This window comes from Haliotis rubra, unplaced genomic scaffold (genome assembly GCF_003918875.1).
Source record: "Haliotis rubra isolate DU_JTF1 unplaced genomic scaffold, ASM391887v1 Scf93, whole genome shotgun sequence".
Taxonomy (NCBI): Eukaryota; Metazoa; Mollusca; class Gastropoda; order Lepetellida; family Haliotidae; genus Haliotis; species Haliotis rubra.
Window position 1 is genome coordinate 1,361,259 of NW_025767668.1, and position 72,089 is coordinate 1,433,347.

Genomic DNA, 72,089 nt, shown 5'->3' on the forward strand with positions numbered 1-72,089 from the left:
AAATCCGCTTACAGGACACACAGGACCCACTTGTTCACACAGACCATAGGAGCTCCCCTTACAGGACACACAGGACCAGGAGGGCACTGCACTGTCCACACAGGCGATAGGAGCTCCCCTTCCAGTATACAGGATGCAGGGACCGCAATGGTCCACACAGGCCATAGGGAGCTTCAGGATGCAGGACTGCACTGGTCCACACAGGCCCTTACAGGATACAGGGCACAGGAACGCACTGGTCACACACACACCATAGGAGCTCCCCTTACAGGACACAGGACCGCACTGGTCCACACAGATATAGGGGCTTCCCCCAGGGCACAGGAACGCAGACCATAGGAGGTCCACACAGACCATAGGAGGTCCCCTTACAGTATACAAGTCCGCTCTGGTCCACACAGGCCATAGGAGCTCCCCCTTAAAGGATATAGGATGCAAAACCGCGCTGGTCCACACAGACCATAGGGGCTCCCACTTACAGGACACAGAACCGCACTGGTCCACACAGACCATAGGGGCTCCCCCTTAAAGGATACAGGATCGCACTGGCCCACACAGACCATAGGAGCTCCCCCTTACAGGATACAGGTCCGCACTGGTCCACACAGGCCATAGGAGCTCACCCTTAAAGGATACATGATGCAGGACCGCACTGATCCACACAGGCAATGAGAGCTCCACCTTACAGGATACAGGATGCAGGACTGGACTGGTCGACACAGGCCATAGCAGCTCCCCCTTACCGGACACAGGATCACACTGGCCCACACAGGCCATAGGAGCTCCCCCTTACAGGATACAGGTCCGCACTGGTCCACACAGGCAATGGGAGCTCCCCCTTACAGGATACAGGATGCAGGACCGGACTGGTCGACACAGGCGATAGGAGCTCCCCCTTAAAGGATACATGATGCAGGACCGTTCTGGTCAACACAGACCATAGGAGCTCCCCCTTCCAGGACACAAGACCGCACTGGTCCACACAGGCCTGAGTCGCTCCCCCTTACAGGACACAGGACCGCACTGATCTACACGGGCCATAGGAGTTCCCCCTTCCAGGACACATGAAAGCACTGGTCCACACAGGCCATAGAGACTCCCCTTTACTGGACACAGAACCGCACTGGTCCACACAGGCCATAGGAGCTCCCCCTTACAGGATAGAGGATGTACGATCGCACTGGTCCACACAGACTATAGGAGCTCCCCCTTACAGGACATAGGACCGCACTTGTCCACAAAGGCTATAGGAGTTCCCCCTTACAGGACACAGGACCGCACTGGTCCTCACAGACCATAGCAGCTCCCCCTTACAGTATACAAGTCAGCACTGGTCCACACAGGCCATAGGAGCTCCCCCTTAAAGGATACAGGATGCAGGACCGTTCTGGTCCGCACAGGCCATAGGAGCTCCCCCTTCCAGGACACAAGACCGCACTGGTCCACACAGGCCATAGGAGTTCCCCCTTACAGGACACATGAAAGCTTTGGTCCACACAGGCCATAGAGGCTCCCCCTTACTGGACACAGGACCGCACTGGTCCACACACGCCATAGGAGCTCCCCCTTACAGGATAGAGGATGCACTGATCTACACGGGCCATAGGAGTTCCCCCTTACAGGACACATGAAAGCTTTGGTCCACACAGGCCATAGAGGCTCCCCCTTACTGGACACAGGACCGCACTGGTCCACACACGCCATAGGAGCTCCCCCTTACAGGATAGAGGATGCACGACCGCACTGGTCCACACAGACTATAGGAGCTCCCCCTTGCAAGACAGAGGAACGCACGGGTCCACAAGCACCATAGGAGCTCCCACGTACAGGACACAGCACCGCACTGGTCCACACAGGCCATAGGAGCTCCCCTTACTGGACACATGAAAGCTTTGGTCCACACAGGCCATAGAGGCTCCCCCTTACTGGACACAGGACCGCACTGGTCCACACAGGCCATAGGAGCTCCCCCTTACAGGATAGAGGATGCACGACCGCACTGGTCAACACAGACTATAGGAGCTCCCCCTTGCAAAACAGAGGAACGCACGGGTCCACAAGCACCATAGCTGCTCCCACGTACAGGACACAGGACCGCACTGGTCAACACAGGCCATAGGAGCTCCCCCTTACAGGATACAGGTCCACACTGGTCCAAGTAGACCATAGGACCTCCCCCTTACAGGACACAGGACCGCACTGGTCCACACGCACCATAGGAGCTCCCCCTTACAGGATACAGGTCCACACTGGTCCAAGTAGACCATAGGACCTCCCCCTTACAGGACACAGGACCGCACTGGTCCACACGCACCATAGGAGCTCCCCCTTACAGGACACAGGACCACACTGGTCCACACAGACCACAGGAGCTCCCACTTAAAGGACACAGGATGCAGGACCGCACTGATCCACACAGGCAATAGGAGCTCCCCCTTACAAGATACAGGATGGAGGACCGCACTGGTCCACACAGGCTGTAGGGGCTCCCCCTTACAGGACACAGGATGCAGGACCGCACTGGTCCACACAGACCATAGCCTCTCCCCGTTACAGGACACAGAAACGCACTGGTCCACACAGGCCATAGGAGCTCCCCCTTACAGGACACAGGATGCAGGACCGCACTGGTCCACACAGGCCATAGGGGCTCCCCCTTACCGGACACAGGACCGCACTGGTCCACACAGGCAATAGGAGCTCCCCCTTACAGGATACAGGATGCAGGACCGCACTGGTCCACACAGGCCATAGGGTTCTCCCCCTCACAGGACACAGGAACGCACTGGTCCATACACACCATAGGAGCTCCCACTTACAGGACACAGGACCGCACTGGTCCACACAGACCATAGGAGGTCCCCCTTACAGTATACAAGTCCGCTCTGGTCCACACAGGCCATAGGAGCTCCCCCTTAAAGGATATAGGATGCAAAACCGCGCTGGTCCACACAGACCATAGGGGCTCCCACTTACAGGACACAGAACCGCACTGGTCCACACAGACCATAGGGGCTCCCCCTTAAAGGATACAGGATCGCACTGGCCCACACAGACCATAGGAGCTCCCCCTTACAGGATACAGGTCCGCACTGGTCCACACAGGCCATAGGAGCTCACCCTTAAAGGATACATGATGCAGGACCGCACTGATCCACACAGGCAATGAGAGCTCCACCTTACAGGATACAGGATGCAGGACTGGACTGGTCGACACAGGCCATAGCAGCTCCCCCTTACCGGACACAGGATCACACTGGCCCACACAGGCCATAAGAGCTCCCCCTTACAGGATACAGGTTCGCACTGGTCCACACAGGCCATAGGAGCTCACCCTTAAAGGATACAGGATGCAGGACCGCACTGGTCCACACAGGCAATGGGAGCTCCCCCTTACAGGATACAGGATGCAGGACCGGACTGGTCGACACAGGCGATAGGAGCTCCCCCTTAAAGGATACAGGATGCAGGACCGCTCTGGTCCACACAGGCCATAGTCGCTCCCCTTTACAGGACACAGGACCGCACTGATCTACACAGACCATAGGATCTCCCCGTTACAGGACAGAGGACCGCACTGGTCCACACAGACCATAGGAGCTCCCCCTTACAGGACACATGAAAGCACTGGTCCACACAGGCAATAGGGGCTCCCCCTTACAAGACAGAGGACAGCAATGGTCCACACGCACCATAGCAGCTCCCCTTTACAGGACACAGCACCGCACTGGTCCACACAGGCCATAGGGGCTTCCCCTTACTGGACACAGGACCGCACTGCTCCACACAGGCCATATGAGCTCCCCCTTACAGGATACAGGATGCAGGACCGCACTGGTTCAGACAGGCCATATGAGCTCCCCTTTACAAGACAGAGGACAGCAATGGTCAACACGCACCATAGGAGCTCCCCCTTACGGAACAAAGGACCGCACTGGTCCACACAGGCCATATGACTTCCCCCTTACAGGACACAGGACCGCACTGGTCCACACAGACCATAGCAGCTCCCCCTTACAGTATACAGGTCAGCGCTGGTCCACACAGGCCATAGGAGCTCCCCCTTAAAGGATACAGGATGCAGGACCGCTCTGGTCCAAACAGGCCATAGGAGCTCCCCCTTCCAGGACACAAGACCGCACTGGTCCACACAGGCCATAGTCGCTGCCCTTTACAGGACACAGGACCGCATTGATCTACACAGACCATAGGATCTCCCCGTTACAGGACACATGAAAGCACTGGTCCACACAGACAATAGGGGCTCCCCCTTACAGGACACAGGACTGCACTTGTCCACACAGGCCATAGGGGCTTCCCCTTACTGGACAGAGGACCGCACTGGTCCACACATGCCATATGAGCTACCCCTTACAGGATACAGGATGCAGGACCGCACTGGTCCAGACAGGCCATATGAGCTCCCCCTTACAAGACAGAGGACAGCAATGGTCCACACACACCATAGGAGCTCCCCTTTACAGGACACAGCACCGCACTGGTCCACACAGGCCATAGGGGCTTCCCCTTACTGGACACTGGACCGCACTGCTCCACACAGGCCATATGAGCTCCCCCTTACAGGATACAGGATGCAGGACCGCACTGGTCCACACAGGCAATAGGAGCTGCCCCTTACAGGATACAGGATGCAGGACTAGACTCGTCCACACAGGCCATAGGGGCTCCCCCTTACAGGGCACAGGAACGCACTGATCTACACACACCATAGGAGCTTCCCCTTACAGGAGACAGGACCGCACTGGTCAACACAGACCATAGGAGCTCCCCCTTACAGTATACAGGTCCGCACTGGTCCACACAGGCCATAGGAGCTCCCCGCTAAAGGATACAGGATGCAGGATCGCTCTGGTCCACACAGGCCATAGGGGCTTCCACTTACAGGACACAGAACCGCACTGGTCCACACAGACCATAGGAGCTCCCCCTTAAAGGATACAGGATGCAGGACCGTTCTGGTCCGCACAGGCCATAGAAGCTCCCCCTTCCAGGACACAAGACCGCACTGGTCCACACAGGCCTGAGTTGCTCCCCCTTACAGGACACAGGACCGCACTGATCTACACGGGCCATAGGAGTTCCCCCTTACAGGACACATGAAAGCTTTGGTCCACACAGGCCATAGAGGCTCCCCCTTACTGGACACAGGACCGCACTGGTCCACACACGCCATAGGAGCTCCCCCTTACAGGATAGAGGATGCACGACCGCACTGGTCCACACAGACTATAGGAGCTCCCCCTTGCAAGACAGAGGAACGCACGGGTCCACAAGCACCATAGGAGCTCCCACGTACAGGACACAGGACCGCACTGGTCCACACAGGCCATAGGAGCTCCCCCTTACTGGACACATGAAAGCTTTGGTCCACACAGGCCATAGAGGCTCCCCCTTACTGGACACAGGACCGCACTGGTCCACACAGGCCATAGGAGCTCCCCCTTACAGGATAGAGGATGCACGACCGCACTGGTCCACACAAACTATAGGAGCTCCCCCTTGCAAAACAGAGGAACGCACGGGTCCACAAGCACCATAGCTGCTCCCACGTACAGGACACAGAACCGCACTAGTCCACACAGGACATAGGAGCTCCCCCTTACAGGATACAGGTCCACACTGGTCCAAGTAGACCATAGGACCTCCCCCTTACAGGACACAGGACCGCACTGGTCCACACGCACCATAGGAGCTCCCCCTTACAGGACACAGGACCACACTGGTCCACACAGACCACAGGAGCTCCCACTTAAAGGATACAGGATGCAGGACCGCACTGATCCACACAGGCAATAGGAGCTCCCCCTTACAAGATACAGGATGGAGGACCGCACTGGTCCACACAGGCTGTAGGTGCTCCCCCTTACAGGACACAGGATGCTGGACCGCACTGGTCCACACAGACCATAGCCTCTCCCCGTTACAGGACACAGAAACGCACTGGTCCACACAGGCCATAGGAGCTCCCCCTTACAGGACACAGGATGCAGGACCGCACTGGTCCACACAGGCCATAGGGGCTCCCCCTTACCGGACACAGGACCGCACTGGTCCACACAGGCAATAGGAGCTCCCCCTTACAGGATACAGGATGCAGGACCGCACTGGTCCACACAGGCCATAGGGTTCTCCCCCTCACAGGACACAGGAACGCACTGGTCCATACACACCATAGGAGCTCCCACTTACAGGACACAGGACCGCACTGGTCCACACAGACCATAGGAGGTCCCCCTTACAGTATACAAGTCCGCTCTGGTCCACACAGGCCATAGGAGCTCCCCCTTAAAGGATATAGGATGCAAAACCGCGCTGGTCCACACAGACCATAGGGGCTCCCACTTACAGGACACAGAACCGCACTGGTCCACAGACCATAGGGGGGAACTTAAAGGATACAGGATCTGCACTGGCCCACACAGACCATAGGAGCTCCCCTTACAGGATACAGGTCCGCACTGGTCCACACAGGCCATAGGAGCTCACCCTTAAAGGATACATGATGCAGGACCGCACTGATCCACACAGGCAATGAGAGCTCCACCTTACAGGATACAGGATGCAGGACTGGACTGGTCGACACAGGCCATAGCAGCTCCCCTTACCGGACACAGGATCACACTGGCCCACACAGGCCATAGGAGCTCCCCCTTACAGGATACAGGTTCGCACTGGTCCACACAGGCCATAGGAGCTCACCCTTAAAGGATACAGGATGCAGGACCGCACTGGTCCACACAGGCAATGGGAGCTCCCCCTTACAGGATACAGGATGCAGGAACGGACTGGTCGACACAGGCGATAGGAGCTCCCCCTTAAAGGATACAGGATGCAGGACCGCTCTGGTCCACACAGGCCATAGTCGCTCCCCTACAGGACACATGAAAGCACTGGTCCACACAGGCAATAGGGGCTCCCCCTTACAAGACAGAGGACAGCAATGGTCCACACGCACCATAGCAGCTCCCCTTTACAGGACACAGCACCGCACTGGTCCACACAGGCCATAGCGGCTTCCCCTTACTGGACACACGACCGCACTGCTCCACACAGGCCATATGAGCTCCCCCTTACAGGATACAGGATGCAGGACCGCACTGGTCCAGACAGGCCATATGAGCTCCCCTTTACAAGACAGAGGACAGCAATGGTCAACACGCACCATAGGAGCTCCCCCTTACGGAACAAAGGACCGCACTGGTCCACACAGGCCATATGACTTCCCCCTTACAGGACACAGGACCGCACTGGTCCACACAGACCATAGCAGCTCCCCCTTACAGTATACAGGTCAGCGCTGGTCCACACAGGCCATAGGAGCTCCCCCTTAAAGGATACAGGATGCAGGACCGCTCTGGTCCAAACAGGCCATAGGAGCTCCCCCTTCAAGGACACAAGACCGCACTGGTCCACACAGGCCATAGTCGCTGCCCTTTACAGGACACAGGACCGCATTGATCTACACAGACCATAGGATCTCCCCGTTACAGGACACATGAAAGCACTGGTCCACACAGGCAATAGGGGCTCCCCCTTACAGGACACAGGACTGCACTTGTCCACACAGGCCATAGGGGCTTCCCTTACTGGACAGAGGACCGCACTGGTCCACACATGCCATATGAGCTACCCCTTACAGGATACAGGATGCAGGACCGCACTGGTCCAGACAGGCCATATGAGCTCCCCCTTACAAGACAGAGGACAGCAATGGTCCACACACACCATAGGAGCTCCCCTTTACAGGACACAGCACCGCACTGGTCCACACAGGCCATAGGGGCTTCCCCTTACTGGACACAGGACCGCACTGCTCCACACAGGCCATATGAGCTCCCCCTTACAGGATACAGGATGCAGGACCGCACTGGTCCACACAGGCAATAGGAGCTGCCCCTTACAGGATACAGGATGCAGGACCGGACTCGTCCACACAGGCCATAGGGGCTCCCCCTTACAGGGCACAGGAACGCACTGATCTACACACACCATAGGAGCTTCCCCTTACAGGAGACAGGACCGCACTGGTCAACACAGACCATAGGAGCTCCCCCTTACAGTATACAGGTCCGCACTGGTCCACACAGGCCATAGGAGCTCCCCGTTAAAGGATACAGGATGCAGGATCGCTCTGGTCCACACAGGCCATAGGGGCTTCCACTTACAGGACACAGAACCGCACTGGTCCACACAGACCATAGGAGCTCCCCCTTCCAGGACACAAGACCGCACTGGTCCACACAGGCCATAGTCGCTCCCCTTTACAGGACACAGGACCGCATTGATCTACACAGACCATAGGATCACCCCGTTACAGGATAGAGGACCGCACTGGTCCACACAGGCCATAGGAGCTCCCCCTTACAGGACACATGAAAGCACTGGTCCACACAGGCAATAGGGGCTCCCCCTTACAGGACACAGGACTGCACTTGTCCACACAGGCCATAGGGGCTTCCCCTTACTGGACAGAGGACCGCACTGGTCCACACATGCCATATGAGCTACCCCTTACAGGATACAGGATGCAGGACCGCACTGGTCCAGACAGGCCATATGAGCTCCCCCTTACAAGACAGAGGACAGCAATGGTCCACACGCACCATAGGAGCTCCCCTTTACAGGACACAGCACCGCACTGGTCCACACAGGCCATATGGGCTTCCCCTTACTGGACACACGACCGCACTGCTCCACACAGGCCATATGAGCTCCCCCTTACAGGATACAGGATGCAGGACCGCACTGGTCCACACAGGCAATGTGAGCTCCCCCTTACAAGACAGAGGACAGCAATGGTCCACACGCACCATAGGAGCTCCCCCTTCCGGAACAAAGGACCGCACTGGTCCAAACAGACCATAGGAGCTCCCCCTTAAAGGACACAGGACCGCACTGGTCCACTCAGGCCATATGAGCTCCCCCTTACAGAACACAGGATCGCACTGGTCAACACAGGCTTTAGGAAGCTCCCCCTTACAGGATACGATTCGCACTGGTCCACAGGCCATAGGAGCTCCCCCTTAAAGGATAAAGGATGCAGGACCGATCTGGTCCACACAGGCCATAGGAGCTCCCCCTTACAGGAAACAGGACCGCACTGGTCCACACAGGCCATAGGGGTCCCCCTTACCGGACACAGGACCGCACTGGTCCACACAGGCCATAGGAGCTCCCCCTTACAGGATACAGGATGCAGGACCGCACTGGTCCAGACAGGCCATATGAGCTCCCCTTTACAAGACAGAGCACAGCAATGGTCAACACGCACCATAGGAGCTCCCCTTACAGGAACAAAGGACCGCGCACTGGTCCACACAGGCCATAGGACTTCCCCTTACAGGACACAGGACCGCACTGGTCCACACAGACCATAGCAGCTCCCCCTTACAGTATACAGGTCAGCGCTGGACACAGGACCCACACAGGCCATAGGAGCTCCCCTTAAAGGATACAGGATGCAGGACCGCTCTGGTCCAAACAGGCCATAGGAGCTCCCCTTCAAGGACACAAGACCGCACTGGTCCACACAGGCCATAGTCGCTGCCCTTACAGGACACAGGACCGCATTGATCTACACAGACCATAGGATCTCCCCGTTACAGGACACATGAAACCGCACTGGTCCACACAGGCAATAGGGGCTCCCCTTACAGGACACAGGACTGCACTTGTCCACACAGGCCATAGGGGCTTCCCCTTACTGGACAGAGGACCGCACTGGTCCACACATGCCATATGAGCTACCCCTTACAGGATACAGGATGCAGGACCGCACTGGTCCAGACAGGCCATATGAGCTCCCCCTTACAAGACAGAGGACAGCAATGGTCCACACACACCATAGGAGCTCCCCTTTACAGGACACAGCACCGCACTGGTCCACACAGGCCATAGGGGCTTCCCCTTACTGGACACAGGACCGCACTGCTCCACACAGGCCATATGAGCTCCCCCTTACAGGATACAGGATGCAGGACCGCACTGGTCCACACAGGCAATAGGAGCTGCCCCTTACAGGATACAGGATGCAGGACCGGACTCGTCCACACAGGCCATAGGGGCTCCCCCTTACAGGGCACAGGAACGCACTGATCTACACACACCATAGGAGCTTCCCCTTACAGGAGACAGGACCGCACTGGTCAACACAGACCATAGGAGCTCCCCCTTACAGTATACAGGTCCGCACTGGTCCACACAGGCCATAGGAGCTCCCCGTTAAAGGATACAGGATGCAGGATCGCTCTGGTCCACACAGGCCATAGGGGCTTCCACTTACAGGACACAGAACCGCACTGGTCCACACAGACCATAGGAGCTCCCCCTTCCAGGACACAAGACCGCACTGGTCCACACAGGCCATAGTCGCTCCCCTTTACAGGACACAGGACCGCATTGATCTACACAGACCATAGGATCACCCCGTTACAGGATAGAGGACCGCACTGGTCCACACAGGCCATAGGAGCTCCCCCTTACAGGACACATGAAAGCACTGGTCCACACAGGCAATAGGGGCTCCCCCTTACAGGACACAGGACTGCACTTGTCCACACAGGCCATAGGGGCTTCCCCTTACTGGACAGAGGACCGCACTGGTCCACACATGCCATATGAGCTACCCCTTACAGGATACAGGATGCAGGACCGCACTGGTCCAGACAGGCCATATGAGCTCCCCCTTACAAGACAGAGGACAGCAATGGTCCACACGCACCATAGGAGCTCCCTTTACAGGACACAGCACCGCACTGGTCACACAGGCCATATGGGCTTCCCCTTACTGGACACACGACCGCACTGCTCCACACAGGCCATATGAGCTCCCCCTTACAGGATACAGGATGCAGGACCGCACTGGTCCACACAGGCAATGTGAGCTCCCCCTTACAAGACAGAGGACAGCAATGGTCCACACGCACCATAGGAGCTCCCCCTTCCGGAACAAAGGACCGCACTGGTCCAAACAGACCATAGGAGCTCCCCCTTAAAGGACACAGGACCGCACTGGTCCTGGTCCTCAGGCCATATGAGCTCCCCCCTTACAGAACACAGGATCGCACTGGTCAACACAGGCTTTAGGAAGCTCCCCCTTACAGGATACAGGTTCGCACTGGTCCACAGGCCATAGGAGCTCCCCCTTAAAGGATAAAGGATGCAGGACCGATCTGGTCCACACAGGCCATAGGAGCTCCCCCTTACAGGAAACAGGACCGCACTGGTCCACACAGGCCATAGGGGTCCCCCCCTTACCGGACACAGGACCGCACTGGTCCACACAGGCCATAGGAGCTCCCCCTTACAGGATACAGGATGTAGGACCGCACTGGTCCACACAGGCAATAGGAGCTGCCCCTTACAGGATACAGGATGCAGGACCGGACTCGTCCACACAGGCCATAGGGGCTCCCCCTTACAGGGCACAGGAACGCACTGGTCCACACACAACATAGGAGCTTCCCCTTACAGGACACAGGACCGCACTGGTCAACACAGACCATAGGAGCTCCCCCTTACAGTATACAGGTCCGCACTGGTCCACACAGGCCATAGGAGCTCCCCGTTAAAGGATACAGGATGCAGGATCGCTCTGGTCCACACAGGCCATAGGGGCTTCCACTTACAGGACACAGAACCGCACTGGTCCACACAGACCATAGGAGCTCCCCCTTCCAGGACACAGGACCGCACTGGTTCACACAGGCCATAGTCGCTCCCCTTTACAGGACACAGGACCGCATTGATCTACACAGACCATAGGATCACCCCGTTACAGGATAGAGGACCGCACTGGTCCACACAGGCCATAGGAGCTCCCCCTTACAGGACACATGAAAGCACTGGTCCACACAGACAATAGGGGCTCCCCCTTACAGGACACAGGACTGCACTTGTCCACACAGGCCATAGGTGCTTCCCCTTACTGGACAGAGGACCGCACTGGTCCACACATGCCATATGAGCTACCCCTTACAGGATACAGGATGCAGGACCGCACTGGTCCAGACAGGCCATATGAGCTCCCCCCCCTTACAAGACAGGACAGCAATGGTCCACACGCACCATAGAGCCCCCTTACAGGAGGACACAGCACCGCACTGGTCCACACAGGCCATATGGGCTTCCCACAGGCCATTACTGGACACACGACCGCACTGCTCCACACAGGCCATATGAGCTCCCCCTTACAGGATACAGGATGCAGGACCGCACTGGTCCACACAGGCAATGTGAGCTCCCCCTTACAAGACAGAGGACAGCAATGGTCCACACGCACCATAGGAGCTCCCCCTTCCGGAACAAAGCACCGCACTGGTCCAAACAGACCATAGGAGCTCCCCCTTAAAGGACACAGGACCGCACTGGTCCACTCAGGCCATATGAGCTCCCCCTTACAGAACACAGGATCGCACTGGTCAACACAGGCTTTAGGAAGCTCCCCCTTACAGGATACAGGTTCGCACTGGTCCACAGGCCATAGGAGCTCCCCCTTAAAGGATAAAGGATGCAGGACCGATCTGGTCCACACAGGCCATAGGAGCTCCCCCTTACAGGAAACAGGACCGCACTGGTCCACACAGGCCATAGGGGTCCCCCCCTTACCGGACACAGGACCGCACTGGTCCACACAGGCCATAGGAGCTCCCCCTTACAGGATACAGGATGTAGGACCGCACTGGTCCACACAGGCAATAGGAGCTGCCCCTTACAGGATACAGGATGCAGGACCGGACTCGTCCACACAGGCCATAGGGGCTCCCCCTTACAGGGCACAGGAACGCACTGGTCCACACACACCATAGGAGCTTCCCCTTACAGGACACAGGACCGCACTGGTCAACACAGACCATAGGAGCTCCCCCTTACAGTAGACAGGTCTGCACTGGTCGACACAGGCCATAGGAGCTCCCCCTTAAAGGATACAGGATGCAGGACCGCTCTGGTCCATACAGGCCATAGGGGCTCCCACTTACAGGACACAGAACCGCACTGGTCCACACAGACCATAGGAGCTCCCCCTTCCAGGACACAAGACCGCACTGGTCCACACAGGCCATAGTCGCTCCCCTTTACAGGACACAGGACCGCACTGATCTACATAGACCATAGGATCTCCCCGTTACAGGACAGAGGACCGCACTGGTCCACACAGGCCATAGGAGCTCCCCCTTAAAGGATACATGAAAGCACTGGTCCACACAGGCAATAGGAGCTCCCCCTTACAAGACAGAGGACAGCAATGGTCCACACGCACCATAGGAGCTCCCATTTACAGGACACAGCACCGCACTGGTCCACACAGGCCATAGGGGCTTCCCCTTACTGGACACACGACCGCACTGGTCCACACAGGCCATATGAGCTCCCCCTTACAGGATACAGGATGCAGGACCGCACTGGTCCACACAGGCAATAGGAGCTGCCCCTTACAGGATACAGGATGCAGGACCGGACTCGTCCACACAGGCCATAGGGGCTCCCCCTTACAGGGCACAGGAACGCACTGGTCCACACACACCATAGGAGCTTCCCCTTACAGGACACAGGACCGCACTGGTCAACACAGACCATAGGAGCTCCCCCTTACAGTATACAGGTCCGCACTGGTCCACACAGGCCATAGGAGCTCCCCGTTAAAGGATACAGGATGCAGGACCGCTCTGGTCCATACAGGCCATAGGGGCTCCCACTTACAGGACACAGAACCGCACTGGTCCACACAGACCATAGGAGCTCCCCCTTCCAGGACACAAGACCGCACTGGTCCACACAGGCCATAGTCGCTCCCCTTTACAGGACACAGGACCGCACTGATCTACACAGACCATAGGATCTCCCCGTTACAGGACAGAGGACCGCACTGGTCCACAAAGACCATAGGAGCTCCCCCTTACAGGACACATGAAAGCACTGGTCCACACAGGCAATAGGGGCTCCCCCTTACAAGACAGAGGACAGCAATGGTCCACACGCACCATAGCAGCTCCCCTTTACAGGACACAGCACCGCACTGGTCCACACAGGCCATAGGGGCTTCCCCTTACTGGACACACGACCGCACTGCTCCACACAGGCCATATGAGCTCCCCCTTACAGGATACAGGATGCAGGACCGCACTGGTCCAGACAGGCCATATGAGCTCCCCTTTACAGGACAGAGGACAGCAATGGTCCACACGCACCATAGGAGCTCCCCCTTACGGAACAAAGGACCGCACTGGTCCAAACAGACCATAGGAGCTCCCCCTTAAAGGACACAGGACCGCACTGGTCCACACAGGCCATAGGAGCTCCCCCTTACAGAACACAGGACCGCACTGGTCCACACAGGCTTTAGGAAGCTCCCCCTTACAGGATACAGGAACGCACTGGTCCACACAGACCATAGGATCTCCCCCTTACAGGGTACAGGAACGCACTTGTTCACACAGACCACACAGACAGACTCAAAGTGTAACAGGGTACAGGACACTATACAAATATCAACACATTTCTATACTGATCATCCAACATACAACGAGTATTACATACACAGAATGATTACACTTAACAGAATGATGATAGCATTACATTCACTTAAAATAGCGAACGTTGTTCAACACAAAGACAAGAGGTTATGGTAATACCATCTGAACACCTGCACACATCCTTGTTACAACAATGTATAACAGAGGTGAACCCATGGAACCCCGGAATCCCGGAACCCCTGAAGAACAACAACAACGAAATAGTTGACATAACACCGTGCGTGACTATCGGTCATAGATAATTATTTACAAACAACTATCTTTTTAGAAAAAATATATAGATAATATAAATATTTCGTTACAAATAATAACATAAATATTACCCAAACCAAAATATGTATTTTTCGAAGACACATAATGGCGAACCATTCATCAATTCATAAGCATATGTTTGTGTATGGAGACAACATTCCTTATACAGGTTTGTTTATTTGTTGTTTAACGCCGCACTCAGTTACATCATGGGTGAAGCATCGAATCTGGACTAGAAAATCCAGGGAATAACTTCATGAGCTTCAATCTTTACAACAGGAATTTGCATCAACCAAGTCAGCGAACCCATTCACCCGGTCCCGCTAGTAACCTCTGCTGACAAGGATTTTTTGCAGTCGATCGCATTGTGGGTAAAAAGTAGCAACATTCTACATCTCCTGGTGCCACTGGTGTTCAAAGGTACACTAACACCTTCACCGTGTGCATTTTCTAGCCGCATAATTTAGGATTTTCTAATTTAACCCATATGTCTCTTGCATACTTTGCTGATACATCTCTTCCAGCGAATTTCTTCCTCTTTGCAAAATCACAGACTCCCGGCCTTCCATAGGGATTGTATTCATTACTGGGTATGGCTTTATGATTTGCCCCAACAACCTTTGCAAGGATCCCTGTGATATGGGCATCCTCCATGTTCACATAGGGCATATATTCTGCAGCTTCCAGAATCTGCATGGCCGTATTGGTTGGCAGAATATAGATATTGCCTTTCACATGAGGTGGATAAACACGGAAGGGGTAGGCTTGTTGACTCACCCCGTATTTCCCCGATGTTTGATGGATTTCATTGGTAAAATATGGTCCGATGATCCTACTGTTCCAGTCCGTTGACTGTAAACGTTCTACCAACCATGGGATGTGGACAAACGAATCCTCGTCGTTTTTCATAATGAATTTGGTTCCGGGACAATGATTTTTTACCCACTTAAATCCAGAAAGAACTTTATAGGTAAGATTGAAATAACTTTCTTTAAAATTTGCCTGGACAATGTCATGATTCTCTGAAGCTTCCTTCAGTAAGTCTTTATTTTCTGAAACATTTCCAGTTTCACCGAAAATAAACACAAGTCTGACAACAAGTGATAAGGATGTCCCAGCCCATGTGTTATTGCGTGTGAAGCTGCCCCAAGTCTCGCGTATCGAGTTCCTAAAATCTCTGTGTGGGATCATTGACAGGACAAGGATAATTAAATCCGTCTGACCATCAGCACACACGTCACTAGCTATTGTAAACTTAAAATCCAATGGAGTAACTTTGTGTTCCCGACGTTTGAAAAATGCTGGGTTATCGTTAGGATGATTCCAAGTTTGAACTTTTAATTGTGGTTTCGGTTTAGGGGATATACTCTGCACATTGTCCGATTGTTTTCTGTCATGGTCGGTTGTAACACTACTACCTGACGGTGTCACAGTTTGAGTCCAGATTGTAGTGTGAGGTTTGTTGATATGTTCAGCGTTGTTGTCTGATAGGATTCTTGCTCCGTCGTTGTAGACTCCGACTTGTGGTATTACGTCTTGGTATTTGAAGGCCACCAGAAGAGCAACTGCTAATATGCCTATGAGCGCCAGAAGGCCACTTTTAACAATTTTCGTGGCTCCACGTGGAAACATAGCAGTCTGTTTTGGTGTTTCTGAAATCCGAATATAACAATTAACGAATATTTAACGAACGACACGACACGCATTAAGTATAAACCACACTCACTATTATTACATAAAATATCGTTAGGCATTTGGTTGGTTTGTTGTTTAACGCCGCATCCATCTATACTCCAGCTATATGGCGGCGATCTGTAAATAATCGAGTCTGACAGCATGCACATCGATCTACGAAATTGGGATACGATGACATGTGTCAAGGAAGTCAGCGAGCCTGACCACCCGATTCCGTTAGCCGCTGCTCACGACAGGTATGGGTTGTTGAAGACCAATTCTTACGCGGATCTTCATGGGTTTGGGATATGCAATGTTATACACACCTGGAATTACCGGTACTGATCAGATGTCAGGTGGTATAGCCGTTGCTATAAAACATGAATAGTAAACTATTTCTGAGAATAGATGTGTAAATGCAAGATTTCCCTATAAACATTTCAGTGTATTAACTGTTTGAAATGGAATTGTAATCAAAATTATTACAATTTGTTTTAATCATTTTATCAATGGTGATCCAATAATAAAAACACTTTGTTATTAATCTAAAGTTCAAATTCCACGCAATCTTTATCAATTCTAAGACTTGTGTTATGTACACTGGTATTTTCATTGAGGTGAGGTAAATCTATCAAGCATGCTTACAAAAGTCTTTCATTAAAAATGTATCTGTCGTATTTTTTTACGCATTTCCTCACACGATTAAATTCACTAGTGGTATATTTTGTTTTGAGAAGAGACGGGAGACCAGTCTAATGCAATTGACAAGAATTGATGAACAAATGCATTTATTTAGCTATTAAAATGCGATATTTGATAAAGGACGCATTTTATCCAAAAAGGAATTCTTGTAAGATAGGGGATGCACAAAGACCGACATCTGTCTCCAGTTTTTCTATAATCAGAAAGTGGCAAACAAACGCTATGTTTAATTGCATGGGTTTGACAGAAGTTCAGTCTGATGTTTTACAATTTAGTCTTAGTCACAGTCACGTTGGAACAGACTGTCGGGTTTGCCTGAATTAATTAGGATTCGGGTTAAGAAAACTTATCCAAACAATAACTTAAAGGCTCATATTGGTAGGCTTGCCCTTTCAAGATTGTTGACTGCGTACAAGGCCTCCTGCATAGTGCTAACTTAACCTGTAGTCGCTGAATATATGTAATTTCAACAGAGAAAACTTGAACTGAAAAGGAGGTTCGAAGGAAATCTAGACTTGCTTCATTTAGAGCTTAGCACATTGCAGAAAGGGCTGGACATAAGGGGGGGGGGGGATAATGCGGTTCAGGGACTGTGAGACAGACTAACATGGTGCATGACTTAAGCCCTAGCTTCATCAGCTGCTCGACACATCCTGTACTTGTTAATTATAAACTGAAAGATATTAAGGAAGAGTTTTTAATAGATGTCAACTGCTTTATGATGACGAGCACAACGTTTAGGAGTATATCCTTACTTCTTCATCAGTTGAATGAATGGTATGAGACAAAGAGCATATATATAAATCCTGCGTCCAATACTCATAAAAATTGACAATGGACGGAACACAATGTATTAGCGCACCCACAGGGATGCATAAATACTTTTTGTAAAACTTCCAATCAAGTAAAACATAAGTTATCAAAGAGTTCGCTACTCGCTGGGTTATGGTTTCATTTGCAATTCAATTACTGTAACAATTAATGTGATGTTCATGATACACAAGACCAATAACATTATTAATAATAATAATTAAACGCAAACTGAGGCCAGAACAAACAAATGGAAGCCAGAATAAAATAATTTGCAAGACTCTGATGAAGCTTTAAGTACAGACAGCAATGAAACAATGATCAAAGCAATAGTACCAGGCAAATACACATACACACGCATGCTCGTCGTCATATGAGCCAAATATTCTCAAGAACGACGTTAAACCCAATTTCACCTCACCTCTTGGTGAGACCAGAGACCATATAGATATGGTCTCTTGTGAGACGAAATAGCTGATGAGTGACAGGGCCTTGGTAGGGTATGGTGATTCTAATGGGTGATGGGGCAGGTTTGGATCTAGGATCGGAGTTGTTGGGGGAATTGCGGATGGTTTAACAGACTAGGTGGGCAGGATAGCTGATGGTTTGGAAGACTAGGTGGGCAGGATAGCGGATGGTTTGGAAGACTAGGTGGGCAGGATAGCGGATGGTTTGGAAGACTAGGTGGGCAGGATAGCGGGTGGTTTGGAAGACTAGGTGGGCAGGATAACTGTTGAGGGAAGTGAAACAGGTCCGTGCCCGTGTTTTCGTATCTCTTTGGTTTCATGATTCTGAAGCAATGACACACTTTATACAGGGTTAATTAAATTCGTGACATTCATATGACTTACGGTATCAATATACATTGCGAGTATTATTATTCCAAGATAATTTAGTATTTTTGCCTTTTTGCGATGTTTCTTTCATCTATAGATTTGAACGTGCGAGAAGAAGCAGTGAAAGTAAACGTGGACACCCTATGCAGACTAGCAGGCTTAACCGAGGAAGGCAGGTTCCGCCATCAGTAAGATAATCTCGTTATTTTGTTTTCAGTTACGTCGCGTTTTGGTAGTGTTTTTAACATGTGTCACAATGCACAGCGTAAATTGTCATACCATGCTACAACTAAAGTAAAACAGTTTTATCAACGTTTAATCAATACTGATAGATAAAGATATATCTCTTTTTAAAATTTTCCAAATAACTGCTTTGTTCATGTCCATTATGCTGTGGGGGAACCGAGTCTGATGAACCAACGAAATGGGACTTTACCTAACATTATGTACTTCAGTACTTACAAATGCTTTAAAATTAAGTCGCATAAAGCTATAATTAGAAAACAATAAAAGTGTGTTTACGGCCTGACAAAAAATATGCGTTGATAATAGTATTGTTAATAGTATTGATAATAACTTGACTAGAAAATCCAGGGAATATTGATAAAATGTTTTTGGAAGAGACCACTACATATCACCGCAGCCTCTCCATGTGCTGGATTGACTACAAAAAAGCATACGACCCTGTCCCCAATGAATGGATTCTGAAGTCTCTTCATTGTATTGAACTCCCGAAGCGACTACTTGATTTACTCAAGTGTTTAATGAGTTGCTGGTCGACTCAACTTGAAATGTACTCGCAAGGGCAGGTGCGGACTTCGGAATCTATTCCAATCAGAAGGGGAATATTCCAGGGGGATTCCTTTAGTCCTTTGCTTTTTTGTCTGTCTTTAAATCCTTTGAGCTTTCTGCTCAATAAAAAGGAGGTGGATGAATCACCAGTGTAGAAATAGTAATCTTTATATTGAAAGTTGGTTTGATGGAGGTATTGACTCAATATGAGACATTTGGGGAGAAAATGTGTTTTGGGTTGTTGTTGTTGTTTTTTTCTTTCAATGAATTAAAAAACCTTTATCGCATTAAAGGAACTGTTTTAGAGTACAATACACTTATTTTGACTTTTGCAAAAACCTGAAAAACCACTCTTTCTTCTCATGCAATTAACACTCAAAACCTCAAACTAAACTCAAGTCTTCAAAACTTATTTTCTAAAAAGGAAGGTGGTAGGAATTACTATGACAAAATGATTGCTTGTTACACTCTCCACAAGGTGTGTCATAAATGGCAGAAAGAACTTGACAGAAATATTTCATGGAATACTGTTTTTACAAAATACAGAAATTGTACCAAGGATGTAAAACTGTTAGATTTTCAGTACAGATTCATGAATGTAGCAATTTAGCAAGGAGAAGAGCTATTGCAAATGAAACTTATAAATAAAATTATTTGCTGTATTTGTCAGTCTGAACCAGAAAATCTCCACCACGTGTTTAAAGAATGTAAATTTGAGCATGAATTCTGGAGACAAGTTGAACATTGTTTTAAGCAGTATATCACTTTTGATATTGTGATCACAGATTTTGATATTCTCTTTTGCAATAGCTCTTATGGTCTATTGACTTCACATATAATCTTATGAGCCAATAATATATATCCATATTACAAGCATCAAACAAAATATGTTATCAATAAAAGGTTTTAGAAACAAGGATGTTTTCAAGGTTCAAGAAATCATTGCAAAGAAGAATAACACTGTGCCTTCATTCCATGGAAAATGGAAATATTTGATCACTGTATTGCAGTCTTAATGTAGTTGTCTCATGTCTTAAATCTTGTCTTTTATCAATACTCATCGTATACAACTTATAACAGTTTTGATGGTCATACTTGCTTATTTTACACACCCTTCAGTACAGTATCCAACGATGATTTCTAACTTTGATTTCAAACAATGTATTGCTGCTTTATATAAATTATATAAAATTGTTATTCATACATATTATGTTTATTTGTACACACCCTATCTGATTGTACACCTACTGAATTGAAATGACTAAAAGGATTTAATAAAAAAAATGAGGGTTACCATCCCGGACCTCCTCAGCACAGATCCCCAACACCGCTTACTCATCTCCTTTTACATGGATGACATTGGGCTCCTTGCGAAAGGAGATACCAATTTGAAAGAGCGGGTTCTCCATTTCTAATGATATTGGCATGACATTCAGACTCGACAAATGATGGATCGGTCAAGTTACAAGGGGGAGGAGTTATTGAGCATCTGGTGGAAGATCAGGCCTACAACTATCATGGAATGCAAGTCCGAGACAAGCTCCAGAATGCCATGATTCAAGACAAACTTCGGGCCGAGTATAAAACTCGCTTAAACAAAATTTGGAGCTCAGAGCTAAATACTTGAAACAAGGTCAAAGCTACCAATACTTTTGCTGTGCCAGTCCTGTCCTATTCCTTTGGATCAGTTGTAGGAGTAAACAAGACATCCAGAGTCTTGACCGCCTGACCAGAAGGATCATGTCTGATAACAGAGCCCACCACCCTCGGTCCTCTCTTAATCGATTATATATACTATTCACACATTGCTAAGGATCAAATCATGGATCCAACAACAAAAAACATGATGTGGGGTCAAATTTTGTTAAATATCTAAGCTTATTGTAAGCATGGATCCTAGGTTTCAGTTAGTCATTTCATCTTGTGGAACCCATACCTGATATTGATAGGTGTTGTGTACTTGTCAATGACTCGTTCCATGATTTGCAGAATGGTTGATTGGTGCCTTGAAAACCATCTTTATGGTTACTCGTGTATCAAGTGAATAAGGTTAGATTAAAATGACTGTTTAGCTAAAGAGGGGTTACCATATTATCATTTATCCAGTTTCAAATGGATACAATTTCAAAATATAAATCTACGTTTAAGTAAACTTGAGAATTATTGTGATCCTTAGCAAAGTCGAGGCTCTTCATGATAGATCCTCTGGTGAAGACTCATGATGAAAGCAAGGAATTCCACAGCTATTTTAAGCACGCCAAGGTTGTTGGACAGAATCTGAGATTTGAAGTTTATATTGTTGATGGCAATGTACTGCTGGACGATACAGCGATGGGAGTAAACCACGTGAAGTCCTTCACCAAGTCTGCCCAGAGTTGGTCATCTGTGGAGAGGCTTTCTGAGAAAGCATTGCATCATGTGTACATGCAGTGTGTGGAACGGAATAGCAATCCAACCGACTCCTTCGCCTGGATGAAGTCGGCTGGTCTGAAATGTGAAACTGAGGGCTTCCTTTTTTGCTGCTCAGGACCAGTCACTTCCCACTCGCAATCGCCTAAATGTGATTCTTAAAGAAAATATCAATATGAAATGTCGACTTGCAATGAATTCATGGAGACTGTCCAACACCTTGTCAGTGGATGCCCTTCCTTGGCACAAACAGCATATCTTAAAGGACATGATGGCATGGCTCGTTGCTTCTACTATCGTCTTCGACATGCCTGTGGCTTTGACTCCGAGGTCCATCCATGGTACGACCCTGAACATGTCCAGGGCGTCATGGAAATGGCAGCCTTAAAACTGTTTGGAATATGCCCATATACAGCCTCAGAAGATTTCCACCCAACAAACCTGATCTTTTTGATAAAGCTAATGAATTTATTTATATCACTGAATTTTCTGTCCCTTTTTGACAGTAGTGGGATTGACAAGATTCAGGAAAAGCATGATAAATATGCGGACCTCGCCTTTGAAATGTCTCGTTTGCATCCCAAGTACACTGTCGTCAGACTGCCCCTTGTTCCCGGTGCACTTGGTTTGGTACCTCCAGTTCTCTTGTCGTAGATCAGGAGAGAGCCCGGGTTCTCCACAGGGAAGCACAGCCCTTCTGACACTCTGGGTGTTTGGGAGCCTTCATATTCTCCGGAAGGTTCTAAATGGGATCGACGAGGCAGCGTTTCCTGGGAGAAGTCCCATTCGCTGTCTGGGCTGCGTGTAGAGGGGGCAAGGGCCTTGAGCTGATGATGAGCCTTACCAGCCTTACTGTGCCAGGATCACCCGAACCCTCTCTGCTGCATTTTCATCTTTAATCTGTAATTGATAATACTAATGATATTAGTATCGATTATAGTATTGATAATAGTATCGATTATAGTATTGATAATAGTATTGCTGCAAACTCAACTGATGTAAACAATGAAGATGTACTTTTCAAAACTGATTTATTGATGAAACACCTGTTAATGATGCGTAACATGCTTGTTCAAATATGCAATAAAGTGATAACCTACAACGCTTAAAATATAAATGACGTTTACTTCCTTAAGATAAGCCATGTATACAATTAAAAATACAAAAACATATTTGCAGAGGCAGCCGTGATTTTTAAGAAGGAGAAGTGAGTTTAGAAGGACTGCAAGAAGAAGCCAAAAAGACAGCAGAGGTAAACAAACGTAAGTTGCAATATATACATACAGAAGAATTATTTGTATTGACAACATTTGCATTGTAGCATAATAGAATGCAGTGTTTGTGTTTGTTTGAATCCCTGTAACAAAACTGACATGATAAGTTTTTTAATTGAACTACTGATTCTGATTGTACCTCAATAAAGACCCATCAAGGTGAACAAAATAGGTCAATATTAGTGGTTATTTAAAACAGACACGGAACTATTGTCGATTTAAGTTTAACACGGTTGCGTTTTGTCCTCCTGAGAGGGTACGTAAGTCCCGAAGCATTCAAATCCAGAAAAAAAAAAAAATTACCAGATTATTAAATGAAGTATTTTTGTCATTTTAATTTTGACTTGGGTCGATGAAGGCAGCACTGTAAGTCCCCGGCCCATGGTCCCTAGTATGGTGATCAACCTTCAGTTGCTGTGATCTATAGCCCGTTTATAAGTTAAGTTTAACACGGTTGCGTTTTGTCCTCCTGAGAGGGTACGTAAGTCCCGAAGCATTCAAATCCAGAAAAAAAAAAAAATTACCAGATTATTAAATGAAGTATTTTTGTCATTTTAATTTTGACTTGGGTCGATGAAGGCAGCACTGTAAGTCCCCGGCCCATGGTCCCTAGTATGGTGATCAACCTTCAGTTGCTGTGATCTATAGCCCGTTTATAATTTTTACTGTTGTCTATTGTGATTTTTTTTTATGATAGCGTACTAGTTTTCAATTAAGGGCTGTGATACTCTAGTATTTTACTGTCCTTCGATGACAGGTTTTTACGTTCTCAATTTACTGAGTTTAATATTGATTTAAATGCAATTACTTTTGTCACGATATGGCTGAAATATTGCCGACATGACGCTAAATATTAACTTGCTCACTCGTTTGTTACGTCACATAACTGTTTTAAATGTTTGGATATGTTTGTGCCTCTACATTACTTTTCATTTGATACCCAGGTTTGGCTACCCCTACCGCCAACACCTTTGGCAAATTAGAATAAGATAGATTTAGTGAAGTATATTTGTCGGTAGTGGTTTACCTGAAATGACAAATACTGACATTACAGATTCTTTGTCCCGCAAAAAAAATACATTCGTAGCCAGCATAAAATGGTAACCTCTCGTAGCTGTATTATATAATATCTTGGTTTCCTTTCAGAAACCGCAGGTGAATCGCTTTCCGTGTGTTGAAAGAATAGATGACAACTGACGTGGTGTTTAAATTACAGAACCCGTGAAGGTCCGGGTTAGAATATTGGCCTTATGTAACCCATGCTTCTCGTAAGGGGCGACTAACGGGATCGGATGGTCAGGCTCGCTGACTTGGCTGGCACATGTCATCGTATCCCAATTGCGTAGATCGATGCTCATGCTGTTGATCACTAGATTGTCTGGTCCACACTCGATTATTTACAGACCGCCGCCATATAGCTGGAATATTGCTGAGTGTGGCGTAAAACTCACTCACTCTAAATTACAGAAACTAATCAACAGAATACATTTGTATATATCTACCGGGGAGGACTTTTCCGAAGGGGAAGATGAATGCGAGATCTACCTTAGAGACCGTAAACTTGGCGATCTGAGCTTGTGGATCTGCGCCCCCGTATAGTTGGAACATTGCTGAGTGCGGCGTAAAACTAAACTCACTCAATTGTGAATCGGCACGTTAAACGCCGCGATGGACAATCAAGGCGAACTTCAAAAAGGGATGGAGGTCCTGCATTCTTTGAGCGAACCTATGACATGCCAAGTGAACGTATGCCGCCATTAGATGCTCCCACCTATACCATACGGACAGCCCGAAAACCGCACTTCATGTCTCATAAGTATCATATGTATCACAAATAAATCATTTGAGATGACATTGTTTGTTATCTTTATTGTTTTGGTATTGAAACAAATGTGGACAAGCTTACAAGCGAGTAACATTTTAATGTACCCCGCTGTAAATGGCAACTCATTTGGTACTTCGCGGTAGTAATTCTTTATCTCGAATAACACTGAATCAGATACGATGTACGGAAATTACCGATGTTTTGCGAATGCAAATCGATGGAAGGGAGATGACTCTAAATCTGTTTTTGTTGTCTGCAAAATCTGCTTCAAACAATTCAAAATTAACATTAAGGTGTTCGGTAAGATAAATAGTTGTTCACTGGTCCCTCGGGCCCATGGGTTGATGTACCCTCGAGGTGTCCTCCCAGTACGCAGACAGGCAGTTCGCAGACACCTTAAAACAATAACATTTACGGTTCAATGAACAGATTAGCTACTACCCGTTACCTACACATTATAATGGAATAGTCCAAATAAGAACGCAAGAAGATATCTGAAGCTGTATTATTTACTTTGAAAGATGGCCGAAAATACATTTGAATGCTCCTGCAAGAAACAAAACAAAATAAAACCAACTTGATTTTCATAAACATTCCGCTTTAACCTTCTCGAAAACATTGTCAAAATGACATCTAAAATGATTGGAGCATTTCAGAAATTAAAGTTCCGACTGAACAGATCAACACCAGTTTTTCTTCAGGACTTACTCCCACCTGTAATAGGCAACCAGATAAGTTATGAATTAAGAAACTCCAATAATTTTAGCCAACCATGTACAAGACAGAGGTACTCAACATCATCTTTTATTCGATCAGCAGTTAAAATATGGAATAATAATCCCATAGCTATAAGGAACTGCAACTCTGTTGCATCATTTAAATCTTATATCATGTGAAAGAAAAGTGTGCACCTAAATATTATTCATACGTAATAAAGAAGTTAAATGTTTGCACACAAGATTAAGATATATATGACGAGTAGTCAGTTAATTATGATTTATTTAGAATAAATATAAAAAGTGACGCATCATTACTTCCTTGAATGTCAATTGTTTACTAATCAAAGTAAACTGTTAAAATCTTTAGAAAGTATTGTTAAAATTAGAACATTGACTGGTCTTAATCTTATCTTTCATGGCAATGCAGGTCTCCCATTAACTGAAAAGCTGAATGTTCTCAAATATGTACATATCTCTCTGTCATTTATCTATATCTCTCAAACAAAAGGTGCCTCAGTTAACTTCTGTTGTACATATCCTATTATTGGGAGAGGGCTTTTCTTAGTTGGATAAGTTGTGCCCAAACCTTTGCTTGAATGCATAAAATGTTTAAAATAATAAACACAATCAAACCTCTCAGTGACAAACCTGATTTTATATTCGATAATAATTGATAGTAAAAATAATTTTGAGAAGAGAAGAGCGATTATCATTTAATCACAACAAAGTTTTATTTACACACAATCAACTTCTCAGTAAGGAACCTGTTTCAGGCTCACCCTACTCACTGAACAGTGGACTGTTCCATTATACCCGTAGGTGTTGCCCTAATTAACCTTCTAATTCAGTGTCTGTCAACTGGCTGTCTGTCAAATGGGTGTCTGTCAATTGGGAGATAACCACCCTCGATGTTTGTTTATGTTACTCTCGCCCTTCGGCCTCAGGGAACATAAACAAACATCGAGGGTACATCAACCCATGCCCCCCTCGTGACTAGTGAACAACTTATATTTTTTACCACTGTGCTTTTTAATTCCTCGAAACAAGCAGTGCACACAGGATTTACCTATGGAATCCTGGAAGGGACATTGTCGCGTTGTCGCATTGTCGCATTGTCGCCCTCTCAAATACAGCAAAATAAAACAAAACGCGACACGCGACATTTCGCGATGTCGCGTGTCGCGTTTTGAATAATATATTTTTCATTCCTCCAGCGGCGACGCGCGTCGCCCTATGTAAGATGTGTCAAAACAGCCTAAAAATTTATTAACGCGACGACGATGCGACAACGCGACATTTTGATGAAATGTCGCGTTGTCGCATTGTCGCGTGTCGCGCTTTGTTAAAATATTGAGTATAGTATGTATTATAACATATGATTAAAACGCGACACGCGACAATGCGACATATTACATGTCGCGCTGTCGCGCGTCGCGTTTTCGCCCTTTCGATTACCGGTGCGCATGTAGAAAGTCAATTATTCTACGCATGCGCAGACAATGTTATACTCTCATTTCAGACTTCACTGGTCTTTTGTTACCTCCAATGGTTTTTACAATGAAGTTGTGCTCGTAATGGCAATGGGGGCTGCTTTTCTTGAACATAATGGAAATCTTTCATTGTTGCTTTATTATATTATATATTGTAACTGTGTTTAACCAATCAAGTGTTTTTTAGCAGCAAGACAAATCATTAGCGGTACTATTCATTGTAATGACGGCACACGGTGGCCCTGTCATTCAAGGCGAGGCAATTTGCTATGCAGGGCTGTGTCTCTTAGTCACACTAGATAACTATGATCATAGGTTCGAATCCCAGCACCATACACATTCATCACTTTGAACATTTCACCTATATCAAGCTCACAGGTTGTGAAAAAACTCAAATATTGTTAAAATTCAGGCCACATCGGCATAAACATCAGGTGAAGTCCCCCAATGGGTCACTATGTTCGACAGTGTGGCTCCTGACAGAGTTTCTTGGTACAGTCCTGTCCGACGCTGATGAATTTGTCCGACATCTGCCTCTGTTCAACCAGCAGTGGATGGATACCAGGTAGAATGAGATGGTAATATCACTTAATCATCCAGCACCTCAAAGACAGTTTAGGTCGGCTTTGAACGTGATATTCTTCTTGGGAAAACGCCATACAAATGGACTGTTATCATTATGATATTAGAAACGATGAAATCGCTTAGCAGAGTTGCGTACCCTTGGAGTGGCAGAAACCAACCCTCCCTCTCTCACTCCGCTCCGCTCCACTCCACTGCGCTCCGCTCCGCCCCACTCCGCTCTTCTCCACTCCCTCCTCTCCGCTCCGCTCCTCTCCTCTCCTCCCTCCCTCCCTCCTCTCCTCTCCTCTCCTCTCCACCCTCACTCTCTCTCCTCCTCTCCTCTCCTCTCCTCTCTCTCCCCTCCCTCTCCTCTCCGCTCCACCTCTCTCTCTCCCTCCTCTCCTCTCCTCTCCTCTCCTCTCTCCTCTCCTCCCTCTCCCTCCCTCCCTCCTCCCTCCTCTCCCTCTCCTCTCCTCTCCGCTCCCTCCTCCCTCTCTCCCTCTCCTCCTCCCTCCTCCCTCTCCCTCCACTCCTCTCCTCTCCTCTCCTCTCTCCTCCTCCCTCCTCCTCCCTCCTCCCCTCCCTCCCTCCTCCTCCCTCTCCTCACCTCTCCTCCGCTCCGCTCCCTCCTCCTCTCCCTCCTCTCCTCCCTCCTCCTCCGCCCCTCCCTCCTCCTCTCCCTCCACCCCCGCCCTCTCCTCCCTCTCCTCCTCCTCCTCCTCTCCGCCCTCCTCCTCTCCCTCCTCCCTCCTCCTCCTCCCTCCCCCCCCTCTCTCCTCCCTCCCCCTCTCCCTCCTCCCTCCCTCGCCCTCCTCCTCTCCGCTCCTCCTCCTCTCCTCCCTCCTCTCCACCTCCTCCCCTCCGCCTCTCCTCGCTCCGCCCTCTCCCTCTCTCCCCCTCCTCCTCCCTCCGCTCCTCCTCCTCTCCTCTCCTCCCTCCTCCCTCCCTCCCTCACCTCTCCCTCTCCTCCTCCCCTCCTCCCTCTCTCTCCGCTCCGCTCCTCCCTCTACACTCCTCTCCCTCCGCTCCACTCCACTGTCACCCTCACTCACCTCACTCACTCAAGGTTTAGGAACCTGGTAAATTAGCAAGATATTTCAATACAATAATGTGTTTTGTCTGTTTTTCAATTCTGTTTGAATCCTATATTATTTATAATAATAATAATATACCAAGCGATACACATGTACTCTGTATCGTTTCAAACATACACCTACTCAATCATAATAATTTTCAGCAAATGGCCAGTTTCAACACATCCATTCCATTAACCAAGAACTCTTAACCCACAGACTTCACGGCCACATTTATTATTACTCTGAGTTCGATCCCTGTGTATCTTATAGCCCTTTAAAACATCTAAACATAATCATCCTTGTAATAGTTTTGAAATTCCGCGGTATTAATGATAAACGCGACACGCGATAATGCGACAACGCGACATTTTGATGAAATGTCGCGTTGTCGCGCGTCGCGTGTCGCGCTTTGTTAAAATATTGAGTACAGTATGTATTATAACGTATTGACTAAAACGCGACACGTGACAATGCGACAACGCGACATTTTGATGAAATGTCGCGTTGTCGCGCGTCGCTTGTCGCGTTTTGTTAAAATATTGAGTATAGTATGTATTATAACGTATTTGACTAAAACGCGACACGCGACAATGCGACAACGCGACATTTTGATGAAATGTCGCGTTGTCGCATTGTCGCGTCGTCGCGCTTTGTTAAAATTTTGATTATAGTATGCATTATATAACCACAGGAGTTCGAATCACTGTTTGACAATACAAATAAAAGTCTAGACTTTTGCAATCGTATATTGTTGTTTTATGTTATGATTAACCAGTATTTCAAATTTGAACGAGATCGGTGAAGAAATGAATTTTAAGAAAATTCTACCGCTACACTCATTACATACAATACTCAAAGGGTGACACTGGCGATGCTCAAAACCTTATCGAAAACCGGACAGCCCGACTATTTTAACGTGCGGTTCAATCAAAACTTACGTTTTCACAAAACATTGTTTTGAGCTTGTATTCTTTACCTTTCTGCTCATTTTATTCAATTTGTCTACCCGCTTTTGATTTTGAACACTGACCCTCGCATTAGCACTACCCTCTGCTTTGAACAAATGTCTGGCCTCTCTTCGGTAAACATCGACAGTTTCCGTAAATCTTTCCGTGTACGAAAACGTTATTTATGCAGGTTCGAGACACGAAATCGTTACAATAACAAAGACCCCATTTTCAACACCGACATGTGCGTTGATATTTCCTGCCATCTCGCTATTGTGTCAAAATCGTACACATAAAACATGGTTCTGAACGACCACATTGATTGAATATAGTTAGCATCTTTATTTTACTGACTGACTGACTGAGTTTGGTTTTACGCCGCTTTTAGCAATATTCCAGCAACATCACGGCGGGGGACACCAGAAATGGGCTTCACACATTGTACCCATGTGGGGATTCGAACCCGGGTTTTCGGCGTGACGAGCCAACGCTTTAACCACTAGGCTATCCCACCGCCCCATCTTTATTTTAACATAGTTGATGACGTATAATTCGATGATTTGGTCCCATTTTCTCCTGTTGTATGCTCGAAATAAACTGAACACCCAGTAATAGTAACTAGAAAAAAATTGTTGTTTACCACATTATGTAATCAATAATAAATAGATCTTATACATGTCTAACACATAATTGATTAATTCAACCATTTGTTTTTGACAATGTATGTGAAGAAGAATATATTTATTATTTTTACTCATTTTGCATATATCATTTCAAAATAACATCCATTTCTATTCTTCCATTTTGCATGAGGTTGATCATGGTGATGGAATAGACATAATGATCTTCAGTGACCATGGCATTACAACATCTGCGTTATGCCTGTTATTTTCTGGATATGTAAAATCACATGACTATGATAAAAATAAAACTGAATGTACCCCATTACCTATCCCACTCCAGATACAGCTACAGTTGTTTTTATGTAATCGGAAACCGACACATTATGGAATATAAATAGAAGGAATCAGATAAACTGTTGATAGAACAACACCATGATAGTTGTAGGTTGTTAAATAATCATGGTTTTAAAAGGAGAATATATATCTTGACTTTTCCCACATCTTGTGTTAACCACACATATTCAAATCCAGGTCTAAACAGAATATCTTTAATATGAGTAGCCCATGTGGTACAGCCAGAGTCATCCATTAGGTAGCCTTGGCAGTCTGCATTCATCCAAATGCAGTAGCCTGCACCAATACTTAATAGCCCTTGTGGTGTTGACAAGTTGGAGAGGGTCTGTGCCACATTCTCCCAAACCAAAACCATACCATTTTATACTGAACATCTTCAATAGTTCGATAAGAATGAGGTACCATATACCTCTGCACCATAACACACCATAGGAACAATCATAGCATGAAATATATACTGAGTCAAAAAAGAAACTTCACAAAATGTAATTTGAAAAATAATGAATAATTTTTCTCTGATGATACATCTATGTATCCGAAATGGGATCCCTATCTTCGACTCTAGAAAACGTTAGCAAAACGCACTCAAACCCATCCATTCGTCGTGCAAATGACGTTAGTGCCAAATCAGGTTTTGCACGTGCAGTCGATCACGTGATCTTCGCATCGAAGTTTTCTTCATATGCACGTGTTTGCCTTTGCCTCAAGAATTGAAAAAAAAAACACTTTTAAACCACAGTTCTAACGGTACTTGAAATGCCACGATTGTCAAATGTGCAACGTGAACGTGCCGTCGGCATGTTGCAAGCGGGAAGATCAGTCATTGACGTCGCGTGAGCATTGGGATGCAGCCGTCGTACTGTGTATGACTTGCGAGGTCGTCTACAACAACCTGGCACCACTTCTGATCGCCCAAGGTCGGGTCGTCCACGTGTGACGTCACGAGCAGAAGACCGTCAAAATCGTCCTACGTCACCTACGTGACAGATTTCTGCCGGCTACACGAACCAGGGCTGAGATGTTTAGAAGTCGACTGTCCTCACAGACCATTCGAAATCGGTTGCGGGCTGCCAATCTCCATTCTCGACGTCCATATCGTGGGCCAATATTGACGCCGTTTCATCAACGTCAACGTCTGCTGTGGGCCCAACGTCACCTCCGATGGACCCAGAGAGACTGGAATCGAGTTGTCTTTAGCGATGAATCCAGGTTTACCCTCAGATTCGCGGACGGCAGGCATAGAGTCTGGAGACGACGTCGTGAACGGTATACAGGAAGTCGACAGATTCGGGGGCGGAAGTTGCATGGTGTGGGGTGCTTTCTGTGGGAACAACCGTTCCCGACTTCTGGTCATCCGTGGAAACCTCACAGCTGCTGCTTACCGCGACCAGGTGCTCACCCCTGAACTCGTTCCTTTCATGGCGGCTCATGGCCCAGGTCTACAGTTCCAGCATGACAATGCTCGGCCGCATACCGCGATGTTGACACGAAATTTCCTTCAAAACGCTGGAATCAACGTCATGGACTGGCCATCGACGTCCTCTGACCTTAATCCAATAGAGCACGTTTGGCATGCACTTGGGAGAAGGCTTGTGGTCTTAGGAACCAACCTCAGAATTTGCAGGAACTTGGCGCTGCCTTGCAAGAGCAATGGCGCAGAATCCCCAACCACGTGTTCACAAGCATCAGGCAGTTGATGAGGAGACGGTGTTTGGCAGTGGTGAATGCGCGGGGCGGCCATACACGATATTGAACTGAGAAATTTCGCATTTTTATTCTTGTGACTTGACATTCTGTATACCCATGTTTTGGAACGGCGGTGTAGCCTAATGGAACTGATTATGGCACTGTCAGTGTATCGAGTACATCACACAGATCTCAGCAATGAAATAAAAACAATTTAACCATCTTACCATCTTTTGTTCTTTTATAGTGCCCTGAAGAAAGAATGTGAAGTTTCTTTTTTGACTCAGTAGGCTCCTTGGCTTTAGTTCTATCTAGCCTATTGTGTCTGTCACATAACTGATGAAAGTAGTAATAGTTTTAGTTAATATGAATCATATCACTGCTAGTCGAATGCTCTTCGACTGGAAGCACTGGAAGGTCTTTAAGTTTCGATAAATTCATCACCAAACCTTTTTTCTTTGATTAGAAAATATCACTTGGGTATCATGAATCTCAAAACAGAAGAACCCCTTGTTCAAACATCTATCTTAATTACCTCTAACAAAAAATCATGAAGAAGATATGTACCAAACGGTGATACTTTTCACATGCACCGAAGAACAGAAACTGATCAGCTAACGTTTGAGATACATACGGCTAACTTTCATTGTGTTCTCTAGAGAACCGATGAAGATAGCAACTAAAATGTGGAAAATATAATTTCACTTGTCCCTCTGTTGTCTTTGAAGATACATTACTGCAATCGTTAGTTATAATCCACACTAATAGCCCACTTGTACAGGTACATTTTGGTCAAAATCGGACGTTTGGTTTCAGATTTACGGGTGTTTGAATTGTATTTGAGGGCTAGAAATCGCCCGAAACGCAACCAGAACACGTTTTTGACACGGGAGCGCGGGGTCATGTTCCTTTTAAGAAGTTCTTAAGAAGAAATAGTTCCCTCTTTAAAAGTCGGTATCTCAGTTGTTCTTTAGTCTACGGTCAAAACCATTAGAGTTCTGGGTGCCGTTCCACTAACCGATCTTAGCCCTACGCCAATCGTAAACCCCTAAAATCCCAAGCTTAGCGTGACGTTACGATCGGCATACCGTTCCACTAACCAATCTTACCCAAGTCAATCGTAAAGTTAAGATTCAAAGTCTAAGTTGCTCATGACCAACTTAGGATAGCTAAAATCAATCGTACAGAAACCAAAATGGTGGCTTTCCTATTCTGTGTGCAAAATAAGAGCGAGCATTTCAACGTGAGCGTCCCCTAAAGTCCCCCATGAAACGAATTTGTATATTTCTGTGATGTAAACAAACACTGCACTGAAGCCTTACAAATGTCAGGCCAGTCTGACCACTGTCGTCATGGGAACACAACCGAGCGTGTCGGTATAACACATTTGTACAACACGCCTTGTTTATTCTGATTGACAAGGTTAAGGCACATATTAAAAGCTCTGACACAATTGACATTTTTAAAGTCCAGACTTAAAACCTGTTCTCTGTATATTACTTATAATCTCGGCTGTAAATATTCTCGAGTAAATTATCTGTACATAGCGCTTTGAGCATGCCCAAGGATGTGGAATAGGCGCACTATAAATATGCATTTATTATTATTATATTATGCTTGATACCCAGCGTTCACACGCACTTGCACCTGAAACCAAGGTGCTCACAACCCTAATATTTTGCTCTAGGTTTTTTCTCCACGTTTACACTTGGTTGGAAAAATACCCATGAAGGCTCGGGTTAGAATATTGAACTTCAATAACCCATGCCTGTCGTAAGAGGCCACTAACGGGATCGGGTGGTCAGGCTCGCTGACTTGGTTGACACATGTCTTCGGTTCCCATTTGCGCAGATCGATGCTCATGCTGTTGATCATTGGATTGTCTGGTCCAGACTTGATTATTTATAGCTAAGATACATAGCGTTCACTAACATGAACGCTCATGTTAGTGAACGCTATGCATCTTAGCTAGATTATTTACAGACCGCCATATAGCTGGACTATTGCTGAGTGCGGCGTAAATCTAAACTCACTTCGTAGACTACTTTCTATCATTTGCTAGACTATGTAAAGGGAGATAACTCGTGCCTCGCATTCCTCTATCTCTCGCACGAAAAGTCTCGATCTAAGCTTGGATCGGATCGCAAGATCGGGACCGGCTACGATCGGCCTAAGATCGATTAGTGGAACGGGTGTAACTTTTAGCTAAGACGATTGTAAAATTGGCGTAACTTGCTAAGATTGATCTTAGGTAAGATCGGTTAGTGGAACGGCAACCTGGCACTTTTTGTGCAGAATTTGCACAATCGTACTGGACATCAGTTAAACAAATATAACTGCAAAACGATACATTTTAGCAACTTGACCCGTCTAAGCAAATTGTAGGCATTTTGATTGCGCATCTGCTCAAGAACTTTGGCACTTATTAGATCAGTAGTTTTGCACATACTTGCTTTTGAAATTTAATTTTTAAAATAATTTTGAATTATCTGCCCCTAGCTATTGGGCCTAGAGCATTGAGATTTTAATGGGGAATATCTACACCTCGATGGGCATCTAGGTGACTTTTCTCAAGCGATTCTGACCACTGGTGCTCTTTGTAGGTCTGGTACAAAATACGGCGGAATAATGAATAATAATAATAATAAAAACATTAACGATTACAATAGGTCTCCTGCCTAGAGGCAAGGAGCCCTAAATATCTTAAATAAATCTGGACATGGTATATTTCCAACTTTCTTTTAATATCTGTACAATGTCATAATAACCTTTTCAATCTCTACACCAAGAGTAGTTAGTGCTTTAGTCCAAATAAGGATAGGTGTTAACACAATACCCAGATTTCCAGATACAAACCATACAATTTCAATTTAAAACAAATATCAATAGTGAACTGGCTAACAAATTCAGAGCACTGTCATTCTCCAAAATTCAATGTAAAATCACTGATTATGTGTTGAAATATGTTTGTATGCACAGCCCTGAAGTATAATAAAGTAACGCAAAAAGACTCCATTGTAGCATTTAATCAAACTTGTTAACTGCTGAATAATTGCTGATATCAAATTTTATGATTATTAACATGTATCAGTTCTATTCTAATATCACCAGTGTTATCATGCTCAAAATAATCAAGATATACTCTCCCAAAAAAGAAACGCATCGTGAAAATAGCAATTTCATGTAGCAATGAATGAAAACGTTATTCATTTTACAAAAGGTTTTGCTCTGCTTATGAGTTCTATGGTGTTTATGTTTTGAAACATCACAACAAAACGCACCATCCGTAAAATAGCCGTATTTAACAGCATGATTTCGGCGTGTAGTGTCACAGAATACACAATTCACATGCAATGCACGTGAAAGTTGGGGATCAGATAGTCTCAATGATGGGTATAAAAGGTTGATCGTTGCCTGCCGATTATTCACTGTATTTGGAATATTGTTGACGAACGCAAAATGCCACGTCTAAGTGAAGCCATCCGTCTATCGCCATTGGTTTGGTGAACGTTTCGCCGACGCTTGCGTTCCCCAGGTGGACAGATTCGGCCGACAAGATCCCCGGACTTGAACCCGATCGAACATCCCAGGACCGACGCTCGCGACGCCGTAACCTTCAGCCCCAGACACTTCAGCAACTCGCACAGGCACTGCAGGCAGAGTGGGCTGCGATTGGGCAACACGAGATACTGAGACGTATTCGTTCGATGCCGAGGGGATGCCGTGCAGTTCTGGATGCCCACGGTGGTCACACGAGGTATTGACTTCAGCGCCACCACACGTCTCCATGTGACTCTCAAATTGACTTTCCTCGAGTTGGTGCCAAAGACGGATAAGTCTGCATTCCCAGTGTGCAATTTCGCTATATTTCATTTACTCATAAAGCCTACAAGATGTTTCAAAATAAACATAAAAATACAGTTGAAATTCCTATATGCGTTTCTTTTTTGGGCGAGTATACATGTACACCAAATGCATACACTGATACTGGCTTCAAGCCATAAAAACTACAGTACTCAGGACAAGTTTCAGTGGTAAAAAGCTCAAATAGCGGAATGTACATCTGTATTAAATGTTAATCTTCAAATAAACTCAAGTACAAAGAAACGCTACCAACTTTTCAAAATTACCCTGTGAAGAAACCACAAACACTATAAACATGCAATAAAGTTTATCGAGACGACTGACATAAAAAGTTTTTTGATGATTGTCAAGAATTATAAATAACGATATGGTACCAATGTTACAGAGGATTCTTTTAACGACACTTCAGCAATTTCATTTTCATTTTTTTACACATAAACTTCTGCTAAAGAAAAGTCTATAGCAATGACTATGGTGAACTCTAGTAGCGAGTATGGCCTCCTCGCGCCTCAAGACATGCATAGACCCTTCTACGCATTGATGACGTCAGTCGTCTGACGTCAGCAGGTGGAATGTTCCGCCATTCTTCTTGGAGGGTGTCAGCGAGTTCTTGACGGTTTGTTGGGGGATGTTGACGGCGCCGAACACGACGATCAAGAGCGTCCCACAAGTGCTCGATTGGTGACATGTCAGGGGAGCATGCTGGCCACGGAAGAACATTAACGTTGTTTGCTTGAAGGAAGTTCTGTGTAATTCTTGCCACATGGGGTCTTGCATTGTCATGCTGAAGCAGGATGCACTGTTGGCGATTGCGCATAAATGGCAGTACTGTGGGGCGAAGAATGTCATCGATATACCGTCTGGCCGTCAGGTTGCCATTGACGATGACCAGTGGCGTCTTTTGTTCTCCACAAATGCCTCCCCACACCATCACACTTCCCATTCCATAGGGAACGACCTCCTGAACGCAACAGGCGGCCTGTCGTTCTCCAGTACGACGATAAACCCGTGCCCTGCCATCGTTTCGGCAATAAGAGAAATCTGCTCTCGTCGCTAAAGAGCACTCGCTGCCATTGACGTCGCTGCCATCGTCGTACTCGCCGTACCCACTCCAGTCGTCTCTGTCGATGTGCCTGGGTCAGCCGCTGTCCCCGGAACGGTCTGTAAGCCCTGATGCCAAAAGCTCTAAGCCGCCTGGTCACTGTGTGTCGACTGACACGACGACCTAACGCCAACGCCGCCGATGACGTCACCGTCAGGAAACGGTTGCGCAAGTGCAATGTGCGCAGGTACCGGTCCTCGCGTGGTGTTGTAACCCTGGGTCGGCCAGTTCTGGGTCTATCAGTAGTCTGGCCAGTCTGTCGATATCGTTGGACGAGTCTGGACACTGTTACGCGGTGACAGCCGAGGGTTTGAGCGACGTGGTCGTGAGTGGCGCCCATCTCCAACATTCCCAATGCTCTTTCTCGCTGCTGCGCTGTCAATCTCGGCATTCTTCTGGTGTCGTTTTGAGACAATGATGCTGTGCTTGCCTTCTGCATCGAATTTATACCCCAGTCGAACGAAAATTGTATTTTAATGACTAAAAACGTGCATTTCATGTTTTTGTTTGGAAGTGTACAAAGCAAGGATTCTGTTCCAATTTTTGTTTGTAAACACCTAAGATGTGTTCGGGTGATATAGTTCCTGTACCTGGAAACTAAAATATTTTTTTAGTAATTCATATTTTATAATTTTTTTTGTTTGTAGCGTTTCTTTTGTACTTAAGTTTATATGTACTTTTAAGGCAATGTATGTATTTTTATGGTAGTGTATTAGCATACTGATCATACTGTGTATTATTATATATTCAATTTAGTAAAATAGTGGGTCAAATTCATTGTATTCAGCAGTATAATTGTGTGTGTTTTCTGTACAGATCATTTGATTCCCAATGTTTATTTTAATCATAAACATTTCTGAATAATATTGGTAAAACCTTTTCATGTTGTCTTACAAACCGATTCAGACAACATTCTTCGAAAAAAAGTGTGTACATGGATGGATCTGTTTAATTTTATTACAAATTATATGTACCAAAGTAACTCAAGATAAGGAATATATTTTTCTGTATTATGTTACTGAGAGCCGATAATTTTACAAGCACACCCGCAGTTAAAAAACAATGGTTTGAACTTTATCAATTATTTCCTCATAATACATAAGAAAAGAATTAGATAATAAATGGCTTTTTCAGTGTGGAAGCGTTAGGGCAGCAGACCCTGGGAACCAGGCTGAGCCGTTTTCTGTTTCCGAGTCATTAAAATATCCACGGAAACTGTCGATGTTTATCGAAGAGAGGCCAAACAGTGATTCGAACCCCTATGGTTATAATACATACTATAGTCAATATTTTAACAAAGCGCGACGCGCGACAATGCGACAACGCGACATTTCATCAAAATGTCGCGTTGTCGCATTATCGCGTCTACGTTATTACATACTGTATAAATACGTTATAATACATACTGTACTCAATATTTTAACAAAGCGCGATACGCGACAATGCGACAACGCGACATTTCATCAAAATGTCGCGTTGTCACATTGTCGCGTGTTGCGTTTTATTAGTTACGGCGGATTTTATAAACTATCACAAGCATGATTACTTTTCGATGTTTGGATTGGATTGGATTGGAGTGGAGTGGAGTGGAGCGGAGTGGAGCGGAGTGGAGCGGATTGGATTGGAGTGGAGTGGAGTGGAGCGGAGCGGAATGAGTGCGTGAGTGGAGTGGAGTGGAGTGGAAAGAGTGCGTGAGTAGAGTGGAGCGGAGCGGAATGAGTGCGTGAGTGGAGTTGAGTGGAGTGGAATGAGTGAACGGAGTGGAGCGGAGTGAGTTAATGAGTGAGTGAGTGGAGCGGGGAGGGGAGTGAGTGGTTGGAGTGGAGCGGAGCGGAATGAGTGAGTGAGAGAAGTGAGTCAGTGAGCGGAGTGGAGAGGTTTGGAGTGGAATGAGTGAGTGAGTGGAGCGGGGAGTGGTTGGAGTGGAGCGGAGCTGAATGAGTGAGTGAGAGAAGTGAGTCAGTGAGCGGAGTGGAGAGGAGCGGAGTGGAGTGGAGTGGAGTGGAATGGAGTGCGTGAGTGGAGCGGGGAGTGGAGTGAGTGAGAGAAGTGAGGAGTGAGCGGAGTGGAGTGAGAGGAGAGTGGAGTGGAATGAGTGAGTGAGTGGGCGGGGAGTGGAATGAGGAGCGGAATGGAGTGAGTGAGAGAAGTGAGTCAGTGAGTGGAGTGGAGTGAGTGCGTGAGTGGAGCGGGAGTGGAATGAGTGAGCGGAGCGGAGTGGAGTGGAATGAGTGAGTGAGTGAGTGGAGTGGAGCGAAGTGGTGTGGAGTAGAGTAGAGATGAGTGGAGTGGAGAGGGAGGGAGCGAGCGAGCGAGGGTTGATTTCTGGCACTCCAAGGGTACGCAACTCTGCCAAGCGATTTGACCGCTTTTAAAATCATAATGATAACATTCCATTTGTACGGCGTTTTCCCAAGAAGAATATCACGTTCAAAGTCGACCAAAACTGTATTTGAGGTGCTGGATGGTTAAGTGATATTACCATCTCATTCTACCTGGTATCCATCCACTGCTGGCTGAACAAGTTCATCAGCGTCGGACAGGACTGTACCAAGAATCTCTCTGAGGAGCCACACTGTGGAACATAGTGACCCATTCGTGGACATCACTTGATGTTTCTGCCGATGTGGCCTGAATTTTAACAATATTTGAGTTTTTCACAACCTGTGAGCTTGATATGGGTGAAAAGTCCAAAGTAATGAGTGTGTATGGTACTGGGATTAGAACTCTGCACAGCAAATTGCCCCGCCTTGAATGACAGAGGTGCCGTGATTACAATGAATAGTAGCGCTAATAATTTGTCTTGCTGCTAAAACACACTTGATTGGCCAAATACATTTACAATATATACAATAATTTTCAAAGCAACAATGAAAGATTTCAATTAAGTTCAAGAAAAGCAGCCCCCATTATAATTACGCGTACTACTTCATTGTAAAAAGCATTGGAGGTAACAAAAGACCACTGAAGTGTGAAATAGAGTATAACATTTCCTGCGCATGCGTAGACTCTTTGACTTTCTACGCATGCGCACCGGTAATCGAAAAGGGCGAAAACGCGACACGCGACAATGCGACATATAATATGTCGCATTGTCGCATGTCGCGTCTTAGTGAATTTTTATGCTTCTTTTTACACATCTTAGATAGGGGCGACGCGCGACAACGCGACATATTTTGACCTTGAAAATTGTCGCTATGTCGCGTGTCGCCCTTTGGAGGAATAGAAAAATATTATTCAAAACGCGACACGCGACATCGCGACAATGCGACAAATGGGCGAAATGTCGCGTTGTCGCGATGTCGCCCTTTATTTTATTTTGCCTCACATTACTTGTTTTTGACAACGCGACAATGCGACATAGCGACAATGTCCCTTCTAGGATTCCATAAACATCCCTCTCCCATCGTATATGAGTGAGCGTTGATTTACGCCACACTCAGCGATATTCAAGGTATATTATGAAGTATGTGGACAGAAGAAATACACTTCACACCTAGTACACATGCGTCAAAATGAACCCGGATCATCCTCGTGACGAACTAATACTTTTTGTAAAACTTGAATATTATTTGGAACAAGCAAGTTCCAAATATTTTCACAGTTTTGAGAGTAGGATTAGAATTTGGGTCTGGGGTCATAAATATTTCTCTGAATGTATACTCTCCCAAAAAAGAAACGCATCATGAAAATAGCAATTTCATGTAGCAATGAATGAAAAGGTGATTCATTTTACAAAAGGTTTTGCTCTGTTTATGAGTCATGGTTTTTATGTTTTGAAACATCACAACAAAACGCACCATCCGTAAAATAGCCGTATTTAACAGCATGATTTTCAATTTCGGCGTGTAGTGTCACAGAATACACAATTCACATGCAATGCACGTGAAAGTTGGGAATCAGATAGTCTCAATGATGGGTATTTGGAATATTGTTGACGAACGCAAAATGCTACGTCTAAGTGAAGCCAACCGTCATATCGCCATTGGTTTGCTTGAAGCTGGCCAGTCTCAACGTGCAGTTGCCCGATGCATGAATGTTCACCAAAGCACCATTTCACGGCTCTGGGAGAGATATCGCCGGCAGAATTCGGTAGCAGATGCCTCTCGTAGTGGGCGACCTCGAGCGACCACTGCAGCGCAGGATCGCTACATCCGGGTACATCACCTGCGTCATCGAACAGCTACGGCGACCATTACCGCTCGACAAATACCCGGATTGAGGACGTCGACGTGAACGTTTCGCCGACGCTTGCGTTTCCCAGGTGGACAGATTCGGCCGGGGAAAGTGTTATGATGTGGGGAGCGATCACCTGCCGTAGGAGAAGTGATTTGGTGATGATCCAGGGCAACCTGACAGCTCAACGGTACTGTGACGAAGTCCTACGCCCACACCTCCTTCCAATCATTGATCGCCAGAGGGAGTTGTTTCAACAGGACAATGCCAGGCCCCACACAGCACGTCACACTAGAGACTTCCTCCAGAACCACAACATCAATGTGCTCCCCTGGCCCTCAAGATCACCGGACTTAAACCCGATCGAACATCTGTGGGATGCCCTGGACAGACGGATGCGACGCCGTAACCCTCAGCCCCAGACACTTCAGCAACTCGCACAGGCACTATAGGCAGAGTGGGCTGCGATTGGGCAGCACGAGATTCTGAGACTTATTCGTCGGAGGCCGAGGCGATGCCGTGCAGTTCTGGATACCCACGGTGGTCACACGAGGTATATATTGTGACCAGCAGGACAAACTTTATATACAAGTTAGATAATAGTTTTGCCATTTCCTGATTACATTCATAATTTATGGAAATATTATTTATTGTGTTTTTTCTGGAAACCTGGCATGCCATTGAATGACTGTCTGTTGTTGTACACGATGAAATGAACGTTGGTGAAGAATGCCACTGACTCCCATGATTAACTTGTTAATTAACTTTAGTGAACCTCGCATATATAGTTTCGGTGATATGCTCTGCACAAGATAACCATCAAACACATTTTTCAATAAGTCGTGTTTCCATAGAAACAGCACAAAAATAAAATTCTGATAAACTTTAGAACAGCAAAAGGCACATCTGTTAGTCATGATCAACTTGTGCATTAAAGGCACTAGATCACAGTGTAAATACGAACCGTCGCCATATGCATAACTCATTATTATTATTATAGTGTGTGAATGTAGTTTTACGCAGCACTCAGCAATATTCCATATATATTGTGACAGTCTGTAAATAATCGAGTCTGGACCAGACAATCCAGTCATCAACAGCATGAACATCGATCTGCGCAATTGGGAACCGATGACATGTGTCAACCAAGTCAGCGAGCCTGACCACCCGATCCCGTTAGTCGCCTCTTACGACAAGCATGGGTTACTGAAGATACATTCTAACCCGGACCTTCACGGGTATCTTTGTTTTTCATGTACGGTTCTGTGTCACAGTTTGGTCAGAATCAAAGGTTAGTTATTATACATTATAATTGTTATATACATAGTAAATTAAACCCTAATATTAATCATTATACAAACAAGGTTACTAAATATGCCCATGATAACAAAATAAAAGTCAATACACAATATGCCATTTAACTTATGGTTGTTTTCTATATGTCCAGTCAATATGCTGGCTAGTAGTTCTTGTTTGCTAACAATTTTCTGTATCATGTAAGATTGATGTATCCCATCTATCATGTATATTGTGTGTACTTGACAAAGATTACATTTGATCAGTGTGTGGTACTTATATGGGATTATTGCATGCGTTGATTGTCCGGGTGCTGGATGTGCAGACACACTCTCGTGTCACCCACAGGATAGGTTTCTTTGTACAGTATCTACAGTCTATTTAATCATTATACTATACTGAAAGCCATTAAAAATGCAATTTGACATTCGTACTTTCTTAACTCACACTAATTTCAACATATATAAACCTAACTGGCAGATATGTTTTAAGTGAACATCTGTGAATAATTTCATCTGAAAATGTCCAGTCAACAACAACATCAGTGACGCAACAACGACATCACACAAAGGAGGGGTCACTTGCAGTCAATATCGTGTGTGTCCACCGTGAGCTGCAAGACATGCTCGCAGTCTTTGGGGCATTGAAAGACACACATTTCTCAGGAACAGCTGTTGGATGGTCTGCAGCCTCTGATGGTCTGTGGTCTGATCATGACACCACCCCCTCCAAAACGATCATGTTCAAGGACACAGTTTGACGCAAGTATTTCTCCTTTACGTCGATAAATCTGTTGACGTCCATCTGCAAAGGATAAGTTAAACCTGGATTCATCTGAAAAAATGACATCTGGCCATGTCCTGTTGCCAAGATTGGCCCCATTTGCTGCCCATCGCTGTCTGGCAAGTCTGTGGCGATGCAATAAGGTTGGACCACGGTACGGGTGACGACACCGGATGTTGAAGGCAGCAAGGCGTCCTTGCACCTTTTGGGTGTTGAAATGACTTGTCCAAATTGTCCTCCTTGCCTAATCATCAGCTGTTTGGAACCGATTTCGCAAGCGTGAAACTCGGATATTGCGGTTTTGTCGAGCTGTTATCACAGGTGGTGCACCAGGTCGCGGACGATCAGCAACACTTCCGGTAGCCCGAAAACGTTGTCTGAGTCGACTTACAGTGAATGGATGCACATTAAAGTGCCCGGCAATCATCACATCTGAAGCACCTTGGCTGACCATACCGATCACCTGATTCCTTTCGTCTTGTGTCAAGTGTGGCATTTTCTCAAAGTGATTGCGTTCCACAATTCCTTGTGCTTTTGCAGGGCCTGGGTGCAGGTAATGCATGTGCACAACGTGTTTCATGATTGTGGTTGTGGTTACGAGAAATGTCAAAGGTTCAGTTTTAAGTATCAAAGTTCATGTGAGAGGAATGCTCCGGGACTCGAACTCGAAATGGGCCAGAATAACAGCCTTTTATCCCTTCATCATCTGTATCGCAGGAAAAAATCTTCAATAGAACTTTTGTAAGTTTCAGGACAACAAATACCAATTGCGTTTTTAATGGCTTTCAGTATATGTATTTTTATAAGTTTTTATGTCAACACTCATTTTGTATATCACTGTAAGCACGTGATCACGTAAGTCACCTGTGTTATATTGCATCGTGTAATACCTGTATATGATTGTTGATAGGCACATTTATGCACTATATTTATTATGATGACATGTTCACCAGATGTGATTTTATGTTATGTATATCGTGTATGTTATTGTTATTACAGGGTGTCTTCTTCCACCACGATATGGAAATAAACAGATATCTCACTCATAATCCGTAGTCTGTGGTTAATAACACATTGGAACTCCACTTTATCATGGCTGCCAGAGGAACACAACTTTTAGCGATAATGTATTTCTATTTTTTGGAACTTGAAGACAAAAGAATACTATAAAGCAGGATGTTTTGTAGTCAGGCGGGAGCGGAAGAAAATCTATTAAATTAGCGCATATGGTGTCGAGTAAACATCAGACACGCTCATTTTAGCCGACTGCTACAAATTGGCCTGTTAGAATTTTGTTTGAATGAATATGCTAGCCGTATATGATATTGCATCATGGAGAAACTCACTGGTCTGTGATTATTTCTCTAACTGACGGTATAGTTGCGAATTGATGCGGCTTTAAGCAATATTTTATCAATCACTGACGTTAATATATTTTACAGCTTCCGGACACTTTCATGTTTTCACTTTTATTGGACATTCACATTCACACTTTCGTTTGTTAAATTATGTTTAGCATGTTGATGATTTTTAAGTACATTGGAAATTGTAACAACGGTAGCGTACTTTTATACACTACCCTACACTTCGTGTATGTATTAGCATTTTCAAGCTATGTCATAATTTTGCTAAATGCAACTTGGGAAATGAAAAGCATGAAAGAAGCATGACCACAGCACTACTAACATGCGCATGCGCCTTGACCTTATGCTATTACGCATGTGCAACGACAGTGTCTAAATCGCGAGATCGCGCGAGAACGCGAGAAAATGAAATGTCGCATTTTCGCGTTATTTGTCAGGTTAAGATTGCGAGATTGCGAGATTTGACAGCATGTACAAATGTCGCATTCTCGCGTTGTCGACTTTTGACAAAAAGTGCTATGTACCAAAACAAATCTCGCGTTCTCGCGATCTCGAATTTTCGCATTTTCAGCTTGTTTCCCAAGGTCGAGATAGCGAGAATGCGAGATCGCGAGAATGTCCCTTACAGTATTCCATATTAAACGGAACGTAAGACAACGTAAAGTACGTTAGCATCCAATAATTTTAACCTTGCGGCGCAACCTTTTAACCTTAACACCCTAAATGAGCTCCACACATAGTACCAATTTGTGGAATCGAACCCGGGTCTCTGGCGTGACGAGCGAACGCTTTAACCACTAGTCTACCCCACCGCCCCTCATATACTGAAGATAGATAGATACAAACAAAAGAATCGTACAAAACAAGCCGTACTTTTTGTTACATAGCTCCAACGTTTCACCTAAATCCAATTCAGAATCACAACTCTGATGGGGCTGACCTATATTAAATGTGTAGTTTCCGGTCATAGAGTGTGACGCAACATGTAACGAGGAGACAACAATGGAGCTTTTATGTATTTTGTTTGTTTGTTTGGTTGCCGCATGTCAAAGATGTGGGTTCTGAAAGAGATGTCACAGAAAGGTAACACCTGTACAATGTGTTAAGCCCATTTCTGGTGTTCCCCGTCGTGATATTGCTGGAATAAAAAGCGGCGTAAAACTAAACTCACTCACTCTTTCAGATTGCTTCAGGTCTCATAAAAGTGACATTAACTACCTGAGTGGGTCATAAACAGTAATTTGTACAACTGAAGTGTTTTGGGTGTGAGCTAACTAACATCCCTCTCTCATCACAGCACGTCACACTAGAGACTTCCTCCAGAACCACAACATCAATGTGCTCCCCTGGCCCTCAAGATCACCGGACTTAAACCCGATCGAACATCTGTGGGATGCCCTGGACAGACGGATGCGACGCCGTAACCCTCAGCCCCAGACACTTCAGCAACTCGCACAGGCACTATAGGCAGAGTGGGCTGCGATTGGGCAACACGAGATTCTGAGACGTATTCGTTCGATGCCGAGGGATGCCGTGCAGTTCTGGATGCCCACGGTGGTCACACGAGGTATTGACTTCAGCGCCACCACACGTCTCCATGTGACGCTCAAACTGACTTTCCTCGAGTTGGTGCCAAAAACGGATACGTCTGGATTCCCAGTGTGCAATTTCGCTATATTTCATTTACTCATAAAGCCTACAAGATGTTTCAAAATAAACATAAAAATACAGTTGAAATTCCTATATGCGTTTCTTTTTTGGGAGAGTATACAAGAAATTTTGTTTGATTTGGTGTCAGATTTGAACAGCGTTGATTCCATCCAGTGAGCAGCAACCTGTTGTCTAGTTTCCAGTGTTCATTATGATCACAAATGGGGACATGAGGCGACAAGGACCAACACATAAATCAAGGTATCTAGATTCCCAACTGGATTCTAGTTGTGACTATATTGTATGCATACTCACAGGCGGCGAATAATGGTAGAATAATCCTCAAAGTCCTCAGCGAAATCATTCTGAACGAGGCAAAATGTCAATTCAACCTTGGGTTGAGTAGATCCCGGATGTGGAGGTACAACCGACCCGCTTGCCTATGAATAGTTGAGAACTCAGTGGAACATAACGCCCCTGCACTGTACTGCAGGTGCACTTTTGGTTGAATGCGGTAAGAGACACGTGTAAAAGTGAGCACAGCTCGCATACCCCCGCTTCCCCCTTTCTGGCCATGGAAATGACTGATATTGATACATGAATATATATTGTGACCAGCAGGACAAACTTGATATACAAGTTTGATAATAGTTTTGCCATTTCCTGATTACATTCATAATTTATGGAAATATTATTTTATTGTGGTTTTTTCTGGAAACCTGGCATGCCATTGAATGACTGTCTGTTGTTGTACACGATGAAATGAACGTTGGTGAAGAATGCCACTGACTCCCATGATTAACTTGTTAATTAACTTTAGTGAACCTCGCATATATAGTTTCGGTGATATGCTCTGCACAAGATAACCATCAAACACATTTTTCAATAAGTCGTGTTTCCATAGAAACAGCACAAAAATAAAATTCTGATAAACTTTAGAACAGCAAAAGGCACATCTGTTGGTCATGATCAACTTGTGCATTAAAGGCACTATATCACAGTGTAAATACGAACCGTCGCCATATGCATAAATCATTATTATTTAGCATTTGTAGTTGTACCACCTCCCAACAGGTTGTCGCCATTTAAATCCCCCATAATAATACAGGGTCTTGGTAGTTGGTAATAAAGAGTTTGAAGGTCAGTCTGCTAAAGCGTTTAAGTTGGGATATACAAAGAGCATAATGTAAATGTACCGTGTAACGTAAGTCGCACTGCCAACTGCTTGGAGATTAGTAGTAAGTGTAACTTGGGCTATGGATGACATTCTGTTTGACTAAGATTGAAGACCCTCCAGTGGGCCTATCACCCGGGGATGAGAAATAATGATATGAATTTATACGACGAAGATCAAACGCATCTGTCTGTTTTACATATGTTTCCTGCAGACAGAATGCTGGTGGCGTACAAGTCTGGACTAATAACTGTAAATCATTATAATTATTGCTTAGTACTCTGCTGTTCCACTGAACATTATTATTGGAATAAACTAACTCTTCGGGATATTTATTGTGGATCTACCCCGCATGTTTTTGGAGGGCGACAAACTGTGTGCCCAAGAATGGACGTTTTCGGACACGTCCACGTCCTCAAGTAATCCATATTTAGTTTAGCTTTATTTTCGGACCCTTTTGGGGCTCTGCAAATTATATTTTTTTAAGAATCAGACATAAGTTTACTCTTGCCTTTAAAGTGGGTGAGTGAGTTTAGTTATACGCCGCACTCAGCAAATTTCCAGCTATGTCGCGGCGGTCTGTACATAAACATGTCTGGACCAGACGATCCAGTGATCAACAGCATGAGCATCGATCTGCGCAAGTCAGTGAGCCTGACTACCCGATCCCGTTAGTCGCCTCTTACGACAAGCATGGGTTGCTGAAGACCAATTCTAACCAGCATGTTCAGGGGAATCTTTGCTATGCTTTATACAGGATATTAAGTGGTGTTGCACATCTTCTAAGACATTACAGAGAGACGTTGTTCCAGCGGGGTGGCAGGTTTTGTATATCTACCAGTTTCCATTTTGAGTTTATGATGACTTAACCATAGTTTTGAAAAATGTGATCTATAAGCTTTGTTTTACAATGAAATAGATAATTTTTTTCGTGTATTATGACTTGACCAATCTGTATGTTCTTAACTTGTTGTTTGATGTATGGGAATAATGAATACTTGAACATGTCTTCACATTTGGACTGGAGTTTATTCATGGTAGATTTACATTTATTTGTGTTAACTATTCAAAAGTTTGCTTTATGTTATCAACTTTATGAAAGCAGCCTATATTTTGATCACAGAGACTGATATAGTCTGTCTCACAGTCCCTGACCCACATTATTTTCCCCACTGCCAAGCCCTCTCTGCAGTGCTAAAGCTATAAATAAAGGGCAAGTCTAGATTTCCTCAGGTTCAGGTTCTGAATCTCTGGTCTCCCTAGGGCTCCTTTTCAATATAAATGGGCTTGTTTGTTACTATCAAAATTATATATATTCAGAGACTAAGCCTTAGTCTAAGACTGATATAGTATCATCTGTTCTGAAGAGTTGAGATACCATCAGATACCATGACTCCCAGCCTACTTCCGTCTCCGTTGAAAAGTACGCGCTCTCCTGAGCTCAAGTCGATTTTGACGTGTCAATGTGACCCTCCTGAAATGTCCTGTTACAGTTGATACTGATTGCTTCAAAGTTAGCGACTTAAATAAGGAGAACTATGTTATCAACGACCTTCATCTGGTAGAATGACACATGACGCCTAACTGCTCTGAGCCGACCCACTGTCTGCCGATATCCTGACGTCACGGAGTAGTGCCTGGTTCCCGTCTGAAGCATACCAACAACCTTGCCGCTCTGGTCACCCGGTAAACCTGACATGTCACAGTTCTGTACTATCATGCAATGACGAACTCTGTGAACTTCTTTCATTTCCGTATGTATCCTATGATAGGCTCTGCATGCATTTCGAGTATAAGAGAACACCATATAATACGCAATGAAGTGTCTGTGCCTTGGTCCTACGTGACTTGGAAATGCTGTTTGACGTTCGAATCAAAATTCGATTTTACTCTGGTATGGTAAATATTCACGTTCGATCTAAATTGCTGAAATGCATGGAAGTTTACTCTTCAGGCTTTCGTTTCAAAAACGTAGAAATTTGAATGCAGTTGTTTATATATTTTGAACATTAACCCACCCATTGGTTTGTTATTCGATTGTTTGTTGTTTAACGCCGCACTCAGCAATATCCCAGCTATATGGCGGCGGCCTGTAAATACTCCAGTCTGGACCAGACAATCCAGTGATCAACAGCATGAGCATCGATCAAAGCAATTAGGATACGATGACATGTGTGAACCAAGTCAGCGAGTCTGACCACCCGATCCCGTCGCATCTTACGACAAGCACGGTTTACTGAAGGTAAATTTGTAACCCGTATCTTCACGGGTTATAGAGATTGGAAGTGAGTGAGTGAGTGAGTTTGATTTTACGCCGCTTTTAGCAATATTCCAGCAATATCACGGCGGGGGACACCAGAAATGGGCTTCACACATTTTGCCCATGTGGGGAATCGAACCCGGGTCTTCGGCGTGACGAGCGAACGCTTTAACCACTAGGCTACCCCACCGCCCCAGAGACTGGAAGTAGTATCACGATTTTCTGCACATAAAAACGTTTGGTTGGGATGAGTTATCAGAGTATTGTTGGGTTGCAAGTAAGGAGTGTTTGGATTGAATACATTGTACGCCCAGTTTTAGTTTTAGAATAGTTTCAGTGGGCAAAAAAAGGATAGTTTTGGTGCCATTGCTGGAATAATGTTAGCCATGGGGTGATGGTGGATTCTTATGATTTTATACCCGCTTCCTACATTCTGTTACTGACATTCCAATACTCCAATCATCACCTCAGTCGGTGCAGCAATATAACACCGACAGGCGGATTCAGGATTTTGGAAAAGCGAGGGTATGAGGTAGTTTCACACATTATCAGGTCGTGAACAGAACAAATATGCAAGGTAGGTGACAGGTATGCGAGATAAAAAACGGGTGGTGCTCACCCCTGCACCCCCCCCCCCCCCCATACGCCCAGCACGCCACGCATACCTTCATCTCGCCCGCTCTTTCGGTGTACCAATGATACCCTGCCACCTTACCCATTATATAGTATGTATTATGTATTTGTATGCATTTGATTCGACAATGAAGCATACAAAATCGATGCGTTGTTATTCATTTCAATCCCCAGTTGAAGAACGAAGAAGCGCATGGCAAGAGTCGTCTCCCTTTGACCAGTATCATCATAAAGATAATTTCAGTGGCAAAATTGTCGTCGGCCAGGCCGGCTAAAGCAAACGAGTTTAGTATCCAAGAGAATCAAGCATGCATTTGTCTCTGAGGAGACACAAACACACAAACACAGATCTCTGCTACTACGGATGATAAACATTCTTTTGGAGTTTAAAGCTACTAGTAATGATGACTTCTCATTCAGATATTGAAATACATGATATTTTGGTGTTATTTTATTATGAGACTCTAATGTTCATAATGAGACCTGTTATTGAGTGTCTGTTGTGTAAGTACTAGCCTCCCGTTCTGGGCGTACTGGATTGTGTGAGTACTACCTTTCTAGTGTGTGAGTACTATTTTTTTATCATCGCGTTGAGGACTTGTCTTCTGTTGTGTGAAAAGTGCTTATTAAGAAAATCCCCGTTTATTCGAAACACACACATACATACATGAATGCTTCTGTGTGTATGTGTGCATGTGTGTAACACACATGCACACATACACACAGAAGCATTCATGTACACACGTACGCACGCACGCACGCACACATGCCGAAACAAACAAAAGCATAAATATGCAGAAGCCCTCTTCTACACAAATACAGGCGCGCGCACACACAAACTCGCACGCACGCACGCGGGCGCAAACACAAACACAAAGAAACATAATTATACACAATTCTGCACACATACACACTTGTATCTACACACCCTCACACATGCATATATACATACATACAGAGACATATGCATAAACATGCGTATATATTCACACACATTCATCTTCTCTAAGGCAAGCACACACAATCTTTACTGATTCAATCCTTGTGGTCAACCACAACCCACACAGATCACAAGAGCTCACAACACTGAGGATCGAATGGTCACAATGGATGACCCCATCCCATCCTATACATCATAGACATTGCAGGAAACTTAACAACGTCCCAACAACAGCACACACATGTTAGTGTGTAATCCATGCGACCAAAACATCTACGAAAGTATCTTTTCACGTGTTTGCAGGGAAACAACGAACTCAACTGAAAGTCGATACCGGTGTCGAAACAAAATGTCAAACTCCCACAAATAAGGGGAATGTCCTCGCAGGTAAATTGATATGTTAGAAGAGCTTTCGCGCAGCCCGCCACAACCCACTCCCAGAAGTCCAAGTCCTTGGTCCAAGTAGCGCTTTCACCATTAACTCCCAGCCATTACCATCGAGCAAAGAGCATTACGCAAGCGAATGTTTAATAAAACATACGTAATACATACGTAATTAGAAATGTTTGAACACCAGGAAATTACTGCGGATTTACAAGAGACAGAATGGCTCCAGTCAAAGACAATCACCATGGGTTCGGTTCCAGAAAAACCGCAAACCTATTATTTGCACGTCGGCCTAGTATACCATCGTGTCATGTGATTGGTTTTTGATTGGATTTGGAGACTTCAATGAAACCCCAAATGATGCTAATAGCGAGTACCGAGAAAGCTGCGGTTGAAACCGTAGACCGTGTTGACGTTTCAAAGGATGAGGCGGAAGGGACCGTATAAAAATGTTGACTTACAGAGGAGTAATGCGTGTAACTAAAAAACCTTGACTTGACCAATTTGAGAAACGACTTTGGAATTCGTTATAGCCGTATCACGTGTGATTCACCCCGATTCGTTTAAAACTGTGTTGGAACATTTAATAAAATTAATTCCATTGGCTTAGTAGATGACGTAAAATTCTGGTCGTTTAAGTTACACTTTCTGCATATAGATTACTGTAATCAATAATTGGGATATATTTGTAGAGTTCACCCTGAACATCACTTTCATCTGATAACCTCCCACAAAACTGGCTTCTTGTAATCGTTCCAGTTAAGGCTGTCCGCGTCTATAAATGTCTGGTATTCAATGAGTCGTTTCGTGATGAAAGAAAATATTTCTTCTTTTTCCAAATATGATATATACTTATTTTCTGGAACCGTGGTTCCATGAGTCACTGGCGGACCTAATTGTGTTAGTTGGCATTGGTTCCAGCATCTCCTGAACTTAGTCACTGAACCTGTTACAGAGGATGGATAGAAGCACGCGGGATGAAGAGGCACAACTGACCTTGTTCTCAATGCTCTTTCACCACTACAGTCAATAGCTGCTTTGTGTTACTATAATCGTTTGGCAATGCACAACCCCAAAGAAAACTTCGTATTGTTCATTTGACAGAAACATTGTTTGGTGATTTTCTTTGAGTTTGTACTGTTACTTGAATGTCTAGACTATAGATACCTTTTTCAACTAACAGAAAATTTCAAATTATATAGCGAAAAATATTGAAACGTTGGTATGACCATTATCAGACATGCATGGTCAAACGGTTGATAACTTGCCTTCTATCTATCTTACACTTGCATTTATTTACTGTATACCTAAATTTTAAGAGGGAAAGGGGTCTTGTTTATGTTTGACATTTTGTTGGGGTGTTTTGGGTGTTTCTTGTTTTGTTGTTTGTTTGTTTGTTTGTTTACTGGCTCTTTGTATGTTGTGGGTGTTTCTTTTTTTTGTGTCTTTAAAATGAGTTCAAATGCTTCATAAGCAAATCAAAGTAGTTTGTCGGACAAAATACACACGAACGCTGAACGGTGAGGCCGGTGGAAAGAAAGAAGAGTTTGCACCGTTTCGGCGACTGTTTTCAATTTATAGTAACGTTTAGTAATTTTTAGCTCAAATACACATATATATTTTCTTTTCCATGTCAGTTTATGAGCTGGTCAGTACCCCGGACGAGTTGACCATATGTTTGTCATGTACACATCCAGAGGAGATCAGGGTGTTTAGATTTTAGAAACAACTCGAATTTAGACAGTCTCAGATGGTTGACTCAGTTAAGCTGAGATGTACTGTTTGTTTGCCATAATCCAAGTGATGTTGTAAGTCCCAAACATGTAATTGTTGAAAGCAACAAAGTCTGATTCACATTTACACGAACACGTCTGATAATGATGTTTTGTAAAGGTTCAGGTTTTTTAAATTACGATCAACACAAAATGGTCTTTTATCATGCCTTGTTTTTGTGGGTTTTTTCTTCAAAGTGCAAAGCCATTATGTAAATCCCTGCCTCTACCATTATTATCCCGGCAATCCAGGACATCATCATGGCTTTGAATACAGCACAGTTCTGCAACAGTCGATCGTAACGTTGTGTTTCACATTGAGAGCTTTGCCGGGCACAGCTGAAACCGCATTTTTTTCTGAACTGCACATGAAACCCACGAACAGAGTGCCTCAAATATTAAACACTGGTGGTTACAACTAGGCTGTCCATTAACCTGTTTTGATAAGTAACGTTTACATTGCTTTCAGCAGCGATATTTCAGCTCAACAGATCCATTTAGCGTGCAGTGCTTGTTGGACCCCACCAAATTGAGATCGGTTGATACATCGAAACCATCGTAACGTACGACAGTCGTAGGTTTACGTTAAAGTATGAAAGTTACGATCATCTAGTGTTAAGATCGGTTTGTGGCTCCTGGCTGATTGTGTTATGTAACCGATGGTTTGCAGTTCATGGTTCATTTAGAGACAGGTGGGGTAGTCTAGTGGTTAAAGCGTTCGCTATTCACGCCGGGTTCGATTCCTGACAATGGCACAGTGTTTAGCCCAGCTGACGAAGTGGCGAGGAAAAGCCCTAAAACGTTGTGTGTACAGTAAAGAAGTTGACATCCATAATATTTTGTCTTATACCCATTTCTGATGTCCCCCTCCATGATATTGCTGGAATATCGTTAAATGCGGCGTAAAACACGAATCACTCACTCATTTACAGACCGAGGTGACATGGCTGGAATATTTCTGATTGCGGCATTAACCAACATTCACTTATACGAATAGACGTGACGCTAAAATAGTCGGGGTACCGACACCAAAGCGAGACCGCCTTAAACTGAACCGTTAATTTATCTGTTTTAAAGAAAACGTACGTTGACAGTATGTCAGCTTTGTCCCAAAAAGCCTTACATGGAGAGGGCGGTTGGGGAGCTTAGTGTTTAAAACGTTCGCTCGTCACGCCGATGACCTAGCTTCGATTCCCCACATGGGTACAATGTGTGAAGCCCATTTCTGGTGTGCCACGTCGTGATATTGCTAGAATATTGCTAAAAGCGGTGTCAAACTAAATTTACTCACTCACTCACTTAGCTGGATACCACCTAACTAATGAAGAGGTTATATTGACATAAACTGTATTTATTTCCCCTCTTATTCTATGAATAAAGCCTGTCGTGAAAGCAAACTATACACATTCATGAGAGTGAAATGAAAAATGCACTCATGGCGATCACAACATGAATATTGAAACGCAAACAAAATATACAGCCTTCATTTCACATTAAACAACAATTTACCCACATATTTAAATGTACATGCTTTATGGTTATACATAGAAACAAAGTAGCATAAAACACGATGTGAGAAACAACCTGTGCATATTTTACAAAATCCAATGCATTCTCCTCCTTGGAAATACTTCAAATGGTACAACGGGAAATATGGGAGGGACAACGGGCGTAACAACGGATGTAAATAGGGACAACGGTTGATGCAAATACGACGGGATATCAGGGATATCAAAAGTTCTAATTATCGCCATGCATTTATTGAGAAATTATGATGAAAATTTGAAGTGATCCTTATCTTGTTAATGGACCCAAAAACTATTTACATCACTTTATTCAATCTTGTGTTCAAATCATGAGTAACCCCATGTATGGAGAAACTTGAGGCACACAGCATTATCAAGTATTTGCACTTGAAGGGTTGCACTGCCAGACAGATTCACGAGGAGATGAAATCTGTTTATGGTGAAAATAGACCATCTTATACTGTTGTGAGATGGAAAAGGCATTTTCAAACCGGCCATATGTCCTTCACAGTTGAGCCAAGATGTGGACATCCGTTTTAACGATACCAATGAGGTCATTGAAGAGGTGGAGGGTTGGTTTTCCATGAAATCAGGGGGGTCTATTCAAGCGGTCTGCACGAGGTCAAGAAATGGTGGGAGAAATGTGTCACTCTAGATGGTGACTATGTAGAGAAGTCATAAGGACAAGAAATCAAAATAAAGTTTCTACCCTGAATACGTCTTGTGATAATTAGAATATTTTTATACCCCTCGTATTCGCAAAGCTCTACGTTGCAGCCTCTTGAGGGACGCAAAAGCATTTATCACTACAATCATGAATCGTCACGTTAATTTTATCCTTTATATCATTCATCAGACCGACGTGTGTAACAACATCATACAGCTGTAATGCTGCTGAAACAAATATCTGCTCATATAGTCACAATTGTACAATCGATTCTGCTTTTGGCAGAGATTTCTTATGAAAGTGGAAAGGGTTTTGTCACTTCTATTGTAACGGTGCGTCACATTCCCCTATATTCAGCGGAGAGCACGTTAAGTCTAGCGCTGTGAAACTAAGGTCACAGATGCAACATTCTGTTGACTCCTTGAAGTGAGATGTACAGTTCCAATATTCTTCGTTTACCTGCGTTGTAGACCGTCAGTTCTTGTTGCTAAAATACATGGTGTTGATTTTGAAAATTCGTTTATCCTTCTCAGGTTGTACAAACAAATGATAATAGTCCGCTGGATGTCCTAACAATGTCATTGACAATAGTTCGACTCCTGTTTTCGCTGATGTAGCGCATTTAGGGAAAATATTACCGTTGAATTACAAAAGGTAAGAAAATATTCAGTATACATGAATAGTGTGTGTGATTATATAATTCCGAAACACTGTTATTTACTTCATTGACATCTTTACAAATCCGTGAGATGTCTGAAACGATTGACAAATCAACATGAAAGTGACTGCGATTTGAAACTTCTGATTTCACAAGCGCAAAGATTGTAAGGCAAAGACGTCACTTCCGAAACGAGCTTCTGTTGGCGAATGTTCCAGGTTATTTATCCTGCAAGGTTGGAGATATTATAATCTGGATTATAGAGGCTGACTATTGAATAGAAATAGAACATTCATATTATTGTAATGTAAATTACATGATTTCACTTGCAATGTAACTTAACTGTATAATATACATGAGTGTAACGTGGACCATATGGCCTTGAAAACAATGAACTAAACTGAACTGAACTGTTTTGCTGAAAATAGTGAGTGAGTGAGTGAATATGGTTTTACGCCGCGTTTAGCAATTTTTCAGCAACATCACGGCGGGGGACACCAGAAATGGGCTTCACACATTGGACCCATGTTGGGAATCGAACCCAGGTCTTCGGCGTGACGAGCCAACGCTGTAACCAGTAGGTGAATCCACCGCCCTTTGCTAAAAATAAAAACTTAAGGAACATCGTTATACTTAGTTTGAAAAAAAGATGAGCAATATCTCCAAGACATTGTATGTGGGTTGTTCCTCCACGGACCACCGTATTATATAAACACCTATCTGTCTATGTGGTAATTGTGATAATCGTGTCTGGTAATTATGAAAACGCATTGCACCGATAAGCTGTGAGGCTTAAGTAAATAAATTGAATAGAACAAATATCCGATGATCTTTTCGGCCAAATTGATTTCAAACAAAGAAGCGCCAGTATTAATTAGCACCTTGACACAATGTGTGAATAGCTAGCACGTGTTCTGTGTACTAAGGTGCATGTGCTATCACGATCTCTTTGACTCCCGACATCTTGTCCAGATTTCAAGTACCCATAATATCTCCAATTCCCGCTGTACGCAATCACTAACCTCAATTTACAAGTTATCAGCAGGGATGGATTGCCGTCTCTGAAACCTGAATTTCATCTTGAGCCTCTTCACATTTGTCACATATCAACAGGGGCAGGTAGAAGACGATGGATGGCGCTGAAGGAATGCGTCTATTTACATTGACCAGGCGACAATGAGTCGTTGATTGACGGCACACTAAGACAGAGCGGAGCTTCGTTTACACTGAAGTATATGTGTGAGTTGAGGGGTAGGACAGGGAAGGGAAAGTTTGGGGTACGTGAGGTAAATACTAATAGCAATAATAGTAATAGTCCGCTTATATCCATTACCTGCTCACGGCGCTACGTACATTACGATTTAGGTTAATTGAAAAAGTTGACTAAGAAAATATTTAACAAAATCTATTGCAAACATAACCCCCTACAGTCTATTAGTAAGTAAACTTAGGCTCAGTATTATTCGTTACACTGCTATACTGAGTCGAACAAAACCTAGTAGAAGGTCAGCTAACCTTTTGGACTGACCAATCAGAACACAGCTTACCGAATCGCGAAAGTTAACATTCGCACATACCGATTGAACCTTTATCTAAAAATCTCGAACGATTCCGAATGCTATTTTCCGCACGATCGCTTCCGAGTGATACACGCAATGAGTAAACAGTCGCTGAAAATAGCGGTTTTGTCAATATTCAAGATGTCATCTGAGCTAATAGTAACCATGCCATTAGAAACCCCTAAGCGTATATACTGCAGGTCAAATATCTGTGTTTTATGCGGATTTTTGTTTGTTGATAGATCAGTGTCAGCGACCAGGGAAGAGAAAATCCAAAAACAGTTCTGTAAGTCCCGCCGAACCCGGGTCTTCGGCGTGACAGGCGCACACTTTAACCACTAGGCTGCCCCAAAGCCCATCTCTGCATTTAGAGGATAAACAAGGTCTTGTCTGTCTCTGTGTCTGTTGTTTGTTTAACGCCGCAATTTTACAGCAATGTGACGGCGGTCTGTAATCGAGTCTGGACCACACAAACAAGTGATTGCCATCTTGAATATCGATCTGCACAATTTGGATGATATGTGTCAACCAAGTCAGCGAGCCTGACCACCCGATCTCGTTAGTCGCCTCCTACGACAAGCATGGATTGCTGAAGACCAGTTCGAACCCGGATCTTCGCGGGTAGGATACACAAGGACTGGTCGGAGATCGTGCACAGTGTCCCAGTGTCCTAGTCTGTCTCACAGTCCCTGAACTACATTATTTCCCCTACTTCCAAGCTCTCACAGTATTTCTAAACCCTAAATAAAGCAAGTCTAGATTTACTTAGGTTCTGAACCTCCCATCTCACTGAGTCTCCTTTTCAATTTGAATGGGTTTATTTGTTACTATCAAATTATATATGTTCAGAGACTAGTGTTAGTGTCCGAGTAGGTTATCCTTGATAAATTGAGGCATGATATCTCAGATGGCTAACACTGTAAAACTAGCACTATTTGGACTAGTAAAGCCAAACGCATACAATACGCACGCATATACACTCTCTCTCTCACACACACACACACACACACACTCTCTCACTCACACATACATACACATACATACAATAAATACACACACACTCTCACACACATACAATACATGGACAGTCACACATACACAATACACACGCACGCATACACACTCTCTCTCACATACACACACATACACCCTCTCTCACACACATATACAATACGCATGCACACACACTCACCCACATTCTCTCACACACACATACAATGCACACACATATCCTCTCTGTCACACATACACACTCACACGCATACAATACACACACGTCGCTATATAAGAGCACTAATCTCGGCCACGACGTTAAACCCCGTCTCACACCACCTCACGTCAACGGCGACGACGGATCAAGGCCCCGAGGCGTGCGAGACTTCGGCGTAACAACCATCTCTAACAATAACCCCGACGTGATTTCATTGTCTGATATGTATCCCCGTTACTTTACGTTTAACCTCGCATCTCACATTGTACAAACCAGTCACAGACCCAAGTAATCTTGTTTGCGAGGACATACGCCCGACACCAAAATAGCCATGTCCACCATAATCTGGCTAACTTGAATATAATCCCTCCATTTGAGATACAGGGGTCAGACGCGACTCTACGACCAAGTTGAAAATGAAGAGTCGCGACATCGACGGGTTAAGCGGCTAATGAGAGACTGAGGACAATAACGTAGGCTTATGGGAGGTCTTAATGGTCATTGGTGTGAACGGCGAGGTTCGTAGTGGTCATTGGTCAAGACTTTCATCAGTCTGAATTATGTTTCAGATCGTTTGTTGTTGGAAGGAGGGGCCATAATGTGTCCGTGTATTGTTGGTTGTGGAATTAACAACTGGCTTCATCAGACTTGTCATTACATGTGACGAGCAGCAGGTTGGTGCACCTGGGTTGCATCAATTGGTCACACTGAGAGCTGAGTTCGCTTCCCAAATTGGTTACAATGTATGAAACTCAGGTTTCACCCTAGGTGACATTTGCTGAAATATTTCTAAATGTGAAAAAAATGTTATTATGATCAATGATTGTTACCAAGTCTGTTGTAACAGAACCCGTGAAGATCCGGGTTAGAATTGATCTTCAGCAACCCATGCTTGTCGTAATAGGCAACTAACAGGATCGGGTGGTCAGGCTCGCTGACTTGGTTGACCATATGTCGTCGTATCCCAATTACGTAGGTCGATGGTTATGTTGATCACTGGATTGTCTAGTCCAGACGCGATTATGCTGAGTGCGGCGTAAAACTAAACTCACTCACTCATTCACAATGTTTTAACAGTGATGAATAGAAGAGTAGAAGAAATATTTCTCGATCGTAATTACGTCATTATGCATCTGACGGTGGTCAGTGTTACTGTGATAACTGCCACTGTAGTGATTGTAGCTTGACAACTGTATTTTGCTTATGGCTACAAAGACGAATGTAACCTGTTACAGTGTTAACCTTATAGGTGGTTTCAATGAGGATGTAACCTGGATTGTTACATTGACGATGGTCATTTTGATGATCGTTACACTGGCGACTGTAACCATGAGAGATGTAACATTGTCGACTGACAGATTGTTTTGCAGTCATAATGACAGCTGTAACTGGTTGTTTCAACAATCAGCTCGGAGACCGTTACTGCATGCCAAAGGTAGTGGATGAGTTTAGTTTAATGCTGCTTTTAGCAATATTCCTGCAATATTACGGCGTGGGACACCAGAAATGGGCTTCACACATTGTACCTATTTGGGGAATCGAACCTGGGTCTTCGGCGTGACGAGCGAACGCTTTAACCACTAGACTAGCCCACCATCCCGTAAAGGTAACCTCAATGATTGCGGTGGGGTAGTCTAATGGTTAAAGCGTTCGCTCGTCACGCCGAAGATCCGGGTTCGATTCCTCACATGGATACAATGTGTGAAGCCCATTTCCGGTGTCCCCCGCCGTGATGTTACTGGAATATTGCTTAATGCGGCGTAAAACTACATTTACTAACTCACTCACTGATTGTTACCGAAAGTGTTTTAGCCTCTTACCATGATGAACACACTCTTGACTATCCTAACCAAGATGACGATAACCTTGACGATAGGTTTCTGATAGGACGGTAACGTAACGGGACTTTTCGTGACTGTTACCCAAATTAATGAACACTGACAAATGTATTGTTACCATGACATCTTTGGAGACTGTTATCTGTTGGACTAGTTTCAATAAGAAAGCGGATTCAGATAAAAAAAAATGACGCTTCTCAATGTCCTAGAATATACACAATGCATTGCCTCGTCTGACATAGAATTACCGCGACTCTCATTCCAACCTCTCATTTCCGAGGCCTTCCCGCTATGTTTTAGCTGAGACAATGGTTGTCTGTAGCACTCAGTGAATCAGCTTGTCTGGACAGCCAGGCCATCCAGACAGGAACAGAACCCACCGTCTCTGTATCTGTCATGGAAACTGCATCTCTCGCTAGATCTCCCAGCTTCACGGGGAGAGTAGGCTGAAGAAAGGTCGCACTCTGCTACAAATGATACCCCCTTGAATGCAGGTGTTCAATAAACGGCGTGAACGATTTGACCTTCAGCGTGCAAAACACTTTCATACTTCCTATTTGTTTAAGTTGTCTAAACAAATTAACGAATAATCCGAGCTGCTGGCGCGATATCGGTCCGGCTGTGTCTTTTGTGTGCCACCTAAATAAACATATCAGCGGCCATCTTATATCTCGTTGCCGTTCTCTCGCCGGAAGTGCTCGCTTGGCTGTGAAAATGCTTCAGGAATACGACAATATGCCAGTGGCGAGTTTACAATAGTTACATCTGGGCTGAAAATGGGAGTATTAGGAAAACAGACTTTCCGCTAATTAGGTGGTCCTCTCTCTGGCAGAATGTAGGTTTTCTCTGTGTTAGACACGACAGTTTCTCTCTGATAGTCGGAACCAGGGCTTCTGTAAGTCTCTCTGACATATCACGGTGTTTCAGGTTGGTGTTGATTGGAAGGGAGAGCATTAAGTAATGTGTCTTAAACCATTGCAACTCAGCTGAATCCCATGAACAGGGATATAGTGCTGACAGATCAATAAGATCTGCTAGTCCGTAGATCTCTACTAATAAGTAGATCTGCTCTCTGCTAGTCAGTAGATCTTCTCCCTGTTAGTCAGTAGATCTCAATGCAAGGCAGTAGATCTTCTCTCTGCTAGTCAGTAGATCTTCTCTCTGCTAGTCAATAGATCTTCTCTCTGAAAGTCAGTAGATCTTCTCTGTGCAGGTCAATAGATCTTCTCTCTGCTAATCGGTAGATCTTCTCTCTGCTAGCCAGTAGATTTTCTCTTGATAGTCCGTATCCCTCTGCTAGTCAGTAGATCTTCTCTCTGTTAGTCAGTAGATCTTCTCACTGCAAGGCAGTATATCTTTTCTCTGCTAGTCTGTAGATCTTCTCTCTGCTAGCCAGTAGATTTTCTCTTGATAGTCCGTATCCCTCTGCTAGTCAGTAGATCTTCTCACTGCTCGTCAGAAGATCTTCCTCAAATGGTCCGTATCTTTCTGCTAGCCAGTACATCTCCCCAGTGCAAGTTCGTATCTCTCTGCTAGTCCGTAGATCTTCTCTCTGACATCCCATGCATCTCTATCTTTACTGATCGGTAGAAATTATTTGAACTTATGGGAAGATCTTCTCTCTGCTAGTCGATTGGCCTCTTCTTTGGAGGACGGATCTTTCTGCTCGTCAGTGTATTGTATCCCTGCAAGGAATGGGTGTTTTCTCTTCCATCCAGCCCCATTACATGTGTGCATAGAATAATCAACTAACTATTCTGGTATTGTTTTTACAACAGCACGAAATGACTCATGAAAGTCAAAACTGAGAAAAATACCTCACTGAACATAAAAACACGGCTTAGTGCACATACCAAAACCCAACAAGGACGACGAGACGTGTTTATGTGTTCTGTGTGCCAGTCTGTCAGTGGTAGAGACAGATTTCGGTGAGGTATGTGTGCACAGATTTCGTGATATAGGTAACGTGGGGTTGTGACGACACATCTACGGCGACGGACACTACAGGGTAAATTATGTTCCGGGCTCTTCTCATTCCTCGAGGGAGATGCTATTAGTAGTTCTTGAACCCGTGAAGATCAGGGTTAGAGTTGATCTTCAGTAACCCATGCTTGTCGTAAGAGGCGACTAACGGGATCGAGTGGTCAGGCTCGCTGATTTGTTTGACACATGGCATCGCATCCCAATTGCGTAGAACGATGCTCATGCTGTTGATCACTGATCACTGCATTGTCTGGTCCAGAGTCGATTATTTACAGACCGCCGCCATATAGCTGGAATATTGATGAGTGCGGCATAAAACTAAACTCACCCAATATTAGTAGTTCTTTTATCAATATTTCACATTTGTCGATGCAGATAGTACATTAAAAGGAAAAAGTATCATTCCCAAATATCAATGCCAATACTATATCAACTGCATATTCGTATATGTAAAATTCACCAGAGCGCTAAATCTCAAGGCGTCACGCCGAAGACCCGGGTTCGATTCCCCACATGGAAACAATGTGTGAAGCCCATTTCTGGGTCGTGATATTGCTGGAATATTGCTCAAAGTGGCGTACAACTATACTCACTCACTCACTTAATCATTAAATCACAAGGACAACACAGTCTGCGAGGACTACAGGGTAAAGTCTCTGCTAAGAGAGAGGAGGGTAGAGGGTAAAGTCTCTGCTAAGAGAGAGGAGGGTAGAGGGTAAAGTCTCTGATAAGAGAGAGGAGGGTAGAGGGTAAAGTCTCTGCTAAGAGACAGGAGGGTAGAGGGTAAAGTCTCTGCTAAGAGACAGGAGGGTAGAGGGTAAAGTCTCTGCTAAGAGAGAGGAGGGTAGAGGGTAAAGTCTCTGCTAAGAGACAGGAGGGTAGAGGGTAAAGTCTCTGCTAAGAGAGAGGAGGGTAGAGGGTAAAGTCTCTGCTAAGAGAGAGGAGGGTAGAGGGTAAAGTCTCTGCTAAGAGACAGGAGGGTAGAGGGTAAAGTCTCTGCTAAGAGACAGGAGGGTAGAGGGTAAAGTCTCTGCTAAGAGAGAGGAGGGTAGAGGGTAAAGTCTGCTAAGAGACAGGAGGGTAGAGGGTAAAGTCTCTGCTAAGAGAGAGGAGGGTAGAGGGTAAAGTCTCTGCTAAGAGAGAGGAGGGTAGAGGGTTCGATCCTCATTCTCCTCATGACGTTACATGGGGTACTTGTTGTTACCCTGACTGGTCAGTTTGGAGTCAGTATAGTTTCTGGGTTGGTTATCTATGTTAACTTGTGTTTTTCTGTGGACAAGCACTATGAAACCAGTAGCGGTGGGGTAGCCTAATGGTTAAAGCGTTAACTCGTCACGCCGAAGATCCGGGTTCGATTCCCCACATGGGTACAATGTGTGAAGCCCATTTCTGGTGTCCCCCGCCGTGATTTTGCTGGAATATTGCTAAAAGCGGCGTATAACTAAACTCAACTCACTCACTCACTATGAACCAGAATTAGTCCGGACTAAAAGCAGACGCACACACACGTGCATGCATGTCGCTACAGCAATGCAATGGTCGTGAACACCGCGTCAGTCCTCGTTTCTCCCTACATCACCCCAGAAGGAGTCAGACTTAGCAGTAACGCAAACTACACAAGTATTCTAGTTAAATCGCGGCATGTTAGCTTCATGTGGACGTTTAGAGGAAATGACACCTGCCGAAGATGGTTTCCTCACAACTCACAAGCACTCCTAGCACGTCCTATAAGGGGGGACATCGGGAAATACTGTAGCTTAAATCTCCCAACAGGGTAATGACGTAGCCCCCGGTGTCTAAATGAAGGATAAAAACAAACACAACTACAAACAACAATAATAATGATGATAATGATAATAATAATAATTATCTTCCGTCATAATGCACCAAATTCCATTAATTGTTCATGGTGTAGATTAATACGACAAAGGTCATATAAGCAGTACATGTATGTACTAAAATTTCATTCTCAACTCCCCGGGGAGTATGTAACCCAAACTGTCTCTGAGGTGCATGAAGGTCAAACAGTAAATTTCAGTCTCACCCTACCGGGTACCCATTCACTGCTGGCGATCAGAGGCAAAGTCATTTGTCCGAGGAGACACGATATGTATTGTAGACTAACGCTTAGTCTCTGAAAATATTTTGGTCGAACAAACAGTTCGTTTTTAAATGAAAAGTAGTCCAAACGAAACGGGAGATTCAGAACCTATGGAAATCTAGACTTGCTTCACTTATGGCTTAAGCATTGAAGAAAGGGCTGGGCTGAAGGGAAAACAATATGGGTTAGTGGCTGTGAGACAGATTCCATGTATTGTTTGGAGATGATATTGGTTCGATATCGTTGTCTCACAGGTGTATCAATAAGAAAGATCTGGCTAGGTCACCCTTCAGAAATAGACTATCCTAAAAGATATGAATCTAGTCGTTAATAAATGCATAAATTTGTGAGTGGGCTTTTCATGCCGTCTTTGATATTCACAAGTACAAATTACTAAAGATAAATGTTGTTCTCGTATCTCACTTGACTTCACTCCGGATCGTTAATCGTATTTAACACCGCCGGAATCGGCAACCAAGAGATAACCAGGTCATGTTTTGGCATAATCGTGCAAAAAATTAATCCGGCCAGGGCCCGAGTGTCATCAGCTGTCCGAGCTTTTCTTTCATCTGTCAAAACACCATCATTTAGGTTTCAGGTTTTGCACAAACTCACCAACAAACACTACCTAACCGTCTCAGGTCAAGACTTAAAAGATCACTTTTAATTCCACCGTTAAATAGATAGGATTTTGAGCCCTCTGTGTAACTCATTCCTAATGTGTTTTCCAAGATGGCGGCCTCTGTCAACAAGCAGAGTCGGGCGACCTTTTTACTCAGGTGTTGCTACCAAGAAACCTTTGCTGACAGCTTACCGTGGATCTCGCCGACGCGTGGGACTATTTCAACCAAGGACGGGGTTTATCTGGTAATTTCTTTTCATGACGCCTGCAATATTTGTCACTGAAGAATGTTGTATATTTGACATACTATCACTTTAAGGCGGTTTCAAAGAGAAAAGACATCTCGCGAGAATTACCCGAGATTTCTGAGTTAGTTAGAGTGCCAAAGGCACTGTACATATTACAAATTACGCTCTGGCAACACTCATTTACCTGAAATATGGATACCTAGAGTTTAAAAGGCAAATTGTGGACATGTGATATTTAATTTACACTTTGTATCGAAACTTTGTTTGGCAGTTTGCGTAAATGTATGGACGAGTAAGTGAGTTTAGTTTTACGCTGTTTTTAGCATTATTCCAGCAATGTCACAGCGGGGTACCCATGTGGGTAATCGAACCCGGGTCTTCGATGTGACGAGCGAACGCGTTAACCACTAGACTACCCAAAATATACTATCCAAAAAAAGAAACGCATAGGCGTATTGTATTTTTAACAATCTATTAATTACCTGCTGTGTCAAAATATGTAACAAAAGTGTTGATTACATGATTTTACACAATTGCACAAGTGAAAATTCGACTTCATCTGAAAATGTTGATTTTGATGAGATTTCTTAAAAGAATTTAAAAAGGCATCACCACAACGCAACAGAAATCACCTTCCAGTTGAAATTGTGCAGCAAAGAGCATGCACTATCTGGCTATAAGAATCCAGATTTTTTTCGGAAATCGGCATTCGTTATGAAGGCGTTTCAAGGTCAAATCACTACACCGCGTATTGACGCGTATTGAACATCGCCATTGAAAGAATACACGCTGGAGATAACCAATTTTCTGTTGCCAGGCGTCTAAATGTTAATCTGAGGACGATATCACGGCTTGCAGCTCGTTGAAGGTATAACAAATGACGGTCATGCCCCACTTTGCCGGACAGCTGATGTGATGATAACGGATTAAGAGTAACGGTCCGCTAGTTTGCTGGCTATAGTCTGTTTTCAGTGAGTAGTTGTCACCCATAGTCTCATTTGGGGGACATGAGCGTTTGGTAGAGTTCGAACTCAATAATAACAAGGCACCAATTTGTTTTGGGTGAACTCGATTTCTAGTAACTAATTTGAGTGAACTCGAATTATATCAGCTAAATTGAGTGACACTTATTCAAATGATTATTTCTGCCATTGTGCCTGTATATAAAGAATGTAGACATGGTTCCCTCATTGCAAAATTCAGTTCATTCCAAATTCTAGGGGATCTTGTCTCAGACCTAGTTGGTGTCCTTGTGTTGGAATAATTATTATTTATGTATATTTATGAACAAAAATCTCTATGTATATTTATGGAAACATATTTATGCATATTTATTTATATGTCTTCAGTTACCATTTTCTCATCTTCTGAAGATGTACGAAATGTGTATTTATGAATTTTATCATGAAGAGAAAATACACAAAAAATGTTGAATTACTGAAATGAAAACATCGAGATGAAGTTATAGTGTGTACATATAGCCGAAAAAGACTATAAGTTAATCCCCTATTGTTTAAGGATTATCGCGCATCAGTGAATTTTTATCTAAAACAAAATCGTCCGGCAAAACGGGAACTCCCCCAAATGACTGTCCCCGTACAGGCAGACTTCGAGTCACCACTGTAGCCCAAGATCGGTACATCCGGGTACTACATTTGCGTGATCGTACTGCCACGGGTGAGAGCACAGCAGCCAGGGTGCCTGGACTTCGGAGGATATCCGGTCAAAGTGTACGGAACAGGTTGAGAGAGATAGTACTGACAGCCAGGACACCCGACATCGGCACCATGTTACGTGGTCACCATCGCGCTCAACGTCTCCGTTATCCATGTTACGTGGTCACAGATTTCATGCGTTTCTTTTTGGAATAGTATATATATTGACAAAAACGCTCAACGTCACCGCACCATGTGACCTTGACCTTGTTAACACTATAGCACTTAAGTGTTAGTTCGACAGATAGCCTAGTGGTATAAGTCCTTGCTTATCATCCAGGACTCGGGTTTAGTGCTAAATATGAGAACTACGTTCATACCTTTCTTGGTGCCTCTGGGTGTATTGCTAGTATACAGACCCGTGAAGATCCGGGTTAGAATTGGTCTTTAGCAACCCATGCCTGTTCCTAAGAGGCAACTAACGGGATCGGGTGGTCAGGCTCGCTGACTTGGTTGACATATGTCATCGCATCTCAATTACGTAGATCGATGCTCATTATACCAATCACTGGATTGTCTTGTCCAGACCGCCGCAGTATAGCTGGAATATTTCTGAGTGCGGTGTAAAACTAAACTCACTCACTCACTAGTATACATGATTTGCTGTAAGCTGAATACAACCCAAGTGGCCCCATCCACCCTGCAGCGAGTGGCTATGGTTTTGTGCCGCATTTAGCAATAATCCAGCAATATCATTAAAGGGGACACAAGTATGGGCTTCTTACATTGTACCAATGTTGGGAATCGAACCATTTCGGCATTTAAGCCGAACGTCTCACCACTAGGCTACCCCACCACCTTTGTCATGGATTTCATTCCATCAGCGTCGATATCCTACTTTTTTACTTTTACTAGACGCCGAAAGTCCTTAAAAATCCAGCAGAAATTGCTTGACATTAGTTACATCATAGTTCGACTTGGAACCCGTGGAAGAAAAAATCAGATAATTTGGTTTATTTCTTTTTCTTTGAATAATGCCATCACGTTATGTAAATGATTAATTTACTCAGAATTCATAGAGGCCAACTTTTAACTTTTCTTAAATACGATTTTATTAGAACACGACTTAATACCGAATTGCTTGTATTACCGAAGTGTTGACGGACATAATTCATAAACCATTTGAATAACGGCCCTCATCAAAGAATGAAGATTCTTTGATATAAAACACTCGCTATTTCAATATAAAACGAAAAATGTTTAAAAGCAAACTACGACAATACAATTTGTTGAAGTAGTTACCAGTTTGTATAATTTATAATGGGGATATGAGTTGATAATGAACTCGGCAGTCCCGCGAGTGTATTGATTGATAGTTTCCTAAGCAACAACAACGGAGTCGTTTAGTTTTCATACCAAGTTGTTAAGGTGGAAATAGAAAGTTAACCGCCAATTTAAAGATGGTAATTGTAATCTATAAATGCCAGTTCTATCAATGGAATGGTGGCGGTGGCGGATCATGTGATACCAGGAGTTAACTGACATCAAGCAGAACGCTGTCGACCATTACCCATGTTGGGGTGGGTGGGTACCAGTGAGACACACAGTATATACAGGCCTGCACAACTCTACAGACAACAGACAGATACAGGTATACACAGGTCAGCACAACTCTACAGACAACGGACTGACAGATACAGGTATATACAGGCCTGCACAACTCTACAAACAACGGACACTCAGATACAGGTATATACAGGCCTGCACTCCTCTACAGACAACAGACAGACAGATACAGGTGTATACAGGCCTGCACAACTCTACAGACAACAGACAGATACAGGTATATACAGGTCAGCACAACTCTACAGACAACAGACAGACAGATACAGGTATACACAGGCCTGCACAACTCTACAGACAACAGACAGACATACAGGTATATACAGGCCTGCATATACAGGTATATACAGGTCAGCACAACTCTACAGACAACAGACAGACAGATACAGGTGTATACAGGCCTGCACAACTCTACAGACAACAGACAGATACAGGTATATACAGGCCTGCACAACTCTACAGACATCAGACAGACAGATACAGGTATACACAGGTCAGCACAACTCTACAGACAACGGACACTCAGATACAGGTATATAGAGGCCTGCACAACTCTACAGACAACAGACACTCAGATACAGGTATATACATGCCTGCACAACTCTACAGACAGCAGACACTCAGATACAGGTATATACATGCCTGCACAACTCTACAGACAACAGACAGACAGATACAGGTATATACAGGCCTGCACAACTCTACAGACAACAGACAGACAGATACAGGTATATACAGGCCTGCACAACTCTACAGACAACAGACTGACAGATACAGGTATATACAGGCCTGCACAACTCTACAGACAACAGAGAGTCAGATACAGGTATATACAGGCCTGCACAACTCTACAGACAACAGAGAGTCAGATACAGGTATATACAGGTCAGGTATAGCCACAGGCCTGCACAACTCTACAGACAACAGACAGTCAGATACAGGTATATACAGGCCTGCACAACTCTACAGACAACAGACAGATAGACAGATACAGGTATATACAGGCCTGCACAACTCTACAGACAACAGACACTCTACAGACAGATACAGGTATATACAGGCCTGCACAACTCTACAGACAACAGACAGACAGATACAGGTATATACAGGCCTGCACAACTCTACAGACAACAGACAGAGTCAGATACAGGTATATACAGGTCTGCACAACTCTACAGACAACAGAGAGTCAGATACAGGTATATACAGGCCTGCACAACTCTACAGACAACAGACAGACAGATACAGGTATATACAGGCCTGCACAACTCTACAGACAACAGACAGACAGATACAGGTATATACAGGCCTGCACAACTCTACAGACAACAGACACTCAGATACAGGTATATTCAGGCCTGCACAACTCTACAGATAACAGAGAGTCAGATACAGGTATATACAGGCCTGCACAACTCTACAGACAACAGAGAGTCAGATACAGGTATATACAGGTCCGCACAACTCTACAGACAACAGACAGTCAGATACAGGTATATACAGGTCTGCACAACTCTACAGACAACAGACTGACAGATACAGGTATATACAGGCCTGCACAACTCTACAGACAACAGACAGACAGATACAGGTATATACAGGCCTGCACAACTCTACAGACAACAGACAGACAGATACAGGTATATACAGGTCTGCACAACTCTACAGACAACAGACAGACAGATACAGGTATATACAGGCCTGCACAACTCTACAGACAACAGACAACAGACATGACAGATACAGGTATATACAGGCCTGCACAACTCTACAGACAACAGACAGTCAGATACAGGTATATACAGGCCTGCACAACTCTACAGACAACAGAGAGTCAGATACAGGTATATACAGGTCAGCACAACTCTACAGACAACAGACAGTCAGATACAGGTATATACAGGCCTGCACAACTCTACAGACAACAGACAGACAGATACAGGTATATTCAGGCCTGCACAACTCTACAGACAACAGACAGACAGATACAGGTATATACAGGCCTGCACAACTCTACAGACAACAGACTGACAGATACAGGTATATACAGGTCAGCACAACTCTACAGACAACAGACAGACATATACAGGTATATACAGGCCTGCACAACTCAACAGACAACAGAGAGTCAGATACAGGTATATACAGGCCTGCACAACTCTACAGCACAAGTCAGATACAGGTATATACAGCACAACAGAGAGTCAGATACAGGTATATACAGGCCTGCACAACTCTACAGACAACAGAGAGTCAGATACAGGTATATACAGGCCTGCACAACTCTACAGACAACAGAGAGTCAGATACAGGTATATACAGGCCTGCACAACTCTACAGACAACAGACAGTCAGATACAGGTATATACAGGCCTGCACAACTCTACAGACAACAGACAGACAGATACAGGTA

General features: G+C 44.8%; 2 protein-coding genes and 2 long non-coding RNA genes across 5 annotated transcripts; 1 reads left to right on the forward strand and 3 right to left on the reverse strand.

Annotated features, from left to right (window-relative positions):
- Positions 1 to 4,951: 4,951 nt before the first annotated feature.
- Positions 4,952 to 5,893, reverse strand: LOC124264583. Its single transcript, XR_006895174.1, has 3 exons — positions 5,664 to 5,893; positions 5,299 to 5,356; positions 4,952 to 5,041 (listed from the first exon to the last, which is right to left on the reverse strand). It is a non-coding gene; the product is annotated as an uncharacterized LOC124264583 (long non-coding RNA).
- Positions 5,894 to 11,109: 5,216 nt separating this feature from the next.
- LOC124264582 lies at positions 11,110 to 12,996 on the forward strand. Its single transcript, XR_006895173.1, has 3 exons — positions 11,110 to 11,130; positions 12,373 to 12,480; positions 12,751 to 12,996. It is a non-coding gene; the product is annotated as an uncharacterized LOC124264582 (long non-coding RNA).
- A 1,483-nt stretch (positions 12,997 to 14,479) lies between these two features.
- LOC124264581 (beta-1,3-galactosyltransferase 5-like) lies at positions 14,480 to 47,425 on the reverse strand. Of its 2 annotated transcripts, XM_046699332.1 has the most exons (3): positions 47,136 to 47,425; positions 46,054 to 46,231; positions 14,480 to 16,456 (listed from the first exon to the last, which is right to left on the reverse strand). In XM_046699332.1, exon 3 carries the CDS (start codon positions 16,434 to 16,436, stop codon positions 15,255 to 15,257), a length of 1,182 nt encoding a protein of 393 aa, XP_046555288.1. In that variant the 5' UTR covers positions 16,437 to 16,456; positions 46,054 to 46,231; positions 47,136 to 47,425; the 3' UTR covers positions 14,480 to 15,254. The 2 variants fall into 2 exon arrangements, with proteins under 2 accessions (XP_046555288.1, XP_046555287.1); XM_046699331.1 differs by lacking the exon at positions 46,054 to 46,231.
- On the reverse strand, positions 36,996 to 37,942 carry LOC124264565. The gene is made up of 3 exons (XM_046699316.1): positions 37,556 to 37,942; positions 37,307 to 37,410; positions 36,996 to 37,122 (listed from the first exon to the last, which is right to left on the reverse strand). The coding sequence occupies exons 1-3, from the start codon at positions 37,940 to 37,942 to the stop codon at positions 36,996 to 36,998; spliced, it is 618 nt and encodes a 205-aa protein (XP_046555272.1).
- Positions 47,426 to 72,089: the final 24,664 nt, after the last annotated feature.

Coding starts and splice junctions, on each gene's coding strand:
- LOC124264581 (XM_046699331.1), bottom strand. CDS start 16,436: ATGTTTCCACGTGGAGCCACGAAAATTGTTAAAAGTGGCCTTCTGGCG.
- LOC124264565 (XM_046699316.1), bottom strand. CDS start 37,942: ATGCCGAGATTGACAGCGCAGCAGCGAGAAAGAGCATTGGGAATGTTG. Junction 37,411..37,555: donor GACAGAGACGACTGGAGTGG/GTACGGCGAGTA, acceptor TGTTGCGTTCAG/GAGGTCGTTCCCTATGGAAT. Junction 37,123..37,306: donor GGCAACCTGACGGCCAGACG/GTATATCGATGA, acceptor TCACCAATCGAG/CACTTGTGGGACGCTCTTGA.